We start from the raw sequence: 71,805 nt of genomic DNA, 5'->3' as shown, positions 1-71,805 counted from the left end.
TGCCTCAGCCTCCCGAGTAGCTGAGATTACAGACACCCACCACCATGCCCAGCTAATTTTTCTGTTTTAGTAGAGATGGGGTTTTACCATGTTGATCAGGCTGGTCTCGAACTCCTGACCTCAGATGATCCACCCGCCTCGGCTTCCCAAAGTGCTGGGATTACAGGTGTGAGCCACCGCTCCTGGCCCAGAGTGACACTATTCTGATGGCATGCTTGTGATAAACTTCAGTAAAAAACATCTTAGGGAAAAAGAGGCTTGGATTTGAGAAAGTTGAGTAAGAATTTGAACATATTTAACATGTTTGCTTATAGTGTTCAATAAAGTTGGGAGCATAGTAAATTGATACTGGAGAAATTTTTTTTTTTTTTTTTGATGGAATCTTGCTGTGTTGGCCTAGGCTGGAGTGCAGTGGTGGAGTCTTGGCTCACTGCAACCTCCGCCTTCCAGATTCAAGCAATCCTCCTGCCTCAGCCTCCTGAGTAGCTGGGACTACAGGTGCCCACCACCACACCTGGCTAATTTTTGTGTTTTTAGTAGAGACGGGGTTTCAGTATGTTGGCCAGGCTGGTCTCAAACTCTTGACCTTGTGATCCACCTGCACCGTCCTCCCAAAGTGCTGGGATTACAGGCGTGAGCTACCGCGCCCGGCCAAGAAAAGTTTTTTATTTGGTTCTGTTGGTAGTCATATGCTGGCAGGAAAAGTAGGGTATTCTTTGTGTAGGAGGAGACAAAAAATGTATAAAGATGGCACGGTACACGTTGAGGCCCACTTCCACTTTTATTGCCTTTTTCCTTCCCCTTCCTCTCAATTTTGAGCACTATTCTTTAATCTTTATGTATGTTTATTGGGAAATATGTAAAATACATTCAAACTCCTATTAAAAGTACTTGATACCATATAAAGCAAGAAGAATGAGAAGCATTCTGGCCTCTAGAAAGTGATGAATGATGAAGGATGATCAAAGGTAACTGTTTGCTAAAATCTATATTGAGAAAAGCAACTTGATGAAAAAGTAGACAAGCCATTAAGTGCTTTTAAATAATTTAACATATTTTGGAAACAAAGACAACTCCAAAAAAAGTTACTAATACCATGGAAATATTTGGTAAGTGGTATAGGTAACATAAGATAATGACATAGTTGCCCTGGGTGGCCTCAGAAACCTTCCTAGAAGAGGTAGTCCCTTGAGCTGGGCCCTGATGGATAGGTGGAAATTCTATTAGGAGGTGGACAAGAGTGTGAGGAAATGAAACAGGGCAAAGGCCTTTGGGGTAGTAGAATAAAACAAAGGCTAGGGCGTGGAAACTTGGGATATTGGGAGAAGTAGCTGTAGTAAAGTAGCAGCCATCCAACTTTATGTGTGCTAAGAAGTTTGTGTGGAAAGTGGATTATAGAAAAGACAAGTTGATAATGAAAGTACCTTGGAAGTGGGGAGGGAGATTTCTTAAACATTTTAACTGAAAAAATAATACAATGATGTTACAGATCAGTAAAGAAGACTAACTTCCTAATTAAAAAGGAGATTTGTACACAAGTAGGACAAGAAGCAACTACAATAAATTTCTGAAAATATATCTCAACCTCAGAGAAGCAAAGAAATGTCCTCCTCTTTTCTTTTTCCTTAATAGAAATCCCCTAAAGCCATTGTTTTTCATAGTGTCCTGTGTTGGCAGGTTATTATACAGATACCTCTTTACCTGATGATCATGAGAATTTAAATGGGTATAACAGTTTCCAAAGACAATTAACAGTAAATCAGTAAATATAAAAAACTTTAATTCTGTGTCTAAGAATTTTATCTCATGAGATAGAATCATTTACAAATAAATTTACGTACAAAGATACTCTCAAATTATTTAAAATAGAAATGTCCAAGTTGTTGGATTCATTATTATTACACAGTGGGTTTTTCTGTAGCCAAAAAGTATTTGATAATTCAGGGGAAATACAAAATAGGAGGTAGCTAAATACAAAATTTATATATCCAATATGATCCTTTTATTTTGAGAAACATATACTTGCACATTTTAAGAGACAGAAAAATAAGCCAAAATGCTAAAAATAGTTATCCTTAATTGGTAGTCTTACGTGTAACTTTATACTTTTCTTCAGTTTCTACATGCTACAAGTAATGTATATCACTTTTTTATCACATAGAAATACTAGTAAAGAAGTTAAAGTCATACTTTTGACTTTTAAGTAGCCTTTTGTGACACAAGTTCACAGATTGAATCCCGTAATGACTAATAAGGAATGTGTTAGCCTAGCCACACGAGCTCATCCATATGTGAAAATCATTAAGTGCTCTAATCCATGGGTAGTTACTGTTTTTTTCAGTTCCACATTGTGTACCAAGATATTTGGTTTGTCAACAGAGACAAAAGTATTAACCAACAAACATACTTTATTTACAAAGTAAAAGCATCCAAATATGACTCGACTTGGCTTTTTGGCAGATTGTTCTTTGTTCTTGAGTTAGTGTTGGCAACACATAACTATCTTTAGGTATTTGAAGGGTGAATACAATGGAAAATTTTAATTTTCTTTTGTTAAAAATAGTGCTTAAAATTTTTTGAAGTCTTCTTCATGGTGTTTTTATGATGTGCCTGGGAAGATCTCAGATACTGTTCTGAAATGTATATGAATTTTACTTTTTTGGAGAGGGAAACAGACTTAAAAATTGGGGATAGATTTTGCTATAGAATAAAATACTCTTCCAGAAGGTTGTGTCAGCAGAAGGAAGAAACTCTCAATCTATACCCTTGTCAAGATTGTAAAATACAAACCGTACAACCTGGTTAGTGAATCTGGTGTAAACGCCTAAACTATAATAATAGATTGATAGATTGATAATTTCTAATAAAATTTTAGGTAACATACTGGTCAAAGGAAGGACAAATTACTTTTGATGGGAGATGTGGGTGTTTGGGGTTTTAAAGTATATGCAAGTTATAAATTCTAGATTTACAGATCTCTTTACTAATGAAATAGTTTTCTTCTCACCCCTTGCCAAGTTCATCGTGTTATACCACTTTGTATCTCACCAGTTTGTTATCTCAGCAGTTTGAGAGAAGAAAAGATATGCCATGTTTGAAAGTTGCTTATATATTAAATGTGTACCACATACATAAGTTTAAAATAAACCAGAGTTTGCTTTGCAATGGCGAGATGGCTTTCTTTTAAATGAGTTTGTATGGTAGGCTGAAAAATCCCTTCTGTCCTCTCTCCATGAAAAACAATCTGTATTCTAGTGCCTGGAATTTGAATGTGCCCATATATGACAAGGACGGCGGGGCTTTTGCAGATGTGATTAAGTATCTTGCAATGGGGCGTTTACTCTGGATTATCTGGTGGGCCTTAAATGCCATCACATGTTTTCTTAGAGAGGCAGAGGGAAATTTTAGCGTATAGCACAGACAGGAGAAGGAAGCTAAGTAAAGACAGAGGAGAGAGATTTGGAAATGTTGGCCTTGAAGATTGAAGTGATGTAGGCTGAAGCCAAGGAATCCTCGCAGCCACCAGAAGCTGTAAGAGACAAGGAGCAGACTCTCCGCTAAAGACTCCAGGAGAATGGACACCCTGCTGACACCTTGCTTTCAGCCCAGTGATACTGATTTCAGACTGCTGGCCTCCAGAATAAATTTATTTTGAGCTGTTTAGTTTGTGGTAATATGTTACCTAAAAATGTGGAAGTGGTTTTGGAATTGGACAGTGGGTAGAGGCTCCAGTTTTGAGTCACATGATAGAAAATGCATATGTTGCCTTTAAAGACTGTTGGCAAAAATATGGGTTTTAAAGGTGCTTCTGGTTAGGGCTCAGAAGCAAATTAGGAACATATAAACTGGAGGGAAAGAGATCCTTTCTATAAGTGATAGAAAGCTTGGCTGAATTGTGTCCTACAGTTGTATATAAGGCAGAACTTAAAACTTTTTCATATTGAGCTGAGAATTCTAAGTAAGTGTTGAAGTTGTAGCCTGGTTTCTTCCTGTTTATAGTAAAGTGGCAAGAAGAGCTAAATTGAAGAATGAACTGATAAGTATAGAAAGAACCACCAGCACTGGATGTTGGGAATATCTCAGGCTACTCAGATGGCAAATGTGTTCACTGTTAGAAAAACTGGCTCTGGAAAGAAGGCCAGGGGTATTGCTAGACAGCCTTTTGTTTGTGTGGAAGAAACTATGCATGTAACTCATAGGTTCCCGTACTATCTCAGTAAAAGCCAGAAATAGATGAGATTATCCAGGAAATATCTATGGAGAACGATGTTTAATGATGTGACGTGTAGGGGACCTCCAAAGTTTCTGAGAATGTTGTGTCAGCAGAAACTGCCAACTGGGACTGAAAAAGACACATGACACGATGAAGGAAGGTGTTCAGACTCCTGACAGAATCCATGCACATAGGAAAGGTGATGTGAAAACAAACACAGAGATTTGAGGATGTTGACCTTGGAGTGAAGTGTCCACACACCAAGAAACCTTGGCAGCCACCAGAAGCTGGAAGAGGCAAGGAACAGATTCTCCCATGGAACCTCTGGAGGAAGTGTGTCCCTGCCAACACTTTTGATTTTTGTTCCAGTGATACTGATTTTGGACTTCTTGCCTCCATAATAAATTTCATCCAGTTGCAGTTTGTTACAGTGGCCACAGGAAATGAACACAGTTGGAAAAAGAACAGGGTATCTTACAATAGAGCGAGCATTTCTGTAAGTTGAAATGGTACAATACTTAGGAAAAATAAGGCACCAAATGTAAATGTCAAATATTTTAATTTGAAATGAAGTTTTGGGTAAGTCAGGTAAGGATTTTCAGAGAGCGAGAGGTTTTTTCCTGATTGTTAAGATAAAAAGCTGGTTGAAGACCTTATGTTAATGTATTTGGGACAGTAATTTAAAAAATAAATTTCTGGACATGAGTGAGTGTATTGACATTGTGAAGGATGGGTTTGTAGGACACAAATTGGAAACACGAAGCCACTGAAGGCCATTCAAGATGGGGCCTTGAATCACCAAAGTAGCAGTTCTTAGAAACTGTGAGGGAGAACTAATAAACTTGGTGAGTGAAGAGGTATGAAAAAGCCGGGACGCAGGGGGAAGTCTGTTGTAGGAACCAGAAAAGACACTCCTGATGTAATCATTCCTAATAAACTCATGCCAGGTATGCCCAAGCATTTAAGGAAAACTTAGTACACAAAATAGTGAATGACCAAGACAGAAGAACTGTAAAAAGAGAGAATGTAGGATACAGAAGATTAAAAGAGCCACATCTAGATAATACCTTTATTTGTGAAATTTTAGAACAGAAAGTATAAAGAAAATCCCGAAGGCATCAGATTTTCCTTGGCAAAATTATACAGCAGTCTCTCCAGAGTGCTCAGGCAGTGCTTTTTGTACATAATACTGCATACAAAGCTCAATCTCAGTCATTTCCTCCTTTTGAAACAGTTGTCTTCACTTCAGGTAACATGGAATCCATGGAGATATTATCTAAGGTTGAAGTTTCAAAAATGATTTAAGATTATATATAAATGTCACAAGAGGGGAATTAAGAATAAAAGGGGGTAAAGGGAGTAGGTGGTGATAGGAATTTAGATGGTAGCTAATGATATCCTGTAATGATGGTTTGGCATATTAGAAACCCTAAGGAGGTAACTGTGAGAATAAATATGTTGTCACAGGGATGAAGGGGATCCTTGCGTTTTACCCTTCTGTTATGTAACGTTGTACATGGAATACCTCAGAAAAATTTACTGACGTAGTTTACTAAGTGTCAGAACTAATCGTATCAAATATATTTTTTTCATTTTTTTATTCATTGGTTATCTAAAGTGGGATATACATTTAAAAAGTTATGGAAGGGAAGATGAATAAAGGAATTAAAATTATAAATGGCAGAGTGGATCAGGCTGTTTATCTTGGAAGGTTTAAAATGTAGAAATCACATTTCTGAATAGTGGCATAGTTTCTAATTGTGCTGTTTTTCATGCATTTCTATAATCACTTTTGAAAAGAAATATTTTTATGGATTTTTAAAATTTTATAAAGTTACATATATTTCAAATAGAGAATAGATTTCAGTATCTCTGTCTGCTAAAGGGACTGTTGCTAAGAACTACCTTGATTAAATTTATAGACAGTTTAAGAAGGAGAATGCTTAGAAAGGTAATCTTTATAAAATCAGTAGATCCTCTGGGTAAAGACGGTAGGGCAGAGGCCGGGCGCAGTGGCTCACGCCTGTAATCCCAGCACTTTGGGAGGCCAAGGCAGGCGGATCACAAGGTCAGAAGATCTAGACCATCCTGGCTAACAAGATGAAACTCCGTCTCTATTAAAATACTACAAAAAAGTTAGCCGGGCGTTGTGGCAGGCACCTGTAGTCCCAGCTACTCGGGAGGCTGAGGCAGGAGAATCGCATGAATCCGGGAGGCGGAGGTTGCAGTGAGCCGAGATCGTGTCATTGCACTCCAGCCTGGGCAACAAGAGCAAGACTCTGTCTAAAAATAAATAAATAAATAAAATAGGGCAGAGATTACTGGGAGGGGTAAGTAGGCCTTTTAACTATAATGGAACATTTTTTGTGTGTGTGTGTACTTCTTACCACCAGTCACTCTTTAGCTTGGGGTACAAAGTTGACAGCCACTTTTGTGAGATTGAACAGGGTTATGGGCATAATGGCTAGGAGGGTCTGCCCCAGTATAATGGTTCTGGTATTGTGAATGTTAGCTTTCTCCTTGGCCTCCAAGCTGTCCACTACGTAATCCTTGTGAGTGAGTTGCTTAGAATTACTCATCTGTATAAATACATATATGCATCCCCAACCCCCCATGCAAATACTGCTTTCTTGTGCATAAATGTGAAACAAGCAGGGAAAGGAGCAATGGTTGTATTCTCTGGCAAGTCAAGTCATCAGGAAAGAAAAAGTTACTACAGAGAGAGGGTAGGATTTAGGAAAATACCTAGCAAATAAGGTATAGGGTCATACCACACTTACAGGTGGTGGATGAACAGGAAACCAGCTTTTGTCACTTGAGAGACTATATTAAAATGAGAGATGACGGTTGTTAGTGTTTGAATAGTCTTTTTTTTCTCAAAGTGTAATTAAGATTTATGCTTAAAGCCATAGTAGAACAAAATACCAATATTTGTATATAGACAGTATATTCAACTAATTTTTAAATCATTGCATTAAATACTTCTAGTAGGCACTGTATGCCTAGCATTGGTGATTAACATTGTTGAGCCGTAGTCCCAGAGAAAATCAACTCTTCTGTACATACATACACAACACACTTTTGCCTTCTGTATTTGTAGACCTAAATGAAGAAACTTGATTCTTTACCCAATCTAAAGTGCAGAATTAGTATTTTATCTGAAGGAAGTTGCTTTACTTTAAAAATCTTGTTTTTAATTAGGCAAAATGATCACATGGTTCAAATTTTGTTTTTTTAGGAAGAGAAACAGTGAAGTCCCTTTACCTTACCCCCAACCCAATCCCCAATTCCCAACCCCATCTCCAAAAGTCTACTCAGTTACGGGTTTTTAAAATCTTTTCAGAATGTCTGTAAAAGCATATTCAGGCAGATACAAATGCATAATATTTTAATTCTCCCTTTATTGCACAAAAGTAGCATGTAGACATGGAACTTTCTTTTTTTCATTTAACAGTGTAACTTGGAGATTTTTCCATTGCAGAACATAGGGGCCTCCTTTTTTCCTCTTACTTGTTTTTAATGGCTATACAATATTCTCCTTTATATATCTTCAGTAATTTATTTAGTGTACCCCATATTGGTGGATATTTGGGTTTTTTTCACATTCTTTTCTTTCTATAAACTGTGTTGTAATATGTAACCCTGTAAATATATCAGTTTCGCATGGGTGCAAAACTTGCACATTGCTGTACAGGTACATAATGTAAATTCCAGAAAATGTACTTGCTGGCGTAAAGTATCATGAAGATGTAATTTTGATAGTGTGAGAGTGCTCTTTATATGATAGCATATGTGTGTTAGTCCATTTTTTGCTGCTGTAACAGGGTAATTTATAAAAATATTTGGCTCAGGGTTCTGGAAGCCGGGAAGCCTAAGAACATGGCACAGGCATCCCATGAGGTTTCCCCATGGTGGAAGGCATCACATGGCGAGCAAGCGAGACAGAGAGGGCCCTAGAGGGAGAGAAAAGTGGTGGCCAGACTCATCTTTTTATCAGGAGCCCATTCCCATGGTAACCAACCCACATCCCACTCGGGTAATAACAGAATTAATCCATTCATGAGAACGAACCCTTCATGGCCTAATCACTGCTTAAATGCCCCACATCTTAATACTGTTAACAATGCCAGTTAATTCTAACAGTGACCTTTGGGGGACATACTGAAACCACAGCAATGTGCTGTCACACTTTGAATTTCTGTCTTCTAGGGTAAAAAATGGTATATTTGTAATGTTCATTAGATTTCTCTTATGGATTAAGGTTGTGATGTTCTTTATGTACCCTCACTCTCCAGGGCTCTAGGATGCTTTCCTAGGGTTGAGTTAGAACCTTAGAAGAAAGTGAATCTGAGTATTTATATTGATAAAATGTTTCTTAGGCACACGCACACATCCAAAGAACCTTTACTACATCTTGATTCAGTTGCACACACTAAGCTCTTACCCCAAATTTGTGATGATTTATTAAAACTGGATAAAGTGATTGGCATATGAATTCACTAATGATGACTGATAGCAGGCAATTCTTTTTGTTGTAATATCAGTGAAAGCCTAAGGAAGAGAGTGGCTATTTGAAATAGCTTCTGATGTACAGGTAGGATTTCCATAGAAGGAAAGAATGGCATGAGCAAAAGACGGGGGGAACAAGATAGAAAGGAGAATTTAGAAGAGGAGTAGAAACAAAGCTGGAGCCAGGTTATAGAAAATCTTGTCTTAGAGAAACATTATACTTTAGGAAGTTAAGCTGTATGCCATGGACAGTGGATATCATTGGCAATTTGAGAACAAGAAAGAGTGAGCAGTGGTCAAGAAAGGTGAGTCTGGCAGTATCGTGTAGGATGGATTGAAGGACACACTGGAAACGGGCACCATTTTAGATGTACAAAAGATATGTGGCCCTAAACTGATGAAGCTGGCAAAAGAAATGAAAATAAACTCTAAGCAGAGAATATAAAACAAGAATTAACAAACTTGACTGAAGAAGGAAGAGATGAAATAAAGCTGTAGAATTTGAGTGGCAGAAGGGAAAGTGTAAAGGGCAGATTTATTTTAAGGATAAAGTGGAAGAATTTAAATCTTAAAACATGTTGAATTTTGAAGCAAGTCCTAGGTCTCCCAGGTGGATGTGTCTAGTAGCCAGGTCTAAATGTAGCATAGGAAAAAGGTTTTAGAGAGCTGTATCTTAAAGATACATTTTAGCTCTCTGTTGGATTTTCCACCATGCTCACCTGCCAGATTCTCTCACTGCTTGTAATTCTGATCTTTGTTATCTCCAACCTTACTTGACTGCGGTTGATTTGTTCCAACACCTATCTTTTAGTCTACGTCACATTGCTGTCTAAACTTCTTTGCGTTCTTCCCTTTTTGCTACTTAAGATAAAATCTCAACATTTTTTATTGCATGCCGGAGTCCTGTTACCTTTTCCATCTTCCTCTGCCATAAAAGCCTGTAAACCAGTCACATTACACTTTATTTAAAAAATACATATATATCAATGGAGACAAAAGAAGTAATTAGTGTGTGGCATTAGAGAATGTATCAGAAGAGAGAACGTTTTTAAGACTTAAGTGAACAGAAGAATTTATTTGAATAAAGGGAAAAATCACTGAATTTGATAGGTTTTGACCATACAGAAGAAAATTTTAGTAGAATAATGGAGATGGAATCAATGACCTAAAATTTGACTTTGAATGGGAATAGGTAGGCAGCTCAAAGGATGCAGCGAATGTTTTAAGATCACTGTCAGATAGAGGGGAAAAAGGATAAATCATGATAACTGATATTAAAAAGGGTTAGAGCAGGCTTTCTCAATTTTGGCACTGATTGGATCATTCTTTGTTGTGGGAGCTGTCTTCCATATTATGGGACGTGTAGCATTGTCCCAGTCTTCCACCCACTAGATGCCAGGAGCCATTCCCAGTTGTGGCAGCCAGAATCATCTCCATGCATTGCCTAATGTCCCCTTGGGGAAGGGATTAAAATTGTGCTTGGTTGAGAATTGAAGATGTGTGTATCGTATCTCTAGGAAGCATGAGAAGGGCCTGACTTTGGTAAAGAGGGGGAAATCTGTGGAAGAATGCGGGAAAGAAGTTGCTCGACATGGAAGGAGTTGAAGGCACTGCAGGAGTGGAATCAGTTATACCAGTGTCCTTTTGAAATTAGATAGCACTTTATAGTTAGTCAGGTCAGAAGGTTTTGTAATATTTTTCTTCAGGTAACTGGGTCTGTCGTGTTTCTTGGTTGTCTACTGATACTATAATATAGTCCCTTTTTTTCAGCATGATTTGACCACACGAAAAGCTCCAGTGGAGATTTTTTCCTATGTTTCTGTTTTTTTGTGTGTGTGTATGCCCTTCAACTATAAATATGGTAATTGGTAGATAACCTGCTCTTTGAGTAAATCTGTACCTTGGTTTATAATTAACAATCTATTAATCTGGTACAGTGAAGTTAGAGATAAAAATAGGTATAGAACAAAATCTGTCATGATCTCAACATGTGATTTGTGGAAATTAATTTCCATTTCCAAAATGTGTAAATGCTTTTCCATAATTTGTTCATTTATTTTCATTGAAAATGAAAGACAGGAAATGTAGATGTAATTAATAAAGGGTTCTCTTTTAATTTTCCTAATTCTTTTTTCTCTACCGCTTAAAAACTATGTGACCTTAGTCAAATTTTATGACACATGCCATTGTGTGTAAGTTGTCACCTCATAACGAAAATATTTTGAAGGCATGTAATTCATAGGAAGTCCTTGTTTTTACCCCCTTTTTTGCATTTGCATTAAAAATTTTTTTGTAGATACATAATAGATAACACCTGTTGCAGGGGTACATATGATAATTTTTAATACATTTCTGTAATTAATTTTTACTTTTAACTTTCAGGCCGAAGAACAGTTGAGAATTGTTGAAGAACAAAGAAAGATTCATGAGGAAAGGATGAAACTAGAACAAGAACGACAACGTCAACAAAAAGAAGAACAAAAAATTATCCTGGGCAAGGGGAAGTCCAGGCCAAAACTGTCCTTCTCATTAAAAACCCAGGATTAAATTGCAAACTCTGAACTTTTTACAAAGAAAAATGGAAAAACTTTGTATGGTAGCTTCATGTTGAAGTGGTTTTTTGTTTTTGTTTTTGTTTTTTTAATTTGTAAAATCTGGAAAGTTAGCTTGTTCTAATAGGGGCTATGCTCTGCAATTCCCTTTTTTTTTTTTTTTTTTTTCCTTCCACTAAGTCAAATCCTTATCAGATCATTGTTGTCTTCTAAGGAGTGACGTATTTTTCACCTGTTTGGATTCTATATTAGTGGTCTGAGGAAGAGCAGATCACATTGTAAAACTATGGATGGTCTGATAAGGCTTTTACTGACCCCACTGACTTCAGAGTTATACTCTGTTTGCTACATCATAATGCTGGTTTTGCTGACTTTTTGTTTTTTTATATATTTATAAAAAAAGAAAAAGTTGGTGATTGCATTGGGAAATTCCCAGGGTATTACTGGACCTATGTGGTGTATTGTTAAACCAGTGTCCTTGTGATACTGTTGCTCTTGATGTTCCTGATACAGGTAAGGAAACAGTTGGTCAACTCTGATACAAAGTATATATACAGTTCAGTATTGTCTCTGTTCATTTTGTTTTTATTTCATTGACAAAATCAAACCAGCGTTCCCCATTGTGTAAATAAATGATTTTGCTGAATAAAGTAAAGTCTTAAATTCATATGTTGAAGCAATTTTTTTTAAAGTTATGTTAAGTCTTAAAGAGGGTGGTTCACTTTTTGATGGTCAACCATTTGGAAGTCTTAGAACTATATTTCCTTTTGTTTATACTTTTAACATAGGGTTTATATGTACATTAAATATACTTGTGAATTAGTATTTAATGGCTATTTTTACAAATATCAACTTTATGCTGATAGAGCAAATGGCATCAGTGTTACCTTTAAGAACGACTAACAACATCCAGAAGATTTAAATTCTCAAACCTGTGCCTCTGTTTTAGGATATAAGTATTATCACAAAGTATACTTAATAAAGGCTAGAAAAATGCTTTTAAATTATGGAATCTGAGGTCATTTTCAGAGTGGGCCATCAGAAAGAACTTAGCTTTGTACTGTCAAAAAAAAGGCTAAGATGGTCGAGTCATTTTCATTGTGTAGTGTACTTGCACGTTTATTTTTAGGACAAACACATTTGAACTTTATGAATTTTTTTTTTTTATTTTTTTGCATGTGAAATCTTATGAATGGCTTTCATTTTATACACTAGAATCTGCCTCATTTACTCTTAACATATGTTTAAGTATACTGGTATTAAAACATTCAAGAAAAGGATATTGATCTAAAATGCTACCTGAGATGCATAAACATGTCATCAAGTAGAGAAAATATTTTTATTTTTGCCCAATATTTTTTAGACAGTTTGATTATTCTTAAAAATTGAAAACATAAGCTAATGAGATGACTAAATGGTAGATTATTTTGTGTGTGCATGCTAAGAAAAATGCTGTTGCTTTAGTTTTGAGCTCTTCAATGAGTCTAATTGTGGTAAGGAACAATATAAAATCAGTTTAAAGATCTTTAAAGGTAGAATTTTAAATAGGCATGAAATATAGTGAGAACTTTTAGTAAACATGCTACTTACTCTAAAATCAAACATTTTATTTTCCTAAAGAATATAGGTTGCCAAAAAATATTTTATCTCTAAATATAGGTTAGCTGTAATTATTTCATGAATTTTTTTTTTTTTCAATGTAACTTTTTTTGGTGCAGATTCATGGTTCCTAAGTTCTGTATTCAAGTTTTTGGAAATGTTTATTTAAAAACTGTTCTATACAAGTGTTCAAAACATTGTATCTAAAGAGAGTAGCCTGGACTTAAAATATTTGAAATCAGCTTATGCGTGCCTTTTAATTTTTTTTTTAAGTTTCTTACTGCCACATATGGTGTGAAGTGACAGTAAGTTGCTTAATGACATCCTGCAGTATCTGCTTGCTGTTGGAGTCTCCAATGAGATGTTGAAATTGTTCCTGTGCTTGGTAACTACTTTCCTCTGCCAGGCTATGGGAAAAAGGATGTAATTGTGAATAATATACACCATCCAGTCTTTAATGTGCTGCAACAATGTAGTAATTTGTTTTTTTCATTTGTTCCCACTGCCTTTGTGTACATAAAAAACTTAAAAATTTCCCCCAGTCTATTAGAAGTTAAGATGTTCCCTAATTTATTAAATATGCCTTTATTCACAATTTGTTTTTTTAGGTTATTCTTAATGCATTATAGAATTAACTATGACTTTGTTTATTTTTATTACAGTATGTAGTTATTGACATATTGTGGTTTGCAGAATTATCAATTGTATAAACTAAACCTTTAAATTAGCTTGGTGTGAGGACTCTTTAATGCTTTAAATTGGGGAAGGGGTTTGTAGTATGAGATTTTACCTACTTCAGTTTCCCTTATGAAGATGCAGCAAATCAGACTATTTCTACCCTAAGTAATCTCTGTATTCATTTACTGTGCTAGTATGTGTCCATAGCTTTTTTTTTTTTTGTATCACCACCTGTCCTGGATTTAGCAGTATCTTAAGAATTTTCAGTGGTTTGTATTTTTTCAACTTTCTAAGTGTATAGTAAGCATAGAATCCTGGCTTGTTGAACTCTATGTATCATTTCTAATGCCTCATTTTATGAGGAGCCTGTCACTTCACTGACATTTCTCCAAAGCTGTTTCTATCCATTAGAGCGTGTGTTTTCAGTTGTCTCGATTTTCTGCATCTTTACACGCAAAACCATTCATCTGTTTTGTATTAATGGCCATGAGAAATACTGAAGACAGGCTATCCTAATTTTTTAGGCTCTCCTCCCCCTCCAGGAGAGCCTTGTGAACAAGTACTAGTGTTACTAATCAGAGGACCTCAAGGGACTGCTGAAGGTAAAAGCCTCAACCTGGAAGTCTAGAATGAGTGTGGAAGCCCAAGCAATAGGCCCTACTTTTTTGATCTGTTGAATTGCCATTTAACAGTGGTCTTGATTCTTTCACTATCTTTGTTGTCTGTAACGTTTTTTGTTTACTCTTGCGTTGTTTTTGGCTTTTAACATTCAGTTGTCCGTGATGATGGAAAATGTGCAGTAATCTAGAAGATTTGCATTTGCTGATAAACTACACTGTTCACTTTGTAGATATGCTTAAGATGAGTGGATTGTATTACCTAATCTATCCATCCATCCATCCATCCATCCATCCAGTATTGGTTCTAGAGTAACTGATTTAGTGCTGGCAAACAGTGGAAGTGGGGGATACAGAAGACCTAATTAAGGGATTTGCGTGTGTGAGAGAAATAACTAGCTTCTTACTCCATTAAGTATTTCTTTGGAACTTTCTTCTGATATTACAAAGTAATACAAATCAGAGTGGTTGCTTTTACATCTATGTAAGTGTTCCACAAGTTAAGTGCTTTTATACCTAAGTCATTATTGGGTTTAGAAATTAAAACTTAATTGGAAGTCATACTTGAAGATTTATCTTTTTCTGAGCCTCCAGTGGTTGATCAGAGGATGTTGGGACAGTTCTATTTTTATATTTTTATTTTTTGCTCTATCTCTAAAGAGCCAGTACATTAGAGAATAGTAACTCCAGTGATCCAGCTGTTTCTCTCATTGTTTTTGTATCAATGCTATAAAAGTGTATTTGTTTTGTTTTTTTTGGCCCCCCCCCCCGCAGTGGTCTCTTGCTCTGTCGCCAGGCTGGAGTGCAATGGTGCAATCTTGGCTCTGTGCAACCTCCCATCTCCCAGGTTCAAGCGATTCTCCTGCCTCAGCCTCCCGAGTAGCTGGGATTACAGGCACCCACCAGCACGCCTGGCTAATTTTTATATTTTTAGTAGAAACGGGGTTTCACTATGTTGACCAGGATGGTCTCAATCTCCTGACCTCGTGATCCGCTCACCTCAACCTCCCAAAGTGTTGGGATTACAGGCGTGAGCCACCGCGCCCGGCCAAAGGCGTATGTTTTTAATAGTGTATGTTTTCTGATTGCTGCAACTGTTGATTACCAAACCTAGGCTTATTAGGGTTAGAATAAAATGGGTTTGTTTACCATTTGGATGATTCTCATTTTCTAGGTTTTCACTTTGGATTAAAGAAGTGACAAGTAGAATAAGGAGTTAACAAAATAATACATTATTGCAGCTGGTTTTAAGTGCTGTTGAAGCTGTTAAGTAGTATAAAGAGGAGGCAAGCAATGACTTTATGGACCCAAAAGAGGAGATCCGTTACGATTGTTGTCAGAAGTTTTCCTTATGTTTATTAAGAGTAGTATTTAACTTTTAAATTTTCATGTATGTCTGTATCAAATCAGTCTGAAAAAACATCCCGTTTAGAGAGGTTAAATATTAGAATTAATCATGCAATCAAGAGAGCGCACAGCTAGGTAGCCATTATCTGCTCCTTTGTGTCCACCACACCTCTTAATCCAGCTTGGAATGATGAGTGGAGTTTGGTCCTCCACACTTGGTTTGCAAATAAAGAGATGAAGTTTCATGCCAGGTGTGCATGCTTGTTAGCGCCATTCGTATTTCCATGTGTGCTGTTTTTACATTAATAATGCTGTCAACGAAATGAGAGGTTGAGCTTCAGATTAAAATGGATACTAGTGGAAAATACGGTATCTTTCTTCCATAAGGAATATGTGACAGTCTATAAGGTATGAGTTTTCTCTAAACTTCCCAGAGAGAAGAATGATTCTCTTTTGACCAAGAGCCTAATGTAGTATTTTTCCTGCCAAATAGACTCTAATATAAAATGTTTCAGTGTTTTAACAATCTGAATTTCAGAAGCAGATGGGAGAAGGGTGTTTAGCAAAGTTGATTTTAAGAAAGGGTTTTATTTTCTCCTGTCAGATCTTTCCCTCAAGGATAAATGGGGGAAAATGTGATTTGCTAGAGAGTGCTGAAAGCATCAGTGACTTGTATGAAATAAACAGCATACAATGCCAGGAAACAAAGGGTATGATTTTGCGAGAGGCTTACAAGCTACATAGAGAATGTATGGCTTGGACAACACTTAGTCAACACATACCAAATTTATTTTTCTGTAATGTTATTTAGATAAGCTTTTGTTTTTGTAGAAGTTCTGTTACATATATCTTTTGAAATATGTCCTAGAAATGATGGAATACTGTATAAGGAATATATAAGAAACAACCATAAGTTCTAAAGACCAAAACATGCCTAGGAATTCAAAGGGGTAGGAACACAATTACTTGCATTTTTTTGGTTGGAGGTGGGGGATTGCACTTTTTTTAAGCTGCGATTTTCTATTTGTCATCTCATTTTACATTTATTCAGCTTTGTGTTAACTTTTATAACTATGGTATCCTTTGAAATTCCCAAATCCTTATTTATTTGACTTATCAAAACTTTTTTTTTTGAGACTGAGTCTCACTCTGCCGCCCAGGCTGGAGTGCAGTGGCGTGAACTCGGCTTCACTGCAAGCTGCGCCTCCTGGGTTCACGCCATTCTCCTGTCTCAGCCTCCCGAGTAGCTGGGACTACAGGCGCCCGACACACGCCCGGATAATTTTTTATATTTTTAGTAGAGACGGGGTTTCACCGTGTTAGCGAGGATGGTCTCAATCTCCTTACCTCGTGACCCGCCCACCTCGGCCTCCCAAAGTGATGGGATTACAGGCGTGAGCCACTGCGCCCGGCCTTCAAAACTTAACTCTAGAACACAGTGAAGTAACTTTGTCTGCTGAAATAAAATCTCATTTGATGAGGGTTTAAATACATCTGCTAGAAGTATAGATTTCTCGAAATACACTGATCATGATTCAAAGTGTGGTAAAGAAAAAAATTAACCGAGTTTTCCCAATAATTGTAAAATGAAGTCCAAATACCAAGAGATACGACACTGATGTGATTGGTTCTTGGTTTGGCATGCTTTGGAAATTCTACTTTGCATTGTGCATGCCAGTATGACCTACTTTTTTCCTGGCATGTTATACAATAGTAGATATAAATGGCTTTGAGGTGATGCTTTTAATTACCAAAATTACCATTAAATAGTAGAATGTTGACATCTTCGAAGTGAGTTGCTACTGCTGATGCTTTTCACATTGTCTACATTGAATCTCTGTTGACTGAAACTAAGCTGTATATTATCACACTATACTATAGATTTTTTGTGTGTGTGTAGGATTCCTTTTCAGTCAAATATGCACTTCGTTTTGAAAAGGAAGCGATTTTAAAGTGTATATTTACATTTGTCCCAAGGTAAAACGCTTTGGATGTGAGACTATCTGATTTACTGAAAATGTTATTTTTGGAAGCTGGCTTATTTTCAGACAATGCAAATTTCCTGTATTTCCTCTAGTTTACTTGGAGAGGAGGATGTAGTGAGAGCTAAGAGGTCACAATTTAAATTTCACAATATAAGTTTGTCAAAAGGTACTGACTGAGTACCCAGTGTTCTTTTAAAAGGTCATTAAGCTAACTTTATATTCAATTTCAGTGAGTTCCTTAAATGATATTTTAGCATACTAAAAACTAGCCCTTTCTCACCCTTGTCAAGGTAGGAGTCATAGTGCCTGCTGCTTCCTGGGTTGTTGGTGCTTCCTGGGAATCCGCTGTTCAAATCGTCATACCGTGGTGGAGCCTTTTTAAAATAAATTATATATATATATGTGTGTGTGTGTGTGTGTGTATATATATGTGTATATACGTATATATGTGTGTGTATATATGTACGTACATATGTGTATATACGTATAAATATGTGTATATGTGTATATATACGTATATATGTGTGTGTATATATATATTTAGTTTGAAGGCTTATTTAAAATGAAAATAAATTATGAAACTTTTCTGCTCTCAAAGATCTGTTTTGAAGAGTAAATGTATTCAGTACTTTGTATGCCTTAATGTGTTTTCTATCTTAAACTAGTCTTCACAAGCTTTTACCACTCCAACTGAGATGTATACGTTAACTTAATGTTTCAAAAACGGATACTTAAAAGCAACGTACCATAAAAATCTTCAGAAATTGTTACAAAGAAGAGTGAAAGAAAACAAGGTGTTTTACCATGTGCATTTGCTGTTTTAAATTTAGCGTAGTGGATACTTTGTTTTAAAAATACATAATTTGTAGAATTACTGCCCAGTTTGTGTTTGAAACATAAATCTGGGGTGGACGGCATTAAATTGAAAAAAAAGTGGGCATACAGTATATTTTAATTTTTCATACTGAATCGTACATTTGCACTGTGCCTTATTTCTACCGTGTTCTTCCTACTGTTGGACATATAAAAAGATTTTCCTTGGAACTGTGACTTGATTAGATGCTGCAGTATGCTGGATCCGGGTCGGTGGACCGCAGAGCGCTCGAGATGCGGAGAAGCAAAGCTGGCCGCTAGTGGGCGCTGTGGCTCCGTGGAAGTCACGGACGAGCGTCAGCACCGGCGCTCGACCGGGAAAGCAGCGAGGAGTTCCTGCCAGCTCTGCTCTGGGGTCTTGCAGACGCCGAGTGAGAAGCACATGCCTTGACTTTTCCATCTCACACCCTCTAAATCTCTGGTCACTTTGGGAAGCGCGCGTGTCTCCTAGAGGCTAGTGAGACGGTCCCCGCGTCGTGCTTGTGCCGGCGACACGCGGGGAAAGCTCCAGGGGCGCCACCTTCCCGGGGGGCCAGGAGGGAAGGGAGACGCCCGCGGAGAAGGCGGGAGGCGACGACGCTCAGGCCCTGATTAGAGCTGCAAATTCCGGCGCCGCGTCGCGGGAATCGTCTTGCAATTCCCGGCCCCACTGACTGAAGCTGAGCCGTAGGCGATTGGTACCAAAATCAAGTGAGAAGCCCTCGCAGAGCGGCGTCGGAAGAAGCGCGCAGAAGCCGGGAGCTCTAAGGATGCGCGCGGAGTGCAAGTCTTGCACGCGGGGCAGCGCCGCAGCTGCGGAGAAGGGACGCCGAGCGGAGCCTGTTGCCTTCCGCACTGCGCGAGGGAAAGCCGCGCCCTCTGATTCCGCCGAGGGGGAAGGCGCCCCCGGGCGCGGAGACAGGTGACCCGCTACTCGGCCGTCGCTGTTTCCACGTCTGCACCGCGCCCAGAAGGCCTCTCGCCGCCCCGGGGGCGCCCTGTGCACGCGCTGAGCGCTTCTCCTGCCCGGCGTCTGCTCCGCTCCCGCCGCCCGCGGGAGCCAGGGGCGGGGCTCACCTGTCAGCCCGAGCCCCGCCTCGCGGCACCCAATGTCGGGCGGGGATGGCGGACGGACGGACCGGCCGTCCAACCAGCGCGCGCCCGAGGAGCCGCGGGCCAATGGGCTTCGCGCGGCGGGGCGGGGCCCCGCGTTTATAGCGCTCTGACAGCGCGCCGGCCGCGCTGACTCTCCTCGGCGGGGACCGCGGCGCCGGCCGGAGCGAGGAGCTGCGCACGCAGCGGGTCCCGGCGCCCTCCCCGCACACAAAGGCCCGCGCGCGTCCGGAGCCCGCGGCGGGTACCGAGCTCCCTCTTTCCTGCCCTGGGGGCCGGGAGCCGCGCGGACTGAGAAGGCTCCTGCGCGCCCGGAGGCGCCCTACTCCGCTCCGTGCTCCGGGACATGGAACCGCGCCGACGCGGCGCCCGCGCGCTCGGGCCGCTGCCCGCTGCACTGGATCTATAGTCACAGGCGGCCCCGCTCGGGGCGCAGCGCCCGCCGCCCGCGCCGGTCGTCTCCGCTCCGGGTCTTTGTGTCCCAGCCCGCACCCGCCCCGCGCCCACCCGCCAGCCGCGGCCGGCCCGGCACCCTGGAGCCGCACGGGAGTCGGCCGTCCGAGCTGCGTCCGGCGCGGCGCCCCGGAACCCCGAGTCCGCCGCGCCGCCGCGCCCCGCGCGTGCGCTCCCGCCCCACGCCCTGAGGGCTCCGGAGGGCGAGCGCACCTGGCCCGGCGACCGCTGGAGCTGCGCAGCGCGCCTCGGAGCTGCCTGCGGGCGCACGCCGTCTTCCCCGCCAGTCTGCCCCGGAGGATTGGGGGTCCCAGTCTGCGTCCCGTCAGTCCCTTCTTGGCCCGGAGTGCGCGGAGCTGGGAGTGGCTTCGCCATGGCTGTGAGGAGGGACTCCGTGTGGAAGTACTGCTGGGGAGTTTTGATGGTTTTATGCAGAACTGCGATTTCCAAATCGATAGTTTTAGAGCCTATCTATTGGAATTCCTCGAACTCCAAGTAAGTGGCGTCCGCGATCCCCCTATGTCCCCGCCCCGGGGTCCGCCGCGCCGTCCGGGCGGGAGGAGGGGTCAGTCCGCGGGGCCTCGGAGCCTGTTTCTGGAACCTCGGTTCCCCGTCCCCCACCCCCAACCCCCGCCCCATTTCACTAGGTGGAGACTCCTCGCTCGGCTTTCCAACCCGAGCGCCGCTGGAACGGACGGTCTCCCCGCCTTTCCTCCCCCGAACGCTCCCAGGCGCTAAAAGCTACTGTCGGCTCGGGTGTCACGTCCGGGAAGGTGTCCGATGGCGATACCTGACCCTCTCCTGTTTTCGAGGACGAAGGACATGGCCACAATCTAGGCTGGCCGGCACGCGGGGACTGGTGGGCTCTGGAGAGAGGCGGAGATGCTGCATTCGCGGGGAGCGCGGGCGGCGTGGTCCGGGGCCCGCGGGCGGGCGACCGGGGTGGCAGGACGCTGGCAGCGAAGCGCGTTCTGGAGAGGGGAGCCTGGAGTCGCTACGCTGCCCGCAGAGCCCTGGAGCCGGGGCGCCTTGGCACCGCGCCGCCAGCCCGAGGGTGCGCGGGGAGCTCGCCTGTTTCGCAGGAGAACTCGGGCGTCGAGCCCTTTCCTCCGCGCCGGGGAGACGGGCCTTAGGCTTCTCCCTGAGGGCCCGCCGCACCTCGGCCTCCCGCTTCGTTCATAAGCCGGTAGCCCCGGAGTATGCGGTCTCGATGGCCGACCTGATTGTAATGCACTTCCTATAAAAGCTTAGGGCCCTGCCCAGTCGACACTGCTCTTGAAGCCTTCTCCCTCGGGACCTTGGTAGGAATGGGATCCTTAGGATCAGATTTGCTCTTACCGGACGCTGCAGCCGGGAGCGAGCCAGGCCTTGTGGGGAGTAACTTTCAGTTTGGGCCACCAGAGTGCATTCAGAATTTAGAAAATCCCATCCATCCCTAAATCTCTGTGGTCATAACTCGTAGTCATCTGGGTATTCAGTACTGTATATCCCCTTATTTCGAATCACAGCCAAAACATATTTTACAGAATCTTGGAATTGTAGTCTCGGGAAACTTGGAGAAGAAGTATGCAGACATTAGCTGGTTTCTGGAGAAAACGTTTGAGATCAGAAGCAAAATCAATGGCCTAATTGAAGTTGAGCAAGTTGGGCCTGGTTTTAGGAGAAAAGAAATGGGGGATTGATTTAGAAATCACGTCTTAATTAAAGGAGTGTGTCCATTCTCTTAAAAGTGTCAAATTTCAAATTCACTAACATGTTAACCAAGAATCCCTTCATGAAAAGGGCAAAAACGTCGGTTACAAATCGGTTTAAACAAATGTTTGTATGATGCTAGAAGGCACTTTCAACACCGCTCATACGGAGAAGTTACTTAGCTCAGCCTCCTTCTATGTAGTCTGCTCTTGCATGGATTATATTTTTAATGTAAATTATTGTATTTGCTGATGAAGTACTGGCGGCGGCATCTTTGCATCGATGCCGGCTCGGGAGGCGCCAGGTGGTGCCGGAAGGAGCCGGTCTAGGACCTCGCGCAGCAGCGGGTCCCGGAGTCCGGGAGAGGCGGGCGGGCGGGCGAGGCGGTCGGGGGGAGCCCGCGGCGCCGCTGCCCGCCCGGTGCCTCCAGAGGTCACTCTTCCATGCGGAATCGCGCAGCGCCAGGCCTCGCCCCTCCCCCAGGCCGCCTGCTCCAGCCGCTCTGCACTTTCACTGACCGGTTCTCTTTGAGGCTGTTTTTTTTTTTCTTATGAGTATTTAATATTTCTGTTTAAATCTAGTTGAAAGAAATTCCGTTAGCCTCTTCAGCGTTTAGTTCAGTGTGTGTGTGTATCTTTATCTTTGCGCTATATTAACTATTAGTTTGTGTGTATCCGGTAGGAGAATTAGAAATACCTAGTTCGGAGAAAAAGAAAAGTAGAACAATAGTTATTTCAACCTAAGGTTTAGACATTAATAACTTCTTTTTGTAATGTGTCGAGATGGGGGGTCCTGGGGGGAGGTGACAGGTATTTACCACCCCACCCCCCCCCATTCTGATGATGAAGATGAGTCTGTCTTTCCAGCTATGTCCAGACCTGCGAGGGCCCTGCGTTTCTGGAAGCCTGCCGTTTGCGCGGTTGAGGTTGCTGCTGCTGTCTTGTCCTCCCCAGCAGCATTTCTTTTAAAATTCTCCTGATAACGGCTTGCCTGGATGACTGGATAATGTGTGCCTGGAAAAGGTCTCCCTTGCAGCTGAATGCTAGCATCAGAGATCAGAAAGATTTCTTCCTGTAGGAGCCATAGGAAAGAGCCCGAAGTTTTTGAGAATGCATACAACCCCCTGATGCCAGGGGGGTCGCTTTCCTTGGGGAAGTTTTATATTTATTTCCAGAGGAAAGTTTCAATCGGTAAATATGATGTGGCAGGAAGGTAATCAAATGCATTGAAGTTTCACATCAGTTCCTATGAACTGTGGAACAATTCATTTGTAATGAAGCCGCCATCAGTAATTAGATTTGTTTCATTCAGAGGTCAGCTTTTTTAGCAGGTGGTCGACACAGGGAGCATGCAGCAGCTGTTTGGATACAAGGTCCAGAAAACCCTTTGTAAATTCAGCGTCTCCGTAACTACTTTAATCACATCGTCGGCTCTCCCGTCCCTGACTGTATGTAATAATGGAAAGATATCCTGCGTGCTGAAACAGTAGCTGCCCTGTTAGGTTATTCACATTGCTTTGATATGTTCTGGTACAGTTGGGTCCGTTGTAGCCATTTTGGTTGTTTAAAGTTTGTTTTTTTTTTTAAATTCAGCAGAGAACAGTAATGCCTAGCTTCCGTTTTTAACTTAACACTTCAGTAGAACATTTTTTTCCAAGAGGGAGATTTTGGCCTAAGTAAAGTAGTGGGCTCTTTTAAAAAAAAAATTAATTTTACTTTAATGTGAGCAAATCTGTATTGGTATGGTGTTCTGCAATGCATTACACTGACTTTGTTGAAAATTTCGAGTACTAATGCCTTATGTCTGGGGTTACCATTCCCTATGCATCACATACTAGTTAGTTAACATAGCATTTTGCTTTTCCCATGTAATTTTTTCCCTATATAATACTGGATTCCTGATACTAATTGACTTGATACAAAAGAATGGCTGGATGATATCCAGATAACGTATAATACATGGGCTTCACCACAATCAGGCTCTGAATAAATACAGACCTGTCAGAGATTGATAAAATAAACTACAATGGATAGTGCTGTTTAAACAGTCCATTCAATAACATATATAAGCCAGCCTGCCTTCCATTGTGTCTGAAATTCTTATTTTTGTAGGTAAACAAATGCACATTCAGCACTGATTGAATAGCCCCTTGAACTATGCTCCACAGTTTGCGTTTGGGTTAATCTTGTCGGTTTTAATATAGAGAGAAAAAAGCTCAAAGCACCAGGGGTGGAATTGTTAGTGCTTTCACATCCACATTCCTCACATTTTGTCAGGATGATAAACTGTAGGTAATGGACTGTCGTTGTTCTGCAGGACAACTGAGCCAGGCAGAGCACAAAGACCAAGCTAAAGCGATACCTCACAACATGCTTGGTAGCCGTGTTTTCAGATGAGAATTTATTTGAGAATCATGTGTCTAGGGACTGCACATCTTAACAGTTACCGCTTCAAGCCCCAGAAACAGGAGCTGGAGGTTAAGATGATTTGCTAAGCGCTTGGTTCTAAATCTTTTACAAAGCATAAGCTGTTGACACTGGTTCTACCGACGCAAAGAAATGCAAATGACTCCAACATTTCCAAAGGCTTCTGACTTAAGCTAAAGTATGTGGACAGGTGAATTAGCCATGGGCCTGGAGACCAGCTAAAAACTATGTGTTTGAATGGTTTCTCAGACAGAGTCAGCTGAAGAACAATTGGTGGATTTATATTAAAACCTCTTGTCTGTAAACTTACTGAGGTGTATCCTTCGGTTGGTGGATCAGTGAGATAATTGCCTTCAGATGGACATTGCAACTGGAGCAACTAAATCCTTGCTGTCTTTCCTTCCTCTGAAATCTTCCAGGTAGCTCCCGAGAGCTTCAGTATGACACCAAACTTCGGGCGACGTTTTAGAGTGCGTTCACCTAATGGGAAACTATTCGAGATCCCAGCGTGACTGCAGTAATGCGTCATAGGAATGGGAGTGGCAGGGGAAAAGGAAATACAGATTGTAGACCCTAATACAAAAATTTTTAGGAAAGATATTTCTTTAACATTTTATGAAAACTTCATTCTTAAAATACTTAATTGCAAATTAGACAAATAGAAGTGCTCTTCTAAGGAAGGTGATTAAACTGGTCCTCCTATCAGCCTAATCTCTGCCTGCCTTTGCTGCTGACATAAAGAACCTGTTTTTCAGGTCACTTAATATACATCTACATAGATTTGCTTATGAGCTCACCCTTTGTGTAGCGGAGTAGAGCCTTAAAGAGGAGTGCTCAACTGTTTAAAATATTTTGATTAAAATATGCAGAACCCATAGAACTATAAGCTTCTAGTCAGGAATTAGCTCTTTCAGGGAAGAGCTCCCCCCTTCTTTTTAAGGGGGGAATTAGAAGGAGGCTGGGGGAGGAATATAAGAACAGCAAAGAAGGAAGGATAGCAAATGGGACATGTTCCGAACAGCTTGGAAAAACTCCTGTGGCTTCATTGTCTCTATAAAGCCAAAGAATACAAAGACATAAGCAATTCAACCCTTCTCCCATGATGGAAGATGTAAACCGTTGACATGCCTCCCCTGTTTAACTTGTTTAATTCTCATTTTAAATTCAGCACGATACTAGCCGTGTGAACTCTGAAGATTTCTTTAGTAATCCATTTTGTAGTTCCGAATCAAAAACAAAGTGAAAGGGTCTGACACAATTTGCTTTTATTTTTAGGCAAATCAACCCTGGTCATAGTTAATAAGGGGATTACAACTCAGACTAGGTCTTTACAGATGTGATGTAAATCAAGGGCAGAGTATAAAGAAACTGATCCCTTTTGATTGAAGTATAGTAAAAAGGCATAGAGAAACTGGCAGCAGTAATCTGATTGTATGGCAATAAAACCACCATTTTCTGTCTTTCAGATAAAAATAATGTGGTAAATCCATGCAGTTCATAAGATGTAAAGGCAGATAAAGGGTGAAGCCATGGCAACATATAGATTAGCTTGATGTTAGAAATGACACGTCTCTGAAAAGGGCGCGGGACGAAGGCCCTTGCCTCCAGGCTGTTGGGCATTATGTGAGAACCACACAGACTTGGAAACTGGGATTAGGAAGTATGAAAGCTCTACTTGTGGTCTGGGATGGCTGAGGCGGTAAAGAAAAGCTGCTCAGTTCTTGCTCATTGGTGGTGGATAATATGGCAAAGGTAGATTTCATTGACTGCCTTTTTTATAGATTGAGATTGGGGCTGATTAAAACTTCAGATCACTGCAGTTGTTAGGGCCTGGGAGATTTTCCTTTTTAACTCCTGGCCTAACAGCGGCAGCCGTTCTGTAGGATTAACTGCACTTCGCGGTCGTTGCCTTAATCTATTTGGGCTTCAGGCAGGGACATGCTGGGAGGGAACAGAGACCAGAGGGGATAGGTAGGGCTGGGGTTATCTGAAAAGAAAACAGAGACCTTTTGATTTCAGCCATCTTTTCAGACCCAGCTCCCTCTCCCGCTGCATGGGAGAAGCAAAGGTAAACAGGACACATTGTCCCTCTCCCTCAGCCACAGAGCTCTTCTGTGAGTTTTGTCTTTCCCACCCTGGAGAAAAAGATAAAATACAATTTTTAAAAGGGGAGGGAGGAATTTAGTTTTAATTCAAATGAGTAGTAATCCAATATGCCAAAAGCAGTGGGCTCTACCTAGATGTAATTTTACTCGTAAATGTGAGTCTTAAACTTTGGGTTGAATGGGGTAGGCTGTTAGAGGTGGTGTAAATTACAGGATTATGAAAATGTTAGTGCTGCCCAACCCTAAAGTCAAAAACAGAAAAACCTCTGTGCTGTTGAGTCTTCCCGCCCTCTCTCCTGAACAACCTTGTAAGTAAGCTAGACTTTTGTTTTTGCCTTCCATACTTTCCATTTCAGCCATTAAACAAAATAAGCCATTGAAACCACGATTGGGTTCCATGCAGAGTGACATCCGCAGTCGGGTCAAGCCAGAAGGAAATACTTGCTCGATTGCCCCCTATTTGGCATTACAGGAAAGTCTCCACACTTTGGAAGAGTCTGAACTCTCAAGACATTGAAAATGCCAAAGGCTGCAAACACCCTGTGTCTTTCTTGATGGAGTGCATCTTGGCGTGTTTTTCAAAGGGGAATTCAGTGCTGTTTTTTTTTTTTTTTTTTAAACAGCAGCATAGGGCCCTTCTAGACTCTTGGATTCTGTGTCTGACAAAAATGGTCATTAAATGAGCAATATTGTAATTTAGACCCATTTCACTGATTTTGTTCCAAATTCTCAACTGACTTGAGCGTCTGTTTGGGGCTGTAGATACATTGCCCTTGTTGACTGTTTTTCTCGTTTCTATGGGAATTACTGTAGCCATTACTGTGTAGCTTTCATAGACTCAAAACATTTTTAAAGTGTGGCATATAGGCTGGCCATATCCAGTGCCTGTTACTTTACCTTCTTTTTCTAACTTAATGCAGCAGTCTGTATTAATAGATCCATTTCATTTGTCTAGCTTCATCAGAGAGGGGCTACCCCCTGATTTACAGGCTGCTCACATCCAAGCACCTTGCATTCTACACTTGACAATGATTGCTAATGGCCCATTCAACTAAAGTATTTGCTTGTTAACAGGGAACAGAGCATGATAAATGTCCAGCAAGCTTGCCGCCTCCTTCAGCTTTTCAAACGCAGACTGGTGCATATTTATGGCAGGCAAATGACAAAAGAAAAAGCTGAATTGCCCTGGCCTCCAGCTTTCTATCAGAAACAGGGTTAAAGTGATTAAAGCAATCATTCAAGAAAGCCCTGCCGTTTGTTTACTAACCTTCATCCAACATTTAGCTTTGCAGTCTACCTGTGAGAAGATATTTCAGAAGTATTAGAGATAAGGAAGGAGGAGCTAGCAAACCAGTGAAAAGAGTAGGTGACCAGTTATAAAATGCTTTCCATGCACATTGAATGCCAGGCGAACCTCTTTCTGTTATTCCAGCAGAGAATCAGCAGTGGCTCTAGATTATTAACATATTTTCCTTTCATGTATAAATTCAAATATGTAATTCTAGTCCAAAGCATTCTGTGGCTGGTAAGTACATACTTGCTGATTTCAAATAAGAAAACATAGCAAGGGAAAGCTCCATTAAACAAGTTGTTTCTGCCCTTAGTAATTCTCTAAACAAGATAGGAAGAAAAAGTGGACAGTAGTGGAGTATTAATAGTGTGCTCTTTTCATTCTCTAAAGCACGAGTAAGTAAGCGTTCAAACTACTCTGTGGTGGGCATACATTTAGAGCGCTGTGAATGAACCACTGCTGTTCTGCCATACTTAATTAATTATATTATTATTTTTATTATTTTATTGTTGTTTTATGTATTATAATTATTTATTTATATTATGAGTTTATTTTCTCAATTTAAATCCTGTTGCATCCAATTTTAATTACAGTATTTGTATCTGCCTTCCCATACTTGCTACCCACGTCCCCATTGCCACTGCGGCCTTATCCATGTTTTCCATGTACACCACTCTCGTATCACCCCAGAATAATTATGAGTGCTACCCAGACTTTTGAAACCAGTAGAGTCAACATGTTTGTCTTTGAGGAAAGCCAGTGATGCTTTAGCATTTTTGGCAGGGGTGGATGTGTGTTTAAGTGGGGTGGGTGCAGCTCCTTATTGTCTGCCTATTCTACTGTTGTTCCCAATCCACATTCCCTGCAGGGCACCCAACCTGTGTGCATAACAAAGAATTTCCGAACTTCAGAGCCAGAAGTGTTTCTCAATTGATCTCTTCCAGCCTAGGGTTATAGCTGATGAATTATAATCCTTGCTCTTTCCACACCTTTACCTGGGCTTACCATGGCCCTAAAACATTTGCCCAGAATCAGAATTGTCTCATGAGTGAGTGGGGCAAGGCAAATCCTGTTCCAGACCAGCTGAGAATGTACCTAGCTGCAGAAGAAGTTAGAAAGTGTCATCTTTTACTTATCTACCAGAACTGTATTCGAGGTACATTTTAGATTTTTAAAAAAAGCAAGTTCTCGTAGGCCTTGAATCCCCCCTTTCTATGGGAAAATGGATCATTATTACAATGGACTGTCCAGTAAAGGTCATGATTTCTCCTAGACATGTTCTCTCTCTTTATGACATAGATCAAGAGTGATCTCTTTAAGTCTTTTCTTCATAATCCCACAGCACTTTGTACTTAGATGTACTTAGAAAGAACCATATACACGGTACGTCATGATTGATATGCAAGCCTTCACCACTCTACCTGTCCTAAAAGTCAGGGACACACCTTCTTCATTTCATCAGTCCCTACTTCTGTCCAGCATTGGCATCCAGTAAGTATTAGTGGAATGGACAGACAACCCGAATTTGTGCTGATGGCAGTTTACCCTGTTTTAACTGTCATCCTTCTGCTACTAGACATGGATGAGACCTGAGACGATGGGACTGCTCAGAGGTCCCTGGCTCTTGAACTTTAGGGCACCAGAATCCCCTGCAGGGCTTGAGAAAACAGGGGTTTCTGGGCCCCACCCCCAGAGGTCTGGGGTGGGGCTTGAAGATGGACATGTTTAACAAGCTCCCAGGTGACGCTGGCAACTGCTGCCTCAGGGCCATGCTGAGAACCCTCGCCCTACACCAACCTTTCTGGGAAAACAACTCAACATTAAAGCTGTTTGGGGATCTCTGAAGAAATCTGTAGTCCTTGCCTTGTTGGGGGAGCATCAGGGATCTAACCATTGATGCTGGAGTATTTGTTGTTAATTCTGCAAGCAACTATTAAGTGTTAGGCCTGTTACTCGGCTCTAACAATACAAGGCAGAGTGACCTGTACCCTCGAGATTTAAAGTCTAAGTCCTGTAGAGAGAAGCCCAGGTGGGAGCAAGCACATTTAGAGTTAGGTGCTTGGTGCAAGGTGGGGACACAGAAGAAGGGAATGGCATTTGCCTCTGGAGGGGTCCGGAAACAGCCCAGGCAGGAGGAGCTTGAGTCTTGAAATACTGTGGGCGTCTTTAAGCAAAGTCACAGTAGACAGCTGAAATAAAGAAAATAGTAAGCAAGCCAAAGAAACAGTATTTCAGCCAAGGGCAGCGTGTGTTTATCACGTCCACCTGTGAACACGTCCCAGGATTCCCTGCATCCGGCCATTGCTCAAGACAGATCCCTCACAGGAACAGCTAAGCCACTGATTTCAGCTACCTGTTCACGTGAGAATTATCAGTACCTACTGCTTTTCAAAATGAGTATGATCGTGGATAGGTGAGGCAATTCAGTTTCGCAGAGACAGTAGGGCAAGTGCCATTGTAGTTTAGTTAAGGGCACATGCTTTAGAGTTTGGCTATGTGAGTCCAATCCCAGTTTAGCCATTTATTAGCTGGGTAGCTTTAGGGGCAGTAGCCTTAGTGTCTCTCAGTTGTCACATCTCTATAATAGGGACAATAACATAATAGTGCTGAATAAAAGAGTAACAAAATTTTGGTCAACATTTAATGTATTTAAAGAGCTAAGCTCCGTGATTGGCACAATGAACCAATCAATAAAACACTAGTTATTATTAATAAAAGTCAGTTGAATATGTACTGTGTGCCTGGCCGTGGTTCAATTTGCCTTTGCATACAAGGAAAAAATTAAAATACTCTGTTAATAAAGACTATAGCATAATACTTTCACCTTAAACTTCTTGATGTTAATTTATTTTGTTTACCTGCCAAACTTCTACTCATTCCTTATGACTTTCTGCTACATGAAACACCCTTTGTATTTCTTTTGTCCTATTAAATTAAGTTCTCTCTCCTCTGCTTTCCTACTTTTGGTGCTTTCTAATAACACTTTTAACCCTGGACTTTCTCATTCAGCTGTGCAACTGTGGACTGAGAGGAGGCTCTTTGAATTCATTTTGTATATTCTAGTAGAGAGTACTGTGAGCAGTTGGGTTGTTGAATGAATACATTAATTCAACCTGGAGGGATGGGCAGTATTGCATTTTTTACATTGATATTACATGATATTTAGAAAACTGCTTAACTGGTGGACGTTGTTTTATTAACAGCATTTTGTGTATAGCACTATGTGCCAGCTGCTATTCTAACTGCCTGACAAATACTCCTGAAACCTTCATGGTAACCATATGAGGGAAGCACTTTTAATATATCCATAATACCAACGGGGAGACTGTGGCCAAATTGGTTAATTAACTTAGCCAAAGTCATATTGAACTAATAAGTGGATTTAAACCCAGCTAGTCTGGGGCCAGGGTCCCTCTTTTAATCCTCTGCCTCCTGCTTATGCTGTTGCATGGAGTAGTCTTTATCATATAACTAAATTAAGCATGCATTTGCTTAAAGCAGTGCATACATGATGGATCAAAAAGTTTGTGGTATAATTTGTTTAATTCTGTCATTATCCATTTTGATTTATAGTCACTTTCTTATGATGGTCGTGTAGTTTTAAATGGAACCTTTGAATCTTTGATATAATAAGGTTATGTCAAATCTTGGGTATAATAAGGTTATACCCAATGGAAACAGAATAATGATCAGCCCATTTAAAGGATGACTGGAGAGTTATTACAATACATAATAGTCATGCATATATTGAGTAGTATTCCTTTGGTAACGTTTTCCTTTTAAAAATTGTAACATTTGATTGTTCCTTGTTGGGAGAAAAGGAGGTCAGATTTTTGAGGGGAGATCCATTTGGTGAGATGCTGAGTGTGTGTCAAGCTAAGGAGATAGTATGACATCTTTTTTAGAGTCTAGTCACAATTAAATGCCATTTTATTTTGGATTTTGGGATCCGTGCCAGCTTCCAGCTTGTCAGAGCTGAGAAGACTCAAATCAAGTCCAGGCTTATTTCTACAGCAAACTGGGATTCTGGCTTCTTGCCGGTGGATTCATTCAGTACAGCCCATCTGGCTTTTGATGTTCTGCAAGTTTGGAGCCATTTGTTGAAGGAAGCCAGGCGGTGAATATTGGTGGGCCTGGGGTTCTCTTGACTCCAAGTGGTGCCCCTTGGTTTGCATTTTCACCATGCTTAGCATCTGCTTACCTGGAGACCATGCAGCCGCCGGCCAGAGGTCTCCAACAACCAAATCTTCATGCCTTTTAGAACTCAGGGTCCCCAGCACATCCTCCTTCCTCCTCCTTGTCCAGTTACTTTCATGCAGTTCTCAGTAGCTGCTTGTTTGAATCACTTGTAGTATTTAACTTCTGGGGTGTTTTTGGGTTTTGGTCAAGGTAATTCCAGGCTGAATGTGGTGACTAAGCAGGAAATAAATGGGTCGTCCTCAGAGTTACAGTGGAGCGCTGTTTCTATTTTCCTAAGGTACACAGTTGTGGGGGTGATCCGTATGGAAGTCAGGAACCCAGTCTGATTTTGCTTCCTTTTGATGTTAGCAGTACAGACCTGGCTGTTTTGTAGTCTGCTTTGTTTTTCTTCCTTTTCTTCCCTAACTTCACGGGCTGTGGCAAAGCCCTGAGACGTGCAGGAAGATGTCTCCTGTCATACGCCCACAGCAGACCTAGCCCTGACCCTCCTCTGAAGCCCAGGAAGGAGGTATCTGTGAAGCAGCCTGCTTGTAAAGCAATTGCACTCAGCCTTGTAAACTGTGTTACTGGGCTGATTATGCTTGATTGGCAAGGTGAATCTCTTATAGCAAAAGAGAACTTGGAGAGTTTTATCTCATCTTATGCCTTATTAATTTGTTCATTCTTTAATTACACAGACACCTATTGAGCACCCTATTTATGCAAGGTACCTGGTCGGGGGTCAGAGGTAGGGTCCCATGGTAAACGAGACAGACTCAATCCTGGAGGAGCAGGAATGGCAGCCCCTCGCTGGGCTGTTGGCCCCACCAAAAGGGAAAGGTTTCATTTTAATAATACATGGGTGAATCATTTTTGTCAATAGGCAAAATTCTTTGTAGTTAAAAAAAAAAATATGATGGTAGGAAGGAAAGGGATGGGCAGAGGGTTAAAACAAAAGATATGCTCTCCCTAACTCTAGATTGTAGTGTTGTTATGCTTGTCACTATAGCTGAATTCCATTTCTTTGAGTTTTTTCAATGCCAAGGCATTCCCTGTATGATTTACGTGAGCCTTTCATCTCCGCGATTTTTCCCACTCAGGTAAATGAGCAAATGGATTTGAACACTCATATCTAAAACAAGAGAGAACCAGCTGGAAATGCCCTTTGAATTTCTTTCTCTATGAAAACCATTTTTCTTTCTGGTGCCTCACCTATAAATAACAGGAGTTCCACCTTCCTTTATAGACTCTTGCTAAAAGCATGGTTTGGAACAAGACCGTACAGGTGCACACAAATTACAGTTGGGAAAGAAGCCTGCAGTGCATCTTGTCTCTGAGGGTTATGAAATCCTCCTTTTAGTAATGGAGCTGGCGTGATCAAGCCAGCAGGATGAAATTTGGCATTTGTGAGATCACCCCCCTTCTCACTTGCCCACTGTACATAGCATCCCAGCCTTATTCTTCAAATCTCCACATTTTTTCTTATCTAGCTACAAAATTCATAGGCTGATTTTTTTTGGGGTGTGTGGTTTTTTTTGTTTTTTTTTTTTTTGGTAAATAAAGACCTGCATTTTTATTTTGATATAAGTGGTTGAGTTTTGTCTTTAATTGCATGACAGAGATTTAACTAGTCTCAACTTTTGAAAAGACAACAATGATATTTGGGGATCACACACTTAAAGTTAGACTTCTAGATGATTAATACCAAAGTAGATGATGTTTTAGCCTCAGCCATTTATAGGTATGCCCTTCTGTGAATTTTTTATGACAGTGAAAATCATGGCACAGATAAAAATTAAATAAATACTTCTGTTATTTTCCTGAAGAAAAAAAAAAGCTTAAACTATGAGAATACTGTCTTGGAGCATTTTAAAATAAAATTGACTTCAGCCAGCAGGATTTTGAGCATTACATCACAAATAAAAAACAAGATTAACATCAAAAGGAGTCAGTTTTCATTCAATTTTGCAGCACTGTGGGCTGTGAAATTTAATATTATTTTGACTCATATGCTAATTGTAGACTGACAGAGGAAAATGGATTGTGTTTAAATAAAAGGATGCACAGCATCACACGCAGCTGTATCAAATACAAGTTGAGGTCTTTGGGCCAGGAACTGGGGGCCCTCTAGCTCTGTTATTGCAGATTCAAGTTTGACAAATAAAACTTTCCTTTAGACTGTAGTTTAATTACTTTTTTTCAAAGGTATGCATGATGAAGAGGGACAAATACACCTCACCTTGAGGAGTTGCTAAACTGGTTTGTGTGCCTATCAGCTCACCATGTGTTTGAATTTCTGTGCTTCTCATCTTTCCTTTTCTTGAAAAGATTTTCCTTGTCATTGGTGTGAATTGTACCCCCCCACCCCCACCCATCTAGTCTTTGCTCTCAGATTTATAACACTTTAATGGTTCCAAATTGTATAGCCTGCGCTTAGACCCCTTTTCTTTTCCTTGAATAAATCAGGTTCATGTTGCAGATGATATTTGTTTTAGGAAAGTGTGAAAGAAGGGGCACCTGTGAAAACACGCAATTGTTCCAACACACATATACATTCAAATTAAAGCAGAAAATGTCAATTAAAGCCTCCAATTACTACCTTATTTCTTGGAGGTTTAAAGCCGCTGAGAAGATAGTGGTGCCCTCGCTGGAAGTTTTAAGGTAATTACGTTTTACTCTAAGCAGTGGTATCTGGTAACCTAATTCCGTATAAACCTGACACCCTATCGCTACACCCCAGTATTTCTCTGATTTCAGAATAAGTCTGCGTAGAAACTTGTTCTGATGTTAAAGTGCAAAAGGGGGCAGTAAAGTGCTATCCACAAAAAAGGAAAAACATTTTCCAAGTATTTCTTATTACTGCCTGTGTCTTTCGTAGGCCCTGCCTTTATTTATTCATTTTATAACAAAACTCTTATGTTTGGGGCATTCAGAGAATACCTTATTAAGCTGTTGCAGCAATCTAGCATTAAATGGAAGACATGCAAGACTGAAGATCCTGCCTGTTTATGAAGTGTGCCACCAAATTCACATGCTCATGATGCAGAGTCCTTCTTTGGGAGTGTTCGTATTCCCAAGTGCCCAGAGCACTTCGGAAAGGAGCCTTGGTCTTTGGTGTTAATGCTCTCCTAGCTCCGTATAGACGTGGCAGGCCCAAAGTACATGGTGGGGTGAAGGGTCAAGGGTTTGGGCTTATCCAGAGCAGCGTGCATCCTTTGTCAGGAGGTGACTGGAAACACCAGCCAATTACAGCAGAACTGCAGACTGCTCATCCGCATTCGGAATTGCAGATGAACCAGTTTGCACTCGACTTCTCTTCTTCACTGTAGGCTTTGACATTTAATTAAAAATTAAAGCCTTTTATGGAAAAAGTACATGTTTTCCAAAATGGGGTAAATTCGAAGTATACTTGATACAGAACACTGGTTTGGGAATAAACCTGTGATATTACATGACTTTTGGTTTGCAACTGCTAGGCTGAGCCTCTTTGTAAAGCTGGGATTTAGAATCTTTGAAATGTTTGTACAGTTCAATGATTAAGCATAAATTGTATATATTCCCTATTTTTTCACTTATTTGAGTAAACAAGTTTGTTACTACAGCTTCTGTGGACTCAGAGATTTATGTATTAAATAGGCCACAACTTCAACTAGGATAATTTTATTTATCTGCTTGCTAGGGAATTGCATCAAAAGTTTAAGTCTGTAGGCATTAAATATTTTAAATGCTTATTTTTAAAGTCAGTTATGAAAGATAGCACCAAGTTTTTCTGAAACTACATTAAAAAAATAATGTTTTAATATTATCACAAAAGCATTGACTATTTATTGCAAAGAAAACACAGAAAGCTAAAAATCATTCTGAGTCCACCATTCAGTAGCCCAAAGTGGTCTCAGGTAAAGGTGGTGTGTGTGACCATTTGTTTATGGTTGTCTCCGTGCAGTCAGCAAAATAAACAGAACAACATGCCATGTATTATTGATGTGTATATTTTCAACTGAAATTAGCCATCTGCTTACAATGATCATATACACTAATGATATAATTTTGAAATGAAAAGAAAAATAAAATAGTTCTTTGTGGAGAGTAATGCGAATTGACTTATGAATCTCGCCCTGCTTGGCAGTTTGCTCTAGAGGTAGAAGAGCTTTATGTGTGGGCCTCCTCCCACCCCCACACATTTATTCTGCTCACACGTGCACCAGCATCCATGTCAGGACTCACCTTGTCCTGTTACATGAGTAACATGGCCCTGATTCTCAAGTGCATGATAACTGCCATAATTACACATAAATATTAAATATTTAAATAGATCTTTACGTGTGTAATATTAGGTAGAAGTGGCTCTGGATCGAATCTGATGCTTTTTAAATAGAAGCTTTCCCACAACATTTCCAAGCACTGTCATCGTGTCTGTCTCGATTTGGGGTTTACCTGGCCTAGTTATCTGTCTGGGTGTAGAAACTGGTAGTTCCTGTTTGTATCTTTTTTGTTCTGATCTCTTTATTCTGTGTCAGCTAAATATTCTTGCAGTCAGTTACTAACATATTAACTCATCCTTGTTTGGAAACTTTGGCATATCCTTCCATGGTTTCCTTCCGTGGATCTGTCGCATCTCTCAGGAGAGCCACCAGGTATATTGTCACACATTTCGCGTGTATTTTCAGAGACTACACCAGCATCAAGTGGCCCCCCAGCGATTTGGGTTTTCTTCTCGGTTAATCTACACTCTTTGGCCAACCTTGAGAAAACTTGTAAGAAGGCATCAGATGTTTGTGGTAAGGTGCGTGTAGTATGGTCAGAGGAAGAAAGAAGCAGGGAAAATGGAGTGGCCGTGGGTGGGAGGGGAAGCAGGGAGTGCAATTTCGGGTTCACTACACAGCTCTCCATAAACTTCTCCACTGCTGGCTTCCCACGGATCCTCCTATTACACTGGGCAAAGTGCAGAAATAGATCAGGCGACCACTGCCTCCGTCCATTTCCCAGGCACCCTGTGAGACCCGATAATGCAATACAGGTCAGCAGAAAAGTCCAGACTTGACATCCCAACGTGCCATGGTCTGGTCTGTGAATGAAAGTCACATGAGGTGACCTCTGAACTCTAAGTGGCTGGTTTGTGTTTTCAGTGTATTAGGCCCGTGTTTTAAACAAGCATGTGCTCATAGTGTAGGTTAAAACTTTCTGTTGGTCTTCATTAATTATGCTGTGTTCTAGTCTATTAATATTAAAGAATATTGTGTTGCATAATGACTATTTTTTTATTTTTTGGAGATGGAGTCTTGCTCTGTCGCCCAGGCTGGAGTGCAGTAGTGCGATCTCGGCTCTCTGCAACCTCCGCCTCCCGGATTCAAGCAATTCTCTGTCTCAGCCTCCGAGTAACTAGGATTACAGGCGCCCGCCACCATGCCCAACTAAGTGTTGTATTTTTAATAGAGATGGGGTTTTACCATCTTGGCCAGGCTGGTCTTGAACTCCTGACCTCGTGATCCACCCGCCTCAGCCTCCCAAAGTGCTGGGATTATAGGCGTGAGCCACCACGCCTGGCAACATAAGGACTATTTTTTAAAGTTTTTACAATTATGACTGTGAAGTTGAAATGTCTAAATTATTAGAGATCCAGTTTAGATTACTAAATATTTATGTCTAATTGAGATGATTAGACTTAGCCAAAGTATCCATGTAGAAGTATTAGAGTCTAGATTGGTGAAAAACTTGAAAAAGCTTGGATTGAGTTCAATAGGTAATCCAAGAGTAAAAATAGATTCCAATATCAGTTCTTTTCACCATAGTCATGTTAAGTTTGGAAGCCCTACTTGAGTGTTTCCAGTTTTTTCCACATTATATTGTGTCTATATTTGATTCAAAGGCAGGGCCTCTATTGTCTTGCTTAGGACTGATTCACTGGGAAAAACCACTGGAGTTGCCTATTTCCACTCAGTATGCCTCACTCTTAGAGCAGCTTCCCATGGTTCCCAGGCAGGCCCTCCAGTGAGAATGCACCAAGCCACACGCCATGGCCTGGGAAGCAGTCCTGAACCTGGAGATTGTCTTGATGGAAAGGAAGAGGCAGCCTTCCCCTCCCAGGAAGATAGTAGAGAGCCTGCTCTGACTTCGCTCAGGGATGGAACTGGTCTGGCTCAGTTCTCTCTCCTGTGTGGGACATGAATCACTCTTGGTGGTCTTTGCTTTTTATTTGGGCTTAAAATCAGCAGACTTTATTAAATGACACCTCTCTCTAACCACTCTCTGTCTGGGCGAAGTTTAACAAGGACAGCCTCCCCGCATGTGGTATGGGTTGTAACTGTGGCGGTTTCCCTCTGCTGTTTTTGGTTACAAGATGAACATTATCTGAACACACAGAAAGAAATCTGTATTTGGCATCCATAATGGAAAGTCAGTTTAGTAATTTAAACTTAGCCAGTTATCATCATCATAATTCTTTTTAACACTTTCAATGTCAGCATAGGAGAAGTGTATTGTTGAATATTACAAAATATTTAGGGCATAGATAGATGTGCTGTGTAGTTTGATTTGTTAATGTGTCTAAGCAATCAAAGTAACAGAATTCAAATATAAACCCCATCACTTCCAAAATAGGAACTCTGTTTACTGACTTGATTATAACATATGGAACTCAGTTGTTTTCCATTAAAAAATGATACTATTAGGAAACTCACCCCATTTTCTTTTCATATATATTCTGCTATTTGCATAATTGTCTGGAGTCCATATGTAATATTAAATGTAAAACACAAATGCCATGTAGCTGGTCTGTTTCTTCCTCACCTTTTGGTTCCTGGCCTCCTGGGGAAGGGTTGCACATCTGAGCCGTGGTCTCAGATGACTGCCTCGGAAGAAGCCTCTTCCCTTCAGGCACCACTGATGTGTGCGTGGTCTGGAGCTAGACTTTCCCTGGCTCTCCATGTGACGCTCACATGTGCATGTCTTGATTTCCCTTAACTTCATGGCTTATCTATGAACAGCTTGATTTGGGGGAAAAAGAAATGTGTTTCCCAACGCCGGAGTTATAATTGAATGTGCTGCAGTCAAAACTGAAATGTGTGCAGAGAAAGGGGGCTTTTCCTGTCATGCTCTTTGGGCACCAGTGTGTCTTCACCTGTTTTGTGTGTTAGGTCCGTGCTTCATGCTGAAATGAAGAACATGGGATGTATGGGGCTTTGGACAGTGCTGAGCCAAAAGCAAGTGCTCAACAGCAGCTGTGTTTGTATTATTAGTAGTTCTGGAGGTGGCTGATTGCCTTGCATTTTAAGTAGAGAGGGATTGTAGAAGACTGCCAATACTTACAACTTTTTCCAGAGAGAAAGGGTCAGAAACTGCATCTGCAGGGCTCCTTGCTCTCCAGAAATGCCAGTGCGCCTGGGAGGGCATCTGCGGAAATTCAGTCTCTCCTCCTCAGTGTGTCCTGTCCCGACTCAGTGGTTCTGTCTTCAGAATTCCTATCATGTCTGTGATCTGCAAATAGTGGTATTTAATTTGACTTCAATTTGTATAAATGTTAGCTTCTATTTGTTCATTCCTATTTTTTGTTCAACTAATACATTATTTATTGAGCATCTACTCTGTGTCAGCCCCTTGGGCGTTTAAGACTGAATTAGTCACATGTGGGACTTGCCTGCTGCCCTCAGGGAGCTAGACTATAAATTCCTAATGATCAGTGGTCTCCACTTTTCTGTCACTCATAATGTCTGGCACAACATAGGTTACTTGAGTTGTTACACTCATAGTACTGTTGTTTGCTGCCATGGTGCTTTAGGAAGTGTGAGAGTTCCTGGGAGGCAGAGTCAATAATGCAGACTGCACGTAGTGAAAACATGGCCAGGAGAGCTGTAGTTCAGGCTCTCAGCTCAACTGCACTCTGTCCACTGAGAAGCCATAATTTCTTCAGTTAAAGTGACTGTGTGCTATGGCTATTTATATATACGCTTAAAAAGTAAAAGCTGCTAAACCACTCAAGGATTGGGGCCTATTGTATTGATTTAATTAAAGGAACAATCATTGTTTTAATGAGCTCTAGAAACAATTACTTTTGAAGAGCCGAGGATCAAATTCTTGCCTCACGTTTTGCCACAGTGTGTTCTGAAAGGTGAATTAATGCTTTTGGAATCATTGGGAATAGTGAGTTTTGTCACGATTTACTTTTTACAAGCGTATCTAATATGCATATTGAAATGTGAGCCTCCCCACCACACTTCTGCTTTGATAAGCATCCCCCGGATTGCTGTCACTGACCATTATAGATTTTTAACAAAGTTGGACAGTACACACTGAATGAAAACTTTACATCAAGGAAGGCCTGGCGTGTTTGTAAAATGAATTAAAAGGCTCATTAAATGATTTATATGACTTACGCCTTCTGAAAATATGGCCTCAAACACAGAGATCCCCCAAAGCCACACCGACCCCTGTGTCCCATGTTCTTGACCTCACCGCATCAGCACCAGCAAGAGCTGTCGCTGAGACGGTGAGTGATGAGAGTCAAGAGGAGTGACTTGCATGGCCTGGGAGGAAACCTCCTGTGAATCTTTAGTTAAGCAGGAAAAAAAAATCCTCATGAAGGAAACAGGATCTTGGGAGCATTTTGAATGAAGAAAGAGCTTAGTGAGCCAAACTTGAGACATAGGGTGTAATGTGGGAGAGTTTTAAGATTTGCAGAGATGTACAGCTTGGGAGGGGGTGTAATGCATTTTCTTAAAAGAGCTGAATGAATGGTTGAGGAAATGGGTACATCTGGCTTGGTTAAGGATCCTAATCTCTGAAGCCTGGGATGCCCCCAGGGCTTGTAATTTAGGAATACTTCCCCTAATAGTAGCTAACCCTTACATAGTGCTGTCTGTGCAGGCTACAAAAGGAGCAGATTAAGGATAGAAAAGGTTTGGAGTGTATGAGAAACCCTAGGCAGGAATTGACTCCTGGTGTTTGTAAACCTTAAAGATGTCCTAAAAAGGTCAAGGAATAAGACAGGAGAAAAAGGAAATGTCAGGAAGATGATCAATTTAATGTTTATGGAATTTAGTTTGTACTTACTGCCCGGCATCTTGCCTGAGGTTTTTAACCTCAGCAGCACATCAGAATTACTGTGTGTGTGTTGGAGGGGCTGGGGGAGATAAAGAATTAGCCTCATCCACAAACATTCTGATTCAGTCTGTTACTTGAGAAACTGAATTGTGTTTTGTTCATAAAGAAGATGAAATTGTCTACATAGAACACATTGCCATTCACAAGGTTGAGGGGATACCACAGAGAGGCTCCCACTGTGATTTGCATTTGTTAAAAGTTCTAGAGAATTCTTCAACAGTACACACATGGTTGTTTTAAATATATCATTGTTATAAAAATTCGTTTTGAGTTCTGTTTCACAGAAAGTTTTTTTGAATGAATGAATGTCATATGTCCTTGCTAAAGGAGCTCAGTTAAAAAAAAAGGGACCATCCTTCTCTTTTGGGGGTTGTACAGTAACACATTCCCAAGAAAGAGGTAACAGCCACATACATGTTTCCTCCCAATAAAGAGTGCGGGTTTTTAATATGAATCCATAGTATGATTTCTGTTATGTTTTGTGCTGCTTCATAACCACACTCATGCACTTTTCAGAAAATTAATACCATTCATTAGCATAAATCATAAACTATTCCCTTGGTATGGGTTTGAAATTGGGGGTGCCCTATCATCCTTGCTTTATCTCTTAGTGAATTATGACCCTGTAGTCATCATGGCTGGTGGGCGTCTCTGGTTAAAGAAAGGGTTGGATTGGAAGGATTCAGAGGCGATTCTTTGTTCTTAGGCTTTAATATTTTAATGAGCCTGCAGGCTTGGCTGCTTACGAACGAGCTGGGATTTCTAAGTGTGTTGTTAGTGTTAGCACTTGTAGAAGGATGTTCATTAGGAAGTTCTTGTTTCAGTTTTTCAGAGAAACTCCCCATTAAGAAAGACCATTCAGGAACATGGCTACCAAGAAAGAGGAAAGGGAGGAGGGAGGCTTTCAGCTATAAGCATTAAGGGGATATTGTATCAGTAGTCTTAGTTCTAAAGATTTGCTTCTGAGAATTAATTGGGGCAAATACATCTTAAGGGAAGAAAAAAAAAAGATTTGTAGAGCAGGGACAGTAGTTGTCCTTGCAAGTAGAGGACTCTTCATTTTGCAGCTGAATCAATACCACAACTAATTATTTCTGGTTATCTTTTATGCATTTGTAAGACATTGCTTTTGTTCAGTGTAATAAAAAACCCATTGTTTGATCAGTGACTGACTAATTATGATAAGCAATTTGAAACATTCTTGATGAAACTTGTCTGTTAATTAACATCAACAGCACATGGAAACTAACAGGACAACAAAGTATTAGTGGATCCACTGTTCCCTCCAATTGATGAGCTCTCTCTGTGGCATGCCCAATAAACTAAAGCTGCCAATGGTTAAAAAATAACAAACATGTGGGAGATCTGACTCACCATGGAGGAAAAGTTATGGTAAAGTTACACAAAGGAGTGCAGAAATATTACAAGCGAGGGGGTGGTAAAGAAATGTCAGCAGGTAGCCTGATCCTACAGCTTAGAGTAAGGAAAGTGGTTTCTTTCTGTCTTTCTTTTTTCTTTTACAGCTTAATTCCAAAATACATTCATCCCATATTGATCTGAAGTAAGAGACTTTTGATAAATAAAAGCGTGAATCTGAAAATGTGTAGTTTGGGATTATGGGCATTGCCTGGCTATCTTGTAACTGTCATTAATACAGTTAATTTTTATCAACTCAATGGCTTTTTTTTCTTATGCTTTTAGATTTCTACCTGGACAAGGACTGGTACTATACCCACAGATAGGAGACAAATTGGATATTATTTGCCCCAAAGTGGACTCTAAAACTGTTGGCCAGTATGAATATTATAAAGTTTATATGGTTGATAAAGACCAAGCAGACAGATGCACTATTAAGAAGGAAAATACCCCTCTCCTCAACTGTGCCAAACCAGACCAAGATATCAAATTCACCATCAAGTTTCAAGAATTCAGCCCTAACCTCTGGGGTCTAGAATTTCAGAAGAACAAAGATTATTACATTATATGTAAGTATAATTTTATTCATTTATTTTATAGAAATTAAGATAAGCTATATAGGTTTGTATCAATTTTTTGTTTCCTTAAAATTATTGTGACAAATAATTTGATGAAAATCTTTGTGGAAAAATTGTCCCCCCCCCCACCTTTTTTTTTTTTCAAAGAAAACTTCATTGAATTTGGGACCCTGTGCTACCAGTATTCATTAAGTATACATACCCAAAGAGAAAAAAAAAACACTAGAATTCTTAATAGTATTGAAATAAATGTATTATATGAATATATTCAGCATCTCTGACAAAACCATTTTTAAGGACCATTGGTGGATTTTGATAGGTAAATCTTGTGCATTGCCTTTTCTCTTCACCCATCCATCCATTCATTCACTCATTCATTTCGTATTTATTCTGTGCCAGAGACTGTGCTTAAGGGCTAGGGATTCAGCAGTGAAAGGTGGTAAAATAGCATGTTTTCCTCAAGAAGTTAACAGTCTAGAGAAGATGGAGCTCATAAATTAGAAAGATGGGGATGACAGGTCACATTAAAACCAGATTCAGAAGAAAAAGACGAAACTTGGTTTGCTTAGTGCATTACTCTTTTTTGCATACATATATATAATTTGACACGCTGTTTCAGGAAGAGATGGTACGTATCCCTTGGGTCATATCTGAGGCTAACTTGTGAGGATGTGAAGTCAGCTGATGAGCACATTTGGAGCCCACGCCTACTATGTGCAGATCTCTCGTCAGCGTCATTCCCAGGGCCCCAGGTGTTGTTAAAGTCTAGGTGACTCAGACAGCTGTTCGCGTCATTCAAGCAATGAAGTCTTTTTTCTTAATTTCTTTGGTTTAAAATTATACTCATAATTAATTGGGTTGAATTTTCCAGTGGCTTGGTTACCATAGACTTCAGTTTATTAGGGAACTGCTGTCTGCCACTGGTTTATTATTTGCCCCAAGGTGGACTCTAAAACTTTAGGTAGGAGACTCTTGGTGATCAAACTGAAACTCTTGCATCTCAACCTATGAGCCGCACTTTACTGTTATTTTATTTTTTTAGAGACAGGGTCTAGCTTTGTTGCCGAGGCTGGCGTGCAGTGGCATGATCACAGCTCACTGTAGCCTTGAACTCCAGGGCTCAAGTGATCCTCCCACCTTAGCCTCCAAGTAGCTTGGACTACAGGCATGTGCCACTGCACCCAGCTCAAGAGCTACACTTCAAAGCACAGAATGAAAACCTATTTTTAAAGCCAACTTGATACATAGAGTAGCTTACCAAGAATTGGTAACAACAACAAGAAGAAAAAAAAGAGAGAGAGTGGTAGAGTATATACTTAGTAAGGAGTAATTATTATAAAAGTATTCTGAAGTGAAACAGGTAGATGGGGTGGCCAAGTATGCAGAATAGTAGGGAAATCTTTGAAAATGTAAAATAGTTACCAGGTAAAATAAATGGAAACTTTAAGCTTTTGGAAGCCTAACAATGTATTTATATTAGTAAAGACTTTTTATTTTATTTTATTTTATTTTATTTTTTGAGATGGAGTCTCTCTCTTTCGTCAGGCTGGAGTGCAGTGGCATGATCTCGGCTCACTGCAGCCTCCACCTCCTGGGTTCAAGTGATTCTCCTGCCTCAGCCTCCCAAGTAGCTGGGACTACAGGTGTGCGCTAATTTTTGTATTTTTAGTCGAGACGGGGTTTCACCATGTTGGCCAGGATCATCTGGATCTCTTGACCTCGTGATCCTTCCGCCTTGGCCTCCCAAAGTACTGGGATTCCAGGCGTGAGCCACCGCGCCTGGCCTTAGTAAAGACTTTTAAAGTAAGACTTTTTCAGTGAAAGCTACGGTTAAGCATGACATTTACAGGGAACTGAAACTGATCAGATGCATTTATTAAGAAGGTTAATGCCCCTGGGTGGGGTGGGAGAAAGAAGGCAGTGGTATGGGAAGAGTGGACACACTAGAGATGAGATGCCCTAGGGCAGTGAACGCACGTCCCTAATGCGTGGATGCAGCCCAAGTCCACTGATAATGCCAACACACCCAGAGTCTCTCTTCTTACTTTAGCTTATGACTTCATGAAGAATGCTTTGCAAATTCTAAGTTCGCACTGGGCGCAAGTGGAATTTTAGTAAACATTAAGAGTTTAACCTTTAGTGTGAAATAATATGCAAGATATGCAAATAAGTGTTTACCAACATCTCTTTGCTTAATGTGGTGAGCATTTAATAATTGCTTTTTATTAATACATGAGAGATTTGTATTTAGAAGCAGTTTAATTTATAATTATAATATTAATCTACACAATAATGACATCTATTATTTTCTTTTTTTGGAAACTCTTCATACCACACTAACAGGTTCATTGCAGTTACTGAACTACTCTGGCCATCAGAGCTCTCCTTAGAGTTACGATTTACCATGCAAAAGCATATGGTAGCCTGGGATAAATGAATCTTTCTTAATACAGAATTGAGGGTCTCAAGTTTGAAACTACGAGAGGCTATTTGAATGTTGCTTTGGGGGACTGTCATAAGGGCTGGGTGGAGAACTCAGGGCTCAGAAGTTTGCCAGGAAGTCCAGTTGAGACTTTCAGCAGAGTTGAAAGACTTCCACGATGGCGTAGGCAGAGGAAGGCGTTTCAGATACTTGGGAAAATATAGAAGCCAATTTCTCACCCACCCTACAGCAAAGCTCATTGATCTACAAGTTTCCCTAGAAAGGAAATGGGAAATGCAGAGAACAAATCTTAAAATAGTTTTAGAAATTAATATTGACTTTGTATTGCTTCTGCATAAGTTCCAAGACACCAAAACAATGAATGGATTTTAAAAAGTCACTACTTTGCATATCAGACAAATGCACACACACACACACACACACGGTCAAGCTCTGTACTGGCTTTTTTGAGAAGGAAAGTGTTTGAAGTTAGTAATTTTTATATCAGTACATTTATAAATAGTGCTAGGTAGCATGATGGAAAGTATTAAAATTTACATGTATATTTTTAACACTTCAAATCGTTGGTTCACTTTGAGACAGTAAATAATATTAGCATTTGAGTTCAGCTTTAATAAATTCTACATGGGTTTAACCCCAAATCTGAGTGTCTAGTTGGTAAGCGCCTTCAGAACGAGCAGTGTTATAATAAATATGTTATTGTGTGCTGGTTTCTTTCCATGGAGAGGAAAAAGAGACCTGATGCTTTGGAGGAGTGCTTGACTTTTCCCCAGTGAGGAGTAGTCCGGAGGGACTGACTTGCATTGGGGAGTACCCTAAATGAACAGCATTTCAGAAGAATTAAACCAGGAACCTAGAGTCCTACTTGCTAGTCCTGCTTCCTAAGCTTAATGAGAAAGTCAGTTTTATTTCTTTGAACTTTAATTTATTTCCCTAAAAAGCACTTTTAGTATTGTCATTGTTCTGGCTAATGATGGCGGTCTCCTCCAGTTTCAAGCCACATTAGGGCTGGGCATACAAATCCAATATAGGATCACTTGTTAAGTGTGGTTTCAAATGGACAGGATCCTCTGTAAATTCTTTAAAAACATTTAATTTGATTTGTGGTGTTACCTGCTTTAAAATATAGTCATCACACTTGTGAGTTTCAGATGTGAATATGAATTTTTAATTTGAACTGTATTTTTAAACACACTAAGTATTCACTAAGTCCCCTTAGGAGATATGTGGCAAACTGATATGCATCCTCATAGATGGTTATTTGTTTTTTAACTTGTGGCAAAATTATATACGAATGGTCACCGACTTACAATAGTTCCACTTAAATTTTTCAACTTTCTGATGGGTTTATTGGAGTATTAAATGTATTTTCAATTTAATGATATTTTCAGCTTACCTTGTGCTTATCAAGTATCAAGACATAGCCCCACCTAAGTCACGGAGCATCTGTATATGGGTTTTTATTCTTGTTTAGAATTGACTTTTTCAAGTGACCTATTTCAGTAATTAGCCCTGGGCCTGATTTGCATAATGAGATCTCCTAATCTTCAAATAATGCAAAGATGGAGATATTATGGCCATGTGGTCTGAAGAGACCTTTTCTTTATTATGTTCAGATCTTTTAATTGCCTTAAAAATAGAGTAGCTAATTTACCTAACCTATAGTTATTTTATTATTGTCTTTAAAGTTTTTTTTAATGTTCATGAAATAACTGTTCTGAAATTGCCCATTTTCAAGGGAAGCTGTGTCTTAGACTTACTAAATGCTCCAGTTGATACTGGGAAAGCCTTCTTATGTTCGTAGCCTTTATCCATAGAGTTTTCTTTGCAGCATTTTCTGTGCCTGGTTTAGTTTCTTTTCAGAGGCGACACCCAGAGCTGAATGAGTCAGCAGGTTTGGTGTGTTGGCCCTTTGCAACAGCTGTCCTTACGAAGGTTCTGTGGGCTGGTTATTCTACCTTCACATAAAACCTTGCAGAATAACCCACAAAGAGGTTTTCGTCACACTACCAAAATCATGTGAGTCAGAGATGGATGAAAAATGAATGCCATTGTGTTCATACTTTTCAAGTGAACAGTAGCTACAGCAGAGCTGTTAGACAAAGAAAACCATATTAATGAAGCGCCTCCCAATTTAGCTTCATATGGCTTTTGCATTATTTTGCTGCAAATCCATAGCTAAGACACATCTTGTGGCATAGTCCATAAGTCATCTTTCCTAAGGACTGTTTGATTAAAGGTTGCTCTGTGAGATCCACCTTGTGGTGTTCATGGCATCCTCTTGGAGGCCTCCCTCACTCTCCATGCCTTGGCAAAGTGTTCCTTAAGAAACACTGAACAAGTCTGGAGAAGCTGCCATTTCTTAGGGCCCTCATTGGTTCAGTTGTCTATAGCTTTTTATTTTTAATTTTTTTTTTAATAAAGAGTATGTAAAATTGGAAAGCTTCACAAACAGCTTTGCTATTTTTTAGACATGTACTCCACTTCTAAGCAAAATCACAAAATAAAGTAAAATGCTTGCACAAATATAATAAAACAATATTCTTAAAGAATCAAAGCAGAAGAACTTCAGAGTCTGTTGCTTATGTTGTTGAGCATATATTTGTTTTCTTCTCTGCTTTTGATTTACTTATTTCTGGGGTGTAGGTTTGGCAAGTAGCACTGAAACGTACTGAATGCACTGTTCTTTAGCAAGATAGTTACAGGAGCTTTCAAATGTCCTCTTAACATATAGGTTTCTTTTAGAATATAGAATAATGTGTGGGCTGTATAAAGCGATTATGTGCTTTATTTGATGAATTATTTATGTACGATAAATGTAGCAAAAGCCACATTTCCATCATTAAATGTAATCCCATTTGGTGATACAGCAACATCAGCCTGTCCTTTGGGTCCTCTGATTGAGGGGTGAGGATTTCTGTTTGATACCTTGCGCATAATGGCTGAGTTCAAGCATTTAAACTCATTTTTATTTCTAACCTACAGCTGTCGTCTTTGTAATAGGATGTTCATCAGAATCTTGCCAGAGACTGTGCATTTGGGATCTTGGGGAATACAGCACCACCACCACCCTCCCCCTGTGCAAGAGAAACAGATCAACATCTTAGGTTGAGAGTCTGGGGTCTGGAAGACCCGAGTTCCTGAGTGCCCTTTGACAAGTAACTTAACCCCTGTCTGCCTCAGTCTCTTCATCTGTAAAGTGGGGATAATGACAGCACCTGCTTCACAGGGTTGATGGGAATCCAGATGTGGTGGGATATATAAAATGCTTATTACTTCCACCTTTGACACCAAATACATATAACTAAGAGTTAACTTTGGAGCAGGGGAGGAAGTATGAGGCTCCAGGCTGGAGGCAGACCTGTGTTCGGCTGCAAGTTGGAGAGGATGGACCCCAAAAGCTTGGCTGATTTGAAGTCCATCCATAAAATGGAACTCCAGAGAGTTTACACGTTTCAGTAATGCTGCATAACTTAATTATAAGATCTTCTCTCTTTGTCTTCTTTGAGTGATATAAAAGCTCTTTTGTCCTTGAGCTTCCTTTACCAAGAAACATGCATTTATGTATCTTTTTGTTCATGGAATTGCCCAAGCTTGTTAGCAGATCCTTTGTAAGACCCAAAAGAGACAGACAGGGGAGGAGTCTTCAGATACATATAATCATTTTTCCCAATTTCCATGTTACCAGCCTTGCCAGGACTTTTTCTCAGTTCCCTGTTACACAATGAAAATAGTGTATCTTTATTGATAATTTTAGTAGCATCCTAATGTGGTATAAATCGTCTTCCAGAGAAGAAAATGTGTCAGGGTTGCGTTATCACTGAGGCTAGCTGGGAAAGTAGATCAGCCCATTAGTCTGATAATTCGAAGCATTGTTTCTGTTATTTCTGAACATCATGTGAACTCCTTTTCTGGGTGTATTAAAGGTTTTCCCAGTGTGTGTCAGTGAGACTCCTGATTGAATTTAATATGAATAAAGATAAATTCTTTACACTTAAGGATTAGAGTCTCAGCTTCTGCTTAACTTGAGATTGCACTGAGAAAGTCCTGGCTCTCAGGTATAGTGGAGTCACGACCTGGGGATGTCTGTCCCATATGGCTCTGTGTGTAAGAAGAAAAAGCTGCTGTGGACGGAGACTCTGTTCACATTAAATGACATCAACCTAAGCCATCATGACAGCAAGAATTATTTAGGAATTGCTCAGAATAAAACTGCCTTCATTATTGCATAAAATGTATCTTGGTATCTTTAGCACCTTATTTATGGCTTTTTAAAGGTTCACTGGGATTTATAAATAATTGGACAATGCTAGAGACCTAGTACAAGAATGAAAGAGGACAGGCTTCTTTCTTAATAACCTTTAAACATTCATCAGGAAGATAAAACTTTAAAGCAAAATAAAACACATGAAAATAGCCAAGATGCACAGACCAGACAAGCAAATAGTAGTTTAACTTATTTGTATAGTTCTTAAGAGTCACATTTGTTCCTGAAGTTTCAAAATCTCGGGCTGGGTGTTTGATCACTTAGGGAAGCGTTGTGGCCTTCACATACTCTTGTCTCACTTTGAAGTCTAGAAACACAGGTCTTAGAGCAATTTTTATCACTGTGAGAAAGCTGAAACTTAGTGTGAGTAGCTTAGTACAATTCAGTTGGCCATCAAATGTCAGAAACAAAACTCAATCCAGGGCCGCTGGACCCTTAGGCCGGCATTGTTAGTTTACAACAGTGCCTCCTGGGTCCAAACATCTAAGTGCACATGTAGCAATAGTAAAGATAGTATGCATGCATACATAACACATATGTAGAGAGAGCAGAGTATACGTACACACATGTTTCATACATAGCAACAGCAGAGAAGCTCATGAACTATAAAGGATGGACTGTATGCTTGTATCAGACATTTTGGTACTGATGCTTTGTCATATATTGTGTAACATATAACCAACTTGCAATCATCTGCCCCCAAAGTTGAACTAAGAAAATCCTACAGGGTACTAGGAAAGGAAGGCCATTGGGAAAAGGTGGTTATAGTGGCAATTTGTTAGCTCTTATGAATTTTCTTTTTCTTTTTAGACATACTCTTAATTCCATTTTTTCAATAAGTCTATACTATTTTGTGTTTTTATGTTAGCAAGTACTTTGAGCCCCTCAATAGAAAGTTGCTACATCATATAGTTATTAAAAATAAAAATCTCTCAAACATACAAGTAGAGGTGGTATGAGACTTCAAATTTCCTTAGCCGAGTACAAGTGCAGCAGTTTTGTTGGCTGGCTGGCTGCATAGAAGGACTGATGGATTGGCAGACCCTCAAGCTGGAGTGTAATTGATCTCATTACAGAGGAGCCAGGCTGGGTGACAGTTCTGCTTTGCAAGTGGCTTTTTGCATTGGTGAAGTAGCCCATTTTGTTGTTCCTGATGTTAAACAGGAGATGAAGGTATTCTTTTATTGGCACAAACGTGGGAAATTGCTCTGGATTCTTAGAGGATAGAACATGTCCCCTGGACGGAATAAGGTTCATGTGTGGGGCAAATTTAGATAGGGGCACCTTATTGGGGTTACTACTGGTCTCTAAATGGTCAAAGCAAACAACATGTCCATCTAAGCTGTGATGTCCACCTAAGCTGTGATGTCCACCTAAGCTGTGATGTCCATCTAAGCTGTGTGTGTCCATGAGAGTGACGCATTTTCTCCTCTGCAGTATTATATTCTAAACTGTCAGCAGACATTAATTCGGTCGCTGGTGAAGTCCCACCGCCTAGAGATGAACTCTGCCTCCGATGGATGTTTTCCACTTCAGTGCCACTCGTCTTGCAATTACTGGGTCATTAATATCATTGCATGCAATTAGTGACAGTAGAAAGAGCTAGAGGGTTGTGGGATGTGCACCCTCCCCACCGTGAACTTTTTACTCTGACCCTTTCCCAGCTAGGCCTTTTCGTATCTTGGCAAGGATATTTTAATGATTGAGACTGTCAGAATCTTCAGAGCAGGCACTAGATTATGTGCTGGAAATAATTCACTCAAACACATGCTTCTTCATGGTTCAGAATATTTTCATTAGATATTATCACTATCCCTTCCCTGGGAAGTTTCATTTTTAAAAATCTGATGCTTAAGTACAGCTAATATAGACAATAGGGAATTATGTTTTATCTTTAGAACTCTTACATTATTCTTTTCTTTAAAAATGTGAGCTGAGTCATTGCTATTGCAATGGTCATCTGGCTGCCTATTTTTAAAACACAATTCCTCTATCTTAGTAGATTTTGGCCCATATTAAGCATATTAAAAATGACTTTTTTTTTTCAAGACATGGGGTTTTATTGGGGGCTTATATACAAGGAAAGAGAGAGTCCAGTGGCAGTGGGCTGGACAAGATATCCACATGGCCCTGTGGCAGTGAGCTGGGCAGGAAAACTGCAACTGCTTGCAAACAGCATGTAGTTCATCTATAGCATTTTCACTTAACACCACCCAGCTAATGACTTCCACCTGGCAACCTTCATTTAATCCAGAACTTAGGACCTCGAGTCCCTGTATGGCCCATGTTCCACAGGATGGGCCGAGGGCTCAGCTGTTCCTCATAGACAAGGAATGACTCTCCACATTGGCCACTCCCGGATTCCCTAGCTCAGGACACATATTCAGGTGTGTCTAAGGCTGGCTCTTCTATGTGAAGTTACTTATTCTTTTACCATTGACTCTCATGTTCCCACTATATTAAGTTTTTCTGAATTACTGTGGCAATAAGAAACGGTCCCTTAAATTATACTAGAAGAAAAGCCTTTTTTTGTTTTGTTTTTTATTTTGAAATTATGTTAAATTTTTTTTCTTAACTGAGAGATTCCACCTGCATAAATCGTCATAACTTTTAACAGTAAGATCTTAGACTTAGAAAGTGATGTTTTTCCTCAACAGAATTTATTAAAAATCAAGACATCAAGCTGTTCCAAACAATATTTTGAGGGGAAATAAAATAAACAACTCCATAAATAATCTTATGTGGTTAAACATGTCTCTAGCAAAACAAACAAACAAAAAAGTCGGGGGTTGGGGGAGGTGCAGTTTATTGCCAGTACTGTCTGGTCTTTCTCAGAAGAGCGTCAGTGTACATCACTGAGCCTGGACGGTATGTTTTCTTGATCTGTACCCCCTATGTGTACATGTGCTTGCACGCACACACATGTAGACACGCACACATGTGCACCTGCCATCACTGCTTTCTGCTCTTCCGTCTTTTCACTCTTGAGTGTCTGTAGCCAGTAGCTTTCCAGGTCTGTATTGTCAAAGATACCTATGGCCCTGAATGTCTTCACTGATTGCTATTTGACATTCATACGGTTTTTAATGGTTAAAAGGCTTTATGCGAAAGCTGTGATAGAATTTCTCCTGTTCTAGATGTGGTGTTTATTGCTTTATTTTGTGACTTTTCTCTCAGTAGATTGACCTTCTCCCTCAGTGTCCAAGCCTCGCATAGCATGATGGCACCTGTAAACTCAGTTATGTATCCTGGTATCCTTTCTCTTCCCAAGTAGAAGCAATTAAGTAATATATGTCATCAAAACCTTTTAAGTGCACATACAAACAAAATCAACTTACCAAACTGCTTCAAAGTTGTTCCATGTTTAACACTCTTATTTCTGAGCTCTGGGTAGAATGTACTATTATTGTTCATCATGAATATTTGAAATTAAAGAAGTAAAACTGTACCATTTTCTTTAAGAGCATCCATTTGTGCTTGATAACATCTTCAGTCATATTTCAATGCTGGCAGACAGGAGGAGAGGTCTAAATTGTGACTCAATTTTAGAATCTACTTTTTCCAAATTATTCTGTTTAGTGCAGAAAACTAATTGTGTTGCACAGAAAAGTCACTGAAGCTAAGCCAGTTATTACCTCTTAATGCATGATTTACTGCTTTAAGTTTTCAAAACACAACCATAGCAATGTGGTATTAATTCAAGTGATTCTTCCCATCATATTGAACAATATTTTCACGGGTGAAAAACTCACACATCCTACATCACTGATAGTTTATACAGTGTTTTAGCTGCGGCTCCCTGCATGCAAAATAAGAGTTAATCAAATGTCAGTGAGAACCGTCTCATCAAGTAGAGGGCTTGTTTTGTTTAAATTAACTTTGCTAAGTATAAATTTCTTCTTGAAAATAAATTCTGGGCCGGGCACGGTGGCTCACGCCTGTAATCCTAGCACTTTGGGAGGCTGAGGCGGGCGGATCACGAGGTCAGGAGATCGAGACCAAACTGGCTAACACTGTGAAACCCCGTCTCTACTAAAAATACAAAAAATGAGCCGGGCGTGGTGGCGGGCTCCTGTAGTCCCAGCTACTCGGGAGGCTGAGGCAGGAAAATGGCGTGAACCTGGGAGGCAGAGCTTGCAGTGAGCCGAGATCGCACCACTGCACTCCAGCCTGGGTGACAGAGCGAGACTCCGTCTCAAAAAAAAAAAAAAAAAAAAAAAAAAGAAAATCTTCTGTATTTTTCTTTCTTCAAGTGAGGCCATTTAGGGGAAAGTATACCATAAAACTTTTGCTCTAAGATAAGGCAAATTTGGTATTATAGGATGAAGTGCTATGTGATTTGAAGTAATGCTGAATTTTTTAAATATATTAAACTAAACAAGAATAATGAGGCCCTCGGAAAGTCATGATTATATTTCTCATTTTTCTCATTTTAAAGCCACAGTGAAAAACACGTAAAAGGAAGAAGGTAGAAAAAAAATGAATGAAATTCTTTTTTTCCTTTTGGCAAATTAAATAGATGTTTCTGTTTCAGAAGATTTTATTAATTAACTTTAAAGAAACAGTCATTTATTTTTGGCATTCAGTGAACATTATCATTTCCATGTTTAGAACTTTTCTTCTAAGTTAGCATCTTAAAAGATAACTGTGAAACTCAAGGCATTCAACTACATTAATTTGAGTTTCAGAAATTGAATTCTTGTTTCTAGAGTACATAGTTTGAATTGATGTCAGGGTGTTAAATAGATAAATCTTAGCTTCCTGGGTTGTATATTCACACTAATTATTTTTTTATCAGCCTTCTTATTTTTCAACTTACCTTATTCTTTTTGTTTTTTTGACACTCAGATTTGATAGCCCTGTGGTAGAAGAAAACAGTAATACAGTTTGGTATGTTGTTGTGTTTGTGTTTATTTTAAAGTCACGGCTTTGCTTTCCATGTTGTTACTGGATTATGCTTTTTTTAGTTCCTCAGTTTGCCAAGATAACAGTCTTCCGATCTTCAGAAGTCTGTATCGAGCTTAAGGAAACTGATGTGTAGGAAGACTCGCCTAAGAAGTCCAAATTAGCAAGGCTAGCATGTGAGGACATGCTGGAAAAGAATAGTTCCCATAGATATTGACAGAGAATGTTCATAAAATGCTACTTGTTTTGTGGTTACATGAGAGTGAGTTGTGTCCAGTGCAGCTGTATGTAAGGGCAACGTTTTTATTCTGACGACTCTGTGGTTTTCATGACCCTGGATGCTTATCATGTCTCTCTGTTGGACTTCTTCAACGGAGTTGATACAAATACTTGCTTTCAAGTGTCCATCTGCCCTCTCCATCCTGGCCCCATACAAATACGCTACATTTTTAAATAATTTGAAATACCCTCAATAGTATTTATATTTCCTGGTGCTTCATTCTTTCCATAAGAACTGTGATACCATTATTCTGTAGGATTTTTTTGCACTTCCCCGTTTCAAATCTGTGCCAGTGAGACCCATATATCGGTACAAATCCAGAAGTTTGATTGTCCATCTGATTAGCACACTGTTAGCAATGTGGTGGACTAAACACAGCCAAGATGTGGGGCTGGAGCTTAGCCTCCTGGGAGCAGAGCGGTGAACATCAGATGAAGACATGTGAAAATGGAGTACTACTTCCTCTTCGCCGGGATGGGCTAAAAAGCACAGCCAGAAATATTCTTGCCCTTCCAGTCTGCTTTACAGTTACTCACTGGTTCTCTTTTTTTTCCTACTCAGATAACGAGTATACTCTTCCCAGTGACTAAGAACTGCAGATAAGTATAGGTGCAAATAGATGGCAAACCGCAGATGGCAGCTGTGTGGTTTCAGATGTGCTGCAGAACTTTTAGACGATGTGAACTCAAGGAACTTTTTTGCTGAGCAGTAATCTCTACCCACTGGAAATTAGGCCCTGGGGGGAACAATGTAGTGACTTCTATATACTTACTACATGCAGTTAGACCCCTGAAGCAAAAGCTTTTAAAAACAGGCTGTAAAATGCCCATGTATCTTTATTAAGCCTATTTTCCAACTGGATAGAGAAATTTTCTGGTAATTTTTAAATTTGTAATGTCTATTTTTTTCCTGAGCCAAGGGAAAAAAAATATCTGGGCCCTAACAGCTTAGTTATAACAATGTTATTTTTTCTATCTCTGAATGATTAAATGTGATTTCATTTATGTAGCAATACTATGATTGTGGCTGCATTAGATCACGCTGATAGAAAGATACAAAGAAAAGCTATGTATAATGAACTAACAATTTATTTTCACTCTTTCTCTAAGTTAAAAATTCCCAGTACATTCAAATGAACAATGAAAATAATTGCAAAATTGTCTCCTGAAATGGAAATAGATTTTTTTTGCCAAGCATTAGCAATTTCTTGTTATTTTTCAAAATCAGCCACTAAGCCTTTCAGAGCTTCTTGGTGACTATTGCAGGAGAAATCAGAATATTAATCTTGTGGTTTTATTTCAGAGTTCACTGCCAGGAAGGAGGTATAATTGGGATAGGAGACTTTTTTTTTTAGCTGTGTCACTGTTCAAGGAGGGGGGTTTGGAACCTCAGCATAAGAATTACACTCTGTGATGAGGATGTAGCAGGGGAGAAGAAAGGTGATTTTCACTATGGGAAGCTATACTTACATCAAGTATAAAATAGACTGAAGTCATTTTGAATTACGTTATACTTGTAAAGTTTACCTCCTGGAGTTTCAGTTAGTACCAGCGTACTAACTGGGTTAAAACAGTTCATGGCACCTTAGATCATTTCTAACTCATGGCAAAAATCTTTCCTGGTGGAACGTGTAACTGTATTTTAAATGCCCCTTTATAAACAACCAAGTATTTGGGATGTTATTTTGATATTAGTAGTGAATTTTTCAGTATCTTCCAGTACCCTTTGCAAGTCACAGGTTGGCTTAAAAGGAAAAGAAGCAAAATCTTGAATATAGCAGAAAAACTGTCTGCATTCAGACTGTTCAGCCCACTTTTGCTCACCACGCGGCAAGCACACTCCCCCAAACAAGCAATAGCCTGTGGCTTCAGAGGAACCTACAAAGGCAGCATCTGTAGATTTTTCCTTCTTCAACTCTAAGACTTGAACGTTTCCCTCTTCCCCCGACACTTTTTTTTTAAACCAAGAAATAAAAAAGTTTTCACTCTTAAAGGTGCAAAGCAGTTTCATTCTTATGCAACACAGCCTTCCTCCTACTGTCTTATATAGTCTGTGGATGTTAAATTATAGATTCCAATTGAATTTTAATACTCTAGAGATTTTACATTTGTGGTTGTCAAGACCCCGTTTTGGTAAACCTAGGGAGCTCCGCACAAAAGCATTGATATTCAGAAAAGGCACTGACCTACAAATTAAAAGAAAAAAGTCAAATAATGTGCACCTCTTGTGCTTCCAGTTTGACAAAGCAGAAGTCATCAGCAGTTTCTCCCTCTGCAGACGCAGTTCTCAATTCTATTTACAAGTAACTGCTCTACTGTGCCTGTTTTTCTCTTGCTGATACTCATTTAATTGTTTTTCTTTTGGATCTGAATCTTTGACTGTCTTTTCCCCCTCAAGATTAAAATAAGTACATCTATATTCCTCCCCTTTCTTTCTGTGCACTGCCCTTCAGATCTCATTTTGTCATTTTTCAGCTTAGTGTTGAAACTTTTAGCAACAAAAAGTAAGTCATTTAACTTTGAGTTTGAGTGCACTTTTGCGTGTAGGTTCATTTATGTGCATGTGAATTTAAAAACATTGGGATTCCACCTGAATGAAGTAAACCAAACATTTTAAACTATCAGCCAGATAGAGACATCAGCCTTTCACTTCTTTCTATATGCAGACATATCCTAATTTTTTAGAAAAATCAAATAGGAAAATTCTCAACAATTAATTGAAGATTATAGCACTGCTCTGAAATGGTCCAGAAATAGGGTCTGCTCATAGAAACTCATAGTTTGAAGCCTCTGGGAGGAAAGGATACCTTAAAATTTAGGCACATATTTGGAGGAGGGAAAAGGGAAAGAGCAGAATGAAGAACTGAAAAAAATCACACACCAGGGCCTGTCGTGAGGTGGGGGACTGGGGGAGGGATAGCATTAGGAGATATACCTAATGTAAATGACAAGTTAACAGGTGCAGCACACCAACATGGCACATGTATACATATGTAACAAACCTGCACATTGTGCACATGTACCCTAGAACTTAAAGTATAATAAAAAAAATTTTAATAGCCCCATTAAATAATTTAAAAAAAGATTTTTTTTAGATTCACAGAAGTGTACAAAATTTTTAGGTTTTTTTTTTTTTTTTTAAGCTGTCTGCTGAATAGTTTCTTAATGGTCTACAATGTTTGTATCTACAAACAGATACTGTCTGCTTCTTACTACCCTTCCAAGACAATTATTATTATGGCAATTATTGCCCAGTTTCCCGGGAAAAATTTATCCACAGTTACAGAAGAATGAGATGCAATTGTGAGACTGTAAAGTTTAAGCAAGCACTCAGAGAAGCACAATGATATGTATGCACAGAAGAGGCAGCCTTTGTTTTGAGGAAAACAGTGAAAGTAAAAGTTAATTCAAGACCACAAAGACAAGTAAATAAGTGCCTTATTTTTGTAGTTAATATAATTTCAGTGGAATGCATATTTCTACCATAAATGCATATAGAACTTGTTTGCTGACCTACTGTTTGGAAAACAAACAATCCCATTAGAAGAATGTCTTTGGGATTTATTTTTACCAGAAAATCAATCCTTTTTTCAGTCCCTTGCAAAGTACAGTGTTACAAGCCAAGACTTTGATAATCAGGTAGAAAATGGATTTAAATTGCAGAAATGTATATGAAACACTTTTGTTCCTTGCCCCTTGAACTTTAGGGGAATGAAAATGTCTAGCACTCTCCACCTTCTTTTCTCTCCTGGAACTTGAACTGTAATTCAAAGCCTGTTTCTCATTAAAGTACCTGGCAGCCTATCTCTTTACAGCTTGAGTTACAAAGCTATTCAGAGACCTCGCTGGTCTAAAGAGACAGAACAAGGATGTGTTTAAATAGAGCATAGGCTGTTGACAAAAAAAATGCTGAAAATGGTAAAATGATTCTGTCCTTCCTTCCACTCCTCACTGCTGAGGTGGAGAGGGAATTCAGTTGGTGAACACCAGCAAGTGGCTGGTAAAAGTCCCCACTTTCTCTCCAGGGCTGCCACAGGACCCAGAATGAGTGGTGGGCATGTGTGTGAACCCTCTATTCAGCCAGAGTTTTCCCGCAACAGGTAGTTTGGTTGAAGAGGTTGACTAAGGTTGACATTGGCAGTAATAACACGTATGTTCTTCTGATTTACAAAACGATGGAGGAAAAAGGGGAGATTTTGAAGACCTGATTTCTGGTATACTTCTTAAGCATGCATAAGGCTGAAAAAAGAAGACAAGGGTTGTGGGAGGCTCCTGGTCTAGTGTTTACAGAACTTGGATGCTTGACAAACAGAGCGTCAAGCTAATTGTTCTTGAAGCAGGAAATCTGCGGTGGAGGAAGCAGGTGTGGGGGGATGATTACCACGTTTGGAAATGGCTGCATTAACTATTTTGCTCTTCTGAGTTTGGCCCCAAAAGAGTCCATAGACTTTTTGAAAGATGCCATCCCTTTTATTTATAGACTAACATTAAATCAGTCATTTGTGAAGGAAGGAGAAAGTGCCTAAATAAATTTGGAGTCAGATAGCATACGTGCGGCAGTGTTTCCGATATCCATTTCTCTTTATTTCTTTTTCTTTTTCTTTTTGGCTTTCAGCATCCCCATACTTTCAGAAAACTTGTGACTAAGAGTGAATTCTTATTTTTCAAATTGTTTTCAGACATTTCATGTTCATGTAAACTTGGCTTATTGATTTCCTGATTTTTCTTTATTTTTTTGTTTTGTCCATTTTATTTTTAATCAGCTACATCAAATGGGTCTTTGGAGGGCCTGGATAACCAGGAGGGAGGGGTGTGCCAGACAAGAGCCATGAAGATCCTCATGAAAGTTGGACAAGGTAAAGACCATCTGCTGCTTCATGACGCCACTGTGACCTGGTGTAGCCCCCAGCTAGTGTGGTGCTAATGTTGCCGACGCCCACCTTCATTCGTTCTTCTTTTTAGTTTTCAAAGCAAACCCTTCTGCACTTTGAGCCACTGACAGATTTCCTCAAGTCAATGTACTAAGCTTTTATTGGAGATCTAAGAGTTAAGATCAGCAAGGTAGAATGTCTGTTGCCATAGATAGATAGATAGATAGATAGATAGATAGATAGATATTTCTTTTTAAAAAGCAAAACACTTTGGTTCAAAATCAAAATATCCAGAATGAAAACTAAAAGCTTGTGCAGTTTTGCTCATTTCTGAATCTTGACTACAGAAGAGTTTTGTTCATTGTGACTTTTCCAATATAGATAACCTATTGTGCAGAAAGAAATAATTATTCTTCTAATTAAAAATTGGTATAGTAGTCAATCAACTTGCTCAGTTAAATTGAAATGTCATCTGCAATGCTTTGCCTGCCAAATGCAAGAATCCCTATAGTTTCCACAGATGGCCTCACGTTCTAAACCTCTGAAATAACTAGTATAACCATTTTGTTTTAAAAGAAAAATTATATTCTTGTATTTCACAGTACTTTGCATAAAGACTCTTATGTTCATTGCTATTCATGCCTGTTGAAATATATATGCAGCTCCTAAAGCTAGATATTGTCAGATGTCTGTGCCATAATTAATCATTTGTTTTTCATATAGATGCAAGTTCTGCTGGATCAACCAGGAATAAAGATCCAACAAGACGTCCAGAACTAGAAGCTGGTACAAATGGAAGAAGTTCGACAACAAGTCCCTTTGTAAAACCAAATCCAGGTATAACAGCATGATCTGTGTGTATGGAGGTCTGTGGGTACCACATTCTTAGTAGTATCTTAAAAGGGCAGAGTCTAAAGACTTCTAACCAGTTAGGATTAGCTGGAAGTTACAGTGATCAGGAATCTTTGCTGTCAGTGAGTCATTATTAATTACACTCAATAAGAACAAAATAACTCATTCCAATGAAAGTCATATATTCAAAGGAGTAGAATTCATGAGCTGTAAATGCCAGTTATTAGAACTACTCTGTCAGGCCAAAGGTTTCATTGGCTGACATTTTATCAAGCTGGTTGTCAACTCCAGCTTAAAGCTGATGTTAATGTATATGTAATTAATGTGCTAATCCCTCATCTAATTATATCTAATCCACAGAGGGTTTAATTGATCCTCCTCTAAATTTTAAATGGTAACATTTTTAAATATTGCACAATAGTATTTTTTCAGGTGGTTATCGTTATTTTGTTTCACATTTTCCATGTAAAAGAAAATATTAAACAGGTCCCTGACAAAAGTGTAGAATACCAGATAAAATTGTCCATCGTTGACCTTCGTTTTCTTAACAGTCTTGGAACAAATAGTTCTGTATTTGTTACCATGCTAATGAAGGTTTTATAGAGTAGCTGTTGAGCAGACATCAGCAGTTTTGTATTAGGATTGTTGTGTGCTTGCTTGGTCGTTGTGCGAATTTATCATCTGCAGCAATATTCTGTCTCTTTCCAAGAGTCAAGGAGGGAAGTTGTTATTTCTAACTTTCAATGACAAGATGTGTCAAATTCTTATGACAAACTGATAAATGGATAATATAATGATGCCAGGCAGTTTTTTAGTGCTTAACATTTGGGCTGGCAGTCTGTTCGGTGTGAGAGTTTCTGCTGCCTTCCAAATATATTTTAAGTGTAAATCAAATAATACAGACGAGTTACGAGCTGAACATTTTCCCAGGCCCCCTCACTCCTTCCGCGTTCCCGAGCTGTTCTGTTCTGCCAGGAGGCAGGGCTCTTCTTTAGAAGGCAGGCCTTTTGAAGGTTTGCATGAAACTCCCTTTCTCAAAGGAGGCGGAAGAGCAATACCAGATAAACGCTCACCGCTGACCTGGAGAATTGGCCACTTCCCTTTTTCTTCCCTGCCACTGCCCCAGGCTGGCTGACACGGGTTAGAATATGAAGCAAGATCAAGGGCTGGCTATCACCGACAGTCTGTGCTCTTGCTGGATAATGATACAAAGGAAACCCTGTGGCTTGGGAGGGTAGGGAAGTCCCTCCTAGAGATACCTCTCATTTCCTTTTGCATTGAGCTCTTAGACGAGGTATTGGCGAGGCAAAGTCCAGTTTCTAGTTAGTAATAAGCCTGGCTTATTTTTCACATTTTTAAGGGTCATAAATGCAGTCCATCAGCACTGGGACAGCAGTAACTATCTCTGACCTTTTCTGTCTCCGCGTCTGCAGGTTCTAGCACAGACGGCAACAGCGCCGGACATTCGGGGAACAACATCCTCGGTTCCGAAGTGGCCTTATTTGCAGGGATTGCTTCAGGATGCATCATCTTCATCGTCATCATCATCACGCTGGTGGTCCTCTTGCTGAAGTACCGGAGGAGACACAGGAAGCACTCGCCGCAGCACACGACCACACTGTCGCTCAGCACACTGGCCACACCCAAGCGCAGCGGCAACAACAACGGCTCAGAGCCCAGTGACATTATCATCCCGCTAAGGACTGCGGACAGCGTCTTCTGCCCTCACTACGAGAAGGTCAGCGGGGACTACGGGCACCCGGTGTACATCGTCCAGGAGATGCCCCCGCAGAGCCCGGCGAACATTTACTACAAGGTCTGAGAGGGATCCTGGTGGTACCTGTGCTTTCCCAGAGGACACCTAATGTCCCGATGCCTCCCTTGAGGGTTTGAGAGCCCGCGTGCTGGAGAATTGACTGAAGCACAGCACCGGGGGAGAGGGACACTCCTCCTCGGAAGAGCCCGTCGCGCTGGACAGCTTACCTAGTCTTGTAGCATTCGGCCTTGGTGAACACACACGCTCCCTGGAAGCTGGAAGACTGTGCAGAAGACGCCCATTCGGACTGCTGTGCCGCGTCCCACGTCTCCTCCTCGAAGCCATGTGCTGCGGTCACTCAGGCCTCTGCAGAAGCCAAGGGAAGACAGTGGTTTGTGGACGAGAGGGCTGTGAGCATCCTGGCAGGTGCCCCAGGACGCCACGCCTGGAAGGGCCGGCTTCTGCCTGGGGTGCATTTCCCCCGCAGTGCATACCGGACTTGTCACACGGACCTCGGGCTAGTTAAGGTGTGCAAAGATCTCTAGAGTTTAGTCCTTACTGTCTCACTCGTTCTGTTACCCAGGGCTCTGCAGCACCTCACCTGAGACCTCCACTCCACATCTGCATCACTCATGGAACACTCATGTCTGGAGTCCCCTCCTCCAGCCGTTGGCAACAACAGCTTCAGTCCATGGGTAATCCGTTCATAGAAATTGTGTTTGCTAACAAGGTGCCCTTTAGCCAGATGCTAGGCTGTCTGCAAAGAAGGCTAGGAGTTCGTAGAAGGGAGTGGGGCTGGGGAAAGGGCTGGCTGCAGTTGCAGCTCACTGCTGCTGCCTCTGAAACAGAAAGTTGGAAAGGAAAAAAGAAGAAAGCAATTAGGCGGCACAGCACTTTGGTTTTGCTGAGATCGAAGAGGCAAGTAGGAGACACGACAGCACACACAGTGGATTCCAGTGCATGGGGAGGCACTCACTGTTATCAAATAGCGATGTGCGGGAAGAAAAGCCCCTCTTCATTCCGGGGAACAAAGACGGGTATTGTGGGGAAAGGAACAGGCTTGGAGGGAAGGGAGAAAGTAGGCCGCTGATGATATATTCGGGCAGGACTGCTGTGGTACTGGCAATAAGATATACAGCTCCGAGCTGTAGGAGAGTCGGTCTGCTTTGGATGATTTTTTAAGCAGACTCAGCTGCTATACTTATCACATTTTATTAAACACAGGGAAAGCATTTAGGAGAATAGCAGAGAGCCAAATCTGACCTAAAAGTTGAAAGGCCAAAGGTCAAACAGGCTGTAATTCCATCATCATCGTTGTTATTAAAGAATTCTCATCTATAAAAGGTAGGTCAGATCCCCCCCCGCCCCAGGTTCCCCCTTCCCCTCCCGATTGAGCCTTACGACACTTTGGTTTATGCGGTGCTGTCCAGGTGCCAGGGCTGCAGGGTCGGTACTGATGGAGGCTGCAGCGCCCGGTGCTCTGTGTCAAGGTGAAGCACATACGGCAAACCTCTTAGAGTCCTTAAGACGGAAGTAAATTATGATGTCCAGGGGGAGAAGGAAGATAGGATGTATTTATAATAGGTATATAGAACACAAGGGATATAAAATGAAAGATTTTTACTAATATATATTTTAAGGTTGCACACAGTACACACCAGAAGATGTGAAATTCATTTGTGGCAATTAAGTGGTCCCAATGCTCAGCGCTTAAAAAAACAAATTGGACAGCTACTTCTGGGAAAAACAACATCATTCCAAAAAGAACAATAATGAGAGCAAATGCAAAAATAACCAAGTCCTCCGAAGGCATCTCACGGAACCGTAGACTAGGAAGTACGAGCCCCACAGAGCAGGAAGCCAATGTGACTGCATCATATATTTAACAATGACAAGATGTTCCGGCGTTTATTTCTGCGTTGGGTTTTCCCTTGCCTTATGGGCTGAAGTGTTCTCTAGAATCCAGCAGGTCACACTGGGGGCTTCAGGTGACGATTTAGCTGTGGCTCCCTCCTCCTGTCCTCCCCCGCACCCCCTCCCTTCTGGGAAACAAGAAGAGTAAACAGGAAACCTACTTTTTATGTGCTATGCAAAATAGACATCTTTAACATAGTCCTGTTACTATGGTAACACTTTGCTTTCTGAATTGGAAGGGAAAAAAAATGTAGCGACAGCATTTTAAGGTTCTCAGACCTCCAGTGAGTACCTGCAAAAATGAGTTGTCACAGAAATTATGATCCCCTATTTCCTGAACCTGGAAATGATGTTGGTCCAAAGTGCGTGTGTGTATGTGTGAGTGGGTGTGTGGTATACATGTGTACATATATGTATAATATATATCTACAATATATATTATATATATCTATATCATATTTCTGTGGAGGGTTGCCGCGGTAACCAGCCACAGTACATATGTAATTCTTTCCATCACCCCAACCTCTCCTTTCTGTGCATTCGTGCAAGAGTTTCTTGTAAGCCATCAGAAGTTACTTTTAGGATGGGGGAGAGGGGCAAGAAGGGGAAAAATGGGAAATAGTCTGATTTTAATGAAATCAAATGTATGTATCATCAGTTGGCTACGTTTTGGTTCTATGCTAAACTGTGAAAAATCAGATGAATTGATAAAAGAGTTCCCTGCAACCAATTGAAAAGTGTTCTGTGCGTCTGTTTTGTGTCTGGTGCAGAATATGACAATCTACCAACTGTCCCTTTATTTGAAGTTGGTTTAGCTTTGGAAAGTTACTGTAAATGCCTTGCTTGTATGATCGTCCCTGGTCACCCGACTTTGGAATTTGCACCATCATGTTTCAGTGAAGATGCTGTAAATAGGTTCAGATTTTACTGTCTATGGATTTGGGGTGTTACAGTAGCCTTATTCACCTTTTTAATAAAAATACACATGAAAACAAGAAAGAAATGGCTTTTCTTACCCAGATTGTGTACATAGAGCAATGTTGGTTTTTTATAAAGTCTAAGCAAGATGTTTTGTATAAAATCTGAATTTTGCAATGTATTTAGCTACAGCTTGTTTAACGGCAGTGTCATTCCCCTTTGCACTGTAATGAGGAAAAAATGGTATAAAAGGTTGCCAAATTGCTGCATATTTGTGCCGTAATTATGTACCATGAATATTTATTTAAAATTTCGTTGTCCAATTTGTAAGTAACACAGTATTATGCCTGAGTTATAAATATTTTTTTCTTTCTTTGTTTTATTTTAATAGCCTGTCATAGGTTTTAAATCTGCTTTAGTTTCACATTGCAGTTAGCCCCAGAAAATGAAATCCGTGAAGTCACATTCCACATCTGTTTCAAACTGAATTTGTTCTTAAAAAAATAAAATATTTTTTTCCTATGGAAAAAGTGCCTTCAAAGTACTTTTCTTCTTTTCTTTTCTTTTCATTTTTCTTTCTTTTTTGTTTGTTATTTTAATTTGCCTTCCTTTACTCTTATTTCCCCCAAAATTACAGTTAATCCAGAGACTCCTGTCCATGGACACTGTGTGCCCACTTTTCAAATCGGGATGTGCACATCACACAAATATTAATTTTGCTAAGAGCCGTGAGCTCGTTATTCCCCATAAAACCACGAACTCTCATTTCAAAGATAATATGCAATTGTATAAAATCCTAATAATCCTCAACAGAAAATCTCTCTAGTGGCACCTGAATTGCACAGTCAGAATAGTTACCTACGAAGTTAGCTGTCTCAGGAAAAAGAGGGAAATGTACTCTTATCTTACACTTAATTCCAGATTGATCTAGTGTCCATAGAAGCAAAGCAGCAGTCTATCGCTTCATTTTTCTTAACAGAATAATCCTAGGGAGAAGGAAAAAGTCAAATGTTTTTGTAAAAACTTAACATTGATGAGAGCACATTTTGAGATACTGGTTGAAAGCAAGCCAGAGGCCAGCTGTGAGTTTAAAACACACTTTCGGTGGTCATCTTCCTGGGGAAGGTAACTATGTACCCTGAGGGGTGTGATTGTTTTTCAGGCCTCTTGTAGTCCTGGGTATTAAGACTGATCATTATACTTCCTGGGTAGCTTTTTAAACAACCAAGAGTCCCCACCCATGGCAGAGAACTTCACACCCTTGAGATCTGAGTGCTAAGATCTTTACATTATCTCAGGTTAATCCCTGCCATAAGAGTGAGACATTTTAGGTAGGGAGAATAGGAAAAGGCACCTGGAGTCAGGAAGCAAGCCAGAAGAGTTCCCAGGTCTGACTGACTTGCCCAAGACCACACCCCAGTCAGTGGAAGAAACCATGTTTCAAAAGTCCACAGGTGATGAAGAAAGGCTGGTTTGGACACAGGGATCTACACAGCTTAGCATAGTACTTGTACTAGAGAAATGTTTGTTAAATAAATGCCTCCCTTTATCAGCAACAACAACAATCCCTGGAGGCCCAGGGTTTTTGTGGATGGTAGAATCGTAGTTTCATCTATTCCAGGATTTTATCCTGCTGCACCCACCTGCCTTCAGTTGCAGATCCAAGTTGATGGATGCAATTTTATGGCCAAGCCACTAAGCTGAACCCTCGACCGTATGCACCAAGGTCATTTCTGGTTAGTTTGGGCAAAAGAAAAGAACCAAAGTGAAATCATGCATTTTCAACCTTTACTTTGTGGTACCTATTACAACATAAATTACCAAATACACAATGTCATGGTTTGGACCTTGTTTTTAAACCACGTTTTCTGAGTAAGCCAAGCTCAGCTAAGAAACAAGATGTGTTCACTTGTTCTTTTCACCTGGGAAGAAGGAACCACATGCCGAAGCTCCTTGCAGAGGGCGTATAACCAGATGCCCTTTGTTCTGTCTCAAAGGTGAGCCCAGCCTGCTCTGAGCACATTACTTCTCTCCACAGGCAAGCGTCCCTCAGCCAGCAGCCAGCTCTCTTTCTTATCAACTCCCTTTTTGGCAAAGCAGATGGCCATTCAAACCCTGGGATAAAGGTTTGCAATGGAAATGAGAAAAAATAAAATATTCCTTTCTGGGTAACTGCTGTCCAGCTTACTGTCAGTCTCTGAACCCAACCCAGAGAAGAATTAGCAAAATAAAAAGTAAACTCCAGAGTAGTAAAACTCACTTTCCTAATGTAGGTAAAAAAAAAAAAAAAAGAAAGAAAGAAAGAAAGAAAAAGGACCATTACCTTACTTTTTGGTTGGGTAGCAAATAGGTCTCAGGTGGCTCAGAAGACACAGTAGCTACTGCAGCACCAAGGACACTAGCCTGGATGTGCTACTGCTTTGGTTTTTACTTTGGATGGATTTTTGAATTATGTTTGTAATATTTACACTATACACTTACTTGAAGGCAAATTTTCAGTGTTGTCATGGAAAAGAGTATTTCCTACTCCGATTCATTATTCCAGGTAGAGAATCATTCATCAGTGATTTGAGGGGGGGTACTAAAATATTGCATTATTTGTAACAAAATAGAGCAAACCAGGTAGGTTAATCCATTTTTAGATATGTCCCAAAAGCTAACGATACATGCAGCTTGAGATTTGTATACTTTGATAACTTGATTAGTGGAATCTCTTTAAAACAGTGTTCATATGAAGCCAACCATATCTTTAAAAACAACCAACCCCCTCAAGAAGCCTCCAGGTATACACCAGGTACACAGGCATACGGCACAAGGAAAATAATACTAATTATAGCAGCACAGTTTCTGGCCAGTTGTAGACAGTTAACAAAGGTGTTAAATCATGAAAGGGGCACCTGGTTTCTGGCTGTATTTCTGCTACTGACTCATGCTGTGACCTTCAGCAGATCCTTTTATGTTCTGTGCCTCAGAGCCTCACCTGTAAAGTGAGAGGGATGGATTGATTCTAAGATACCGAAGGTCGCTTTTGCCTTTTTGCAGGATTTGCAGCAAAAAGCCATCACCATTTTCAGCTGTACAAAAGTATCTCCATGCAAGCTTCTCCGTGTCCTAGTGTGCTGCAGACACAGCTCTGAAGTCTGCGGAGGTGGCGTCCAGCCGGCCCCACCTCTTAGCTGGGCATGCCCATCCACCCACTGCCTCCAGCAAGAACCCACTGCCTCCAGCAAGAACCCGCTACCCGGGGCCCGGGGTCCAGGACTCTGCGGCTCTTCACCACTCCCTAGAATCAAAATCCAAAAAGACTTCAGAACCAGCGATGTATACGTACGGATTGAGCTGGTGTTGCCAGCCCTTCCCTCTAATTGTTAAGTGGAATCGTTTATCTCTATTTAAAAACATTTTCAGGCCACTGCAGGCGGGTCCGAGCACATTCGCTACACCCTTCTACGCGAATGTCTGATAAAGACTCACCACGAGCCAGGCAACGTGTCGGGTGGTCACGGTGTCCCCTTCCACCAGTTAACTTAGCCCAACTTGACTTTGTCTTCCTTGTAGACTCAAGATTGATTTAACTTCCTGTTGAATATTGTTCGTGCTGGTATCTGGAACACATCCTTATCCCTCCTTTATTATTTACACCTCTAATTCTGTAGTCTGTGACAGAAAACTGTAGAACTAAGAAACATCTTTTAGTTGATAATAGAGCTATTATTTCTTAACTAAGTGCCATTCATGCTTAATAAAGAGATTACAGGGGTGTGTGTGTGTGTGTGTGTGTGTGTGTGTGTGTTTTAAAAGGCATGATGACTCTTATCTTAAAACGTCCAAGAACAGTAGGGGAGATAAATTTCCTCAAAGCAAATTGCTTAAAATTACCTAGAATCTTAAACTGAATACTCCAAGAATCCTCTTCAGGTATATCATTTTTGTGCAGTGGCTTCATTAACACAACACTAAACGAAGAAAAAAAGTAGTCAAAATTCATTTCTATCTCTGGGATTCTTCAAGTGGGAAAAAATGCTCCAGGGAGAGCTCACAGCTTGCTCTATCTTCCAGTGGGTCTAGAAGTATTTGATCTCTTAGTTCTTCATCAACTGAGTGACCTGCATGATGTTCAAGATGACAAAAAAGATGTGAGACAGGTTTCTATACACATAACTCCAACTTTTTTGTTTGTCTGTTTTACATGAATAACTAGTATAGCTCAGATTCCTTTACATGCTAAGAACGCATAGAACTTGTGGAATCTGGGGCACCTCTGTCTGGAACTGCTGTTTCTTCATGTGACCCAAGGCAAACCACATAGCAGGTCCTTGACTTAGGCCAGCCATCTGCAACGTGGACTCCCTCGGATACTCATTGAGGCTTCCTAAGACTTAGCTCAATTACATGCATCTAATGTTGAAGTGTAGCTCATGAAACACAACAAATCCAAAAATCTCATCTCTGTTTTCAGCAGAGAACACACAGGTTAGTAGGGAGCCGTGGGGAGAGGCAGAGCCAGCACTGGTTTCAGTCACCCTCAGCTAGCACCTTTTTTTTTTTTTTTTGAGACGGAGTCTTGCTTTGCCGCCCAGGCTGGAGTGCAGTGGCGCGATCTCGGCTCACTGCAAGCTCCACCTCCCGGGTTCACGCCATTCTCCTGCCTCAGCCTCCCGAGTAGCTGGGACTACAGGCGCCCGCCACCACGCCCGGCTAATTTTTTTTGTATTTTTAGTAGAGACGGGGTTTCACCGTGTTAGCCAGGATGGTCTCGATCTCCTGACCTCGTGATCCGCCCGCCTCGGCCTCCCAAAGTGCTGGGATTACAGGCGTGAGCCACCGCGCCCGGCCGCTAGCACCTTTTTATTAGATGGGCCTGAGACACTCAAAATGAGCTCACCTAAGCAGATTCTTGCTTATTGATAAGTCTAGAAGCTTCATATAATGAACATACACACATGTGCATGCATGCATACACACACACATTAATTTGTCCACTCATATAACATCATTTATTTAGCACTTACTATCTACCAGGCAGTGTGCTGAATATTAGAGATAACACGAAAGACAGGATTCCTCCTATGAGGGAACTCACGGTCCAGTTAGCAATTTTAAAACCTCATGAATAGCAATTAGGCATCTTGGATGCAGGTGAGAAAGGAAGGAAGAAGGCTTACAGCTGCTCTAGGTCTGAATTCCTTGGGCATTGTTTTAGGAAGGTGTTTGTCTATTTGTAGCTGTCTTTTCATCCACCTGTATCTTCTGTTACTGCCAGTTCAATTTCTTTCCTTTTAAATCTTTCATTACATATATGCCGACTGGCTGGTTAAGATGCTAAATTTAGAATCGCTGTTCTGTTCTTCAGAACGTCTTAGGAGTTTGCCTCAAGTGCCTGCCTCCAGCCTTAAAGGGCAAATCAAAAAGTTTCCAACTGGTTTCCAGCCCACATTACGATGTGTATGTGTATTTGAAAGACTGTTTCTTGGCTATAATTGGTAGTTTTCTGGTAGCTGGTTCTGAGGAAAGAATTGCAGAGAACTTTATGTCCGCTAACAGTAGTTAGCCCTGGACCCAAAAACAGTAGGAAAAAAAAGGAAGTCTGAGTATCTGGGGTGTTTGCCAAAGTGACCTACAAGCTACGTGCAGCATAAGCATTTCAGACGAGCAGACGCGGGGCTCCTCCTGCATAAACCCAGGTCCCTGCCTCTTAACTTCCGTCTTTGTAAAAGGGGAGGGAAAAGATAAGGGTCTCCTACCAACTCCCTTAAATATCTCAGATAAAAATAATGACGGCATTAATTACACTTCAACTTACACCAGTTTATTCCTCCACACTGTTGGCTGGGTGTCAGGAAAAGATGAAAAACATTTTCCAGGAGTGCCTGTGTCAGAAGTTCGTATTCTGTGTAGCAGTCACACGTGGGCTTATAAAAAAAAAAAAAAAGTCTCCTTAAGCATGGTCATGGTGGAAGCACTATTCTCCATTTCCAAAACTATCGGGTACTTTGCTAAACAATGGAAAATATACCTTGATAGTTTGGTCTCTGAAGCTCCCACTGAGGCCGTGCCGCCGGGACTGGGTTTTTTGCTGCAAACAGTTGCTGAAAAAGTGGGAGGCATTAACGTTTGTGTGCAACACAATGAGTGGAGCCCATAAAGCCTCGTGTGCTGTGGACGTTAACCACAGGGAGAGGCAGCTGTCCATTGGAAAGGTGGCATAGAAAGTCCTCACCTCCTAAAGATGGCCTGGTGGGACATGCTCTCTCCCTGAGTCACCATCGCCTCAGGGACCACGAGAACATGGATTAAAGCCACATGGCTTTTCATCCCCTGTGCATTGTTTTTGAGTCTCAATTATGCTAACTTTAAGAACAGATTCCAGAAAAGTGTTTGAAATATGTCAATAGAATTTTTTAACCAGCACCGCCGGCCAAGCAGGTACTACGATTACGACAGTGATTAGGCAGTTTAAAGAGTCTGGCAATGCTTTATAAGGTCACCCCAGCTTTTTATAGCAGCAAACAGAAATCCTTTTGGAAAACTTTTCTACTGCAGACCATCGGCACCCACGTGTTCTGTGATGCTTCTTGGTTTTGGATATCAATATCTGATTTCTGATTCAAGTATGTCTACCTATGAACTCTGCAGAGCCCTAAGGTAGGGAGACTGGAGATCTGTGGAGCTTTCTGTTTGCAGGTGATGTGCTTTTTATCCCTTTGGTTCTTTTTATTTTTTCTAGTATTTTACTTTGGAAATTTTCAGATATACAGAAAAGTTGAAAGACAGAACAATGAACTCCCAGCTATCTTCTATGTAGAGTCAATAATCAGCACTTTGTACATATGCGCATGCTCTGTGTGTTTCTATGTACATCAGTATGTGTGTATGTGTGTATATGGATGTGTACACAC

The 71,805-nt window shown here is 40.5% G+C and overlaps 2 protein-coding genes and 1 long non-coding RNA gene across 5 annotated transcripts in view; 2 read left to right on the top strand and 1 right to left on the bottom strand.

The window, feature by feature from the left end:
• The window catches only part of ARGLU1 (arginine and glutamate rich 1), a 24,880-nt gene extending 12,939 nt beyond the window's left edge, over positions 1–11,941 (top strand). Inside the window, exon 4 of the mRNA XM_031001272.3 lies at positions 11,105–11,941. Within this exon, the coding sequence (XP_030857132.1) occupies positions 11,105–11,269 (165 nt within the window). The 3' untranslated portion in view covers positions 11,270–11,941. The remainder of the gene's footprint in view (positions 1–11,104) is intronic.
• Positions 11,942–19,578: 7,637 nt separating this feature from the next.
• On the top strand, positions 19,579–62,140 carry EFNB2 (ephrin B2). Of its 3 annotated transcripts, XM_004054718.5 has the most exons (5): positions 19,582–20,413; positions 42,409–42,692; positions 59,359–59,451; positions 60,190–60,303; positions 61,752–62,140. In XM_004054718.5, exons 1-5 carry the CDS (start codon positions 20,292–20,294, stop codon positions 62,138–62,140), a joined length of 1,002 nt encoding a protein of 333 aa, XP_004054766.1. In that variant the 5' UTR covers positions 19,582–20,291. The 3 variants fall into 3 exon arrangements, with proteins under 3 accessions (XP_030857271.3, XP_055216344.1, XP_004054766.1); XM_055360369.2 differs by lacking the exon at positions 59,359–59,451 and having other exon boundaries at positions 19,581–20,413; XM_031001411.3 differs by lacking the exons at positions 59,359–59,451; positions 60,190–60,303; positions 61,752–62,140 and adding an exon at positions 48,130–53,611 and having other exon boundaries at positions 19,579–20,413.
• On the bottom strand, positions 39,039–66,589 carry LOC109029470 (uncharacterized). The gene is made up of 3 exons (XR_002008562.1): positions 66,550–66,589; positions 65,816–65,892; positions 39,039–39,084 (listed from the first exon to the last, which is right to left on the bottom strand). It is a non-coding gene; the product is annotated as an uncharacterized lncRNA (long non-coding RNA).
• Positions 66,590–71,805: the final 5,216 nt, after the last annotated feature.

This window comes from Gorilla gorilla, chromosome 14, assembly GCF_029281585.2.
Source record: "Gorilla gorilla gorilla isolate KB3781 chromosome 14, NHGRI_mGorGor1-v2.1_pri, whole genome shotgun sequence".
Lineage (NCBI taxonomy): Eukaryota > Metazoa > Chordata > Mammalia > Primates > Hominidae > Gorilla > Gorilla gorilla.
This window is presented reverse-complemented; position numbering and strand designations above follow the sequence as displayed.

Coding starts and splice junctions, on each gene's coding strand:
- EFNB2 (XM_004054718.5), top strand. CDS start 20,292: ATGGCTGTGAGGAGGGACTCCGTGTGGAAGTACTGCTGGGGAGTTTTG. Junction 20,414..42,408: donor TGGAATTCCTCGAACTCCAA/GTAAGTGGCGTC, acceptor TTATGCTTTTAG/ATTTCTACCTGGACAAGGAC. Junction 60,304..61,751: donor CTTTGTAAAACCAAATCCAG/GTATAACAGCAT, acceptor CCGCGTCTGCAG/GTTCTAGCACAGACGGCAAC.